This window comes from Musa acuminata, chromosome BXJ2-8 (assembly GCF_036884655.1).
Source record: "Musa acuminata AAA Group cultivar baxijiao chromosome BXJ2-8, Cavendish_Baxijiao_AAA, whole genome shotgun sequence".
In the NCBI taxonomy this organism is placed as follows: domain Eukaryota; kingdom Viridiplantae; phylum Streptophyta; class Magnoliopsida; order Zingiberales; family Musaceae; genus Musa; species Musa acuminata.
Window position 1 is genome coordinate 8331495 of NC_088345.1, and position 60948 is coordinate 8392442.

Below are 60948 nucleotides of genomic sequence, written 5' to 3' on the forward strand. Positions count from 1 at the left end.
CTTAGCTGCTACGGTAGGCAGTAGACTACTGTTGGACATGCAAAGTTGCGTTTCCGATCATGCAATCTCTCACGCTCCTGGGACATGGAAGATGAGGTCGATCGAGCAGGTCCGCGGGAGAGGTGCTGCCATCTTATCTCCAGTGCTGCTCACTGCCATGTCCTCAAGCTCCTCTGCCACATGACGAGGAGGAACAAGGAACGGTGGAGCTTGCATTCAGTTCCCTCCTGTGATAATTGAAGCATGCAGCGATGATCTTGTTATCATCTTGACTCCTTGAGATCACTTCCTGACAAAGCACAATCTTTCATCATGCTGAATATTTTATGTTGAGCAAGGTCTAAAAGGCAGACATCAGAAATCCTTTTGTTCGCTTCATGAGCATTCCTCGTCATGATGCAGATTAGTATAGTCTACACAAAAAGGAGATATTATCATATTCAAGATTATAGTGATAGCTCGATTCCCGATCATTCTAGTGGAAGATTTTGCTCATTGTAGCTTCTTTATATTGAGAAGGGAACAGGAAGTGGATGTTGCAAGGAAGACAAAGTTTACAAGACAAAGACCTTCAAAGTCCATGTTCAACTCAAACTGTTTCTCGTTCAACATCTTAGACTATATGCAAGAAAACTTGCATCTTCTTCTTCGTTCTCCTTACAACTTCAAGGATGAACATCTTAACTCTCCCTCTCCCTCTCTCTCGTGTTTAGAGAAGGAGATGACAAGAATCTGAAGCCCCGACATGCAAATTAACATGAAGAAGAAGTTTAGATATCACATTCAACGAGCAACCTTACACTAAAAACGTGCCGTAGGAGTAAAAGAAGGTCCTTCTCCACCATACCACCAACCCTTCAATGTGTAACCCAAAGAACAACTACCACAAATCCACGGATCATACGGATGGACCCAATGCGAGCCATTCGATCTGGCCGTTGGATCCCCATCGAAGGGTCGTCGTGAGCCAATAAAAAACACAGCAGATGGTACGGGATACACAAAGATCGGTTCAACACGGGATGGGGCCATGCAGGCCGTCCGATCGACATGGCGCCACGTGATCCGGCCCTCCAGATCTTTTTGTTCGCTTCCGGCCGCGACGTGGGACGCGAATAATATTTATTATTATTGTCATTATTTTTCTCCCCCTCTGATCCGTCCGTTGTTTCCAAATCGCCGCTTCTGTTCGTCTTCTTCCTTCTCCTCCCTTCTTTCTTCGTGGGATCTCCTTAATCATTCCCCCCTTTCTCTCGACCTCAAGAGGGAAAGAAGCCCCTTTCGTGCCTTTAAAAATGCCTACAGATCTCTTCGCCTTTTGCATCGTTTTAAGGCTTTTGTTTCCTGTTTTTCCGTGTTGATGGATCCGCAGAACCATCGAATTGGGTCAAATCAGGGTTTGTGAGAGAATTCGATGCGTTCTTTTTAGGGCTTTTTTGACTTCGGATATAGGTGGGTGTAGGGAATGGCGGATTTCCGGCAGAAGCAGGACACCGCTGACCAGGAATTCCGACGAGGTTTGGAGGAGCTGGTGCGCGGCCACATAGACGGATGCATGACCGCCGCCCTGGCTTCCTGTAGCTCCGCTGCTTCGGCTGTTGATAACGAGGACGACCCAGCACCCGGTGGCGGCGGCGACGGAGCCGACCAGCTCGCTCGACGAAGGAGGAGGTCGGACGTCGCGGGGGACGACCTCGCGGAGACGTCTGCTGCCGCGCGCCGCCACTCGCGGATCCTGAGCCGGTGGGTGGCACGCCAGGCTGAGGAGATGATTACCACCATCGAGAGGAGGAACCGGGAGTCGGAGCTTATGGCACTCGCGCGGCTCCACACCGTGTCTATGCTCGACAGTTCCTTCCTACGGGAGTCGCGGCGGTCGCAGACGACCGTCGAGCGCCCTGTGGCCGCCCGGGCTTCGTCCGTTCTCCAGAGGTGGCGGGAGCTGGAGGGCGCATCGTCCGCGGTCAGAGAGCGGCGAAGCCAACCCGCCCCGTCCCCCGCGGCCACGGCCAACAACAGTCGGAATGGTCCGGAAAGCCGTAGCCTTGCGGAGTCAATCGACGGCGCTAATCTCACCAGTAATGAGAGCGAAAACAATGAACACCACGAAGAGGGAAACGAGCCACCGGGATTAGCAAGCACGGCGCAAGACAGAGAGAGAGAGGTTACGGACGACAGGGAGTCGAGCAGAGAGCAGTCGCCCGATCTTGGGGACGGTTGGGATGGCGAGAGGGAGAGAGTAAGGCAGATAGTTCGTGGATGGATGATGGGCACCGCTGTGGCAGCGGACGCTGCCTTGCGAACCTTGCCACGAAGAGAGAGCCCTAGGAGTGACTGGCTTGGAGAAACGGAACGGGAGCGTGTGCGGCTGGCGAGGGAGAGAGTGCAGCTGGTGAGCCAGCAGAGGCATGCCCAGGGTAGCAGAACAGGAGAGATCGAGAGATCTCGTTCGGCAACAGACCATGGCAATGCTTCAGAGCAAGCCCGGAGACACCTGCCAAGGTTACGCGGTAGACAAGCTCTGCACGATCTGGTTATGAGAAATGTGCAAGAGAGGGAGAGGGAGCTTCAGGGCTTGTCAGAGCATCGAGCAGTTTCTTGCTTTGCTTATCGCAGTCGAATTCAGGTCAATTTTTAGATAATTCCTTTTTGTTATATAATAAATAAGACATTTGAATCATTTTGACAGCCAGAATGTATTAACAAATGTCAATTCAAACTCTAGGACCATAGTTGCCATATCCTATGGCAACCTGAGTTTAGATCTAGCTTAATACCTGGAGTATATCTTAGGCATCTGGGTGATATCCCAGAAAATGATCCTAGTAGTGACTTCACCTGCTTTAACTCAGTTATTTCATACATATTAAAATTTTTGAAAATATACTCAGGAAATATCTTAATGGAGCTTTACTTTAGTGTTAAGGGTGAACATGAACATTTGATATTTGGAGTATATAATTGAATTTTGTGGCTCCAGAAGAACTCGTATAGGCATCCAAATATCAGATAGTGCTGTATCATCTTAATTCATGCATATTTACTATTAATTCTGGCACATATAAACATATTTTACTTGCATATATGTTTCACAATAACAGATATTCATATTTCAGGTTGATAGTTGGGTTTATTTACCATCTAATCTTCAGCATTGACTTTGATGATGTACTAATCCATCCTCTGGTTCACTCCAAGAGTGACGTTTGAAAAAAAAGGTTGTTTTTCTTGTTTTTAAAATTGAAAATTAGAAGACCTTCTGTAGGAGGTAGATTTTCCATATCTGAGAAGACTTTGTCAGATATGACCCTAGAATCTCATATTTTATCCTTTACTCTATTGTTAGATAATATATGCAAAATATACTTTTTATTTTCTTTTTTCCTTCTTGGACCCAGTGAGTTCTAGGATTACAGACTCAACTGGAAGTCCACACTTAAATTAGTTTTATGAATATTAAATTATCGTTAATTGAATGTCCCATTCTTAATTAAATAGTGCTAATAATGTTATACAGTCTGTAAGTAACCTAGAGGCACTATAATATGATTTCCTTAAGTTCATTTCAGATGTATTATCTCTTCATCGTAGTCTCTTCTCCTACTTCTGTATTCTATTCACTGAGACCATGTGATCTTATTACCTTGAGCCTGCATGACTTGTCACCAGGATAAAACGATGAACAATTGTCTGAGGTAGACTCCTATGATTCACACACTTATCTAAATTTATAAAAATCTAGGTGTATGATTTTCTTTACTATTATGTAAGAGTATAATTATATAGTTAATGTAAGCATCCAACTTTCTATATAAGAGTATAATTACGTAGTTAATTTGAGCATCCAACTTTCGAAATAATGCTTGCGCTTATTGCTCAAATAAATCTTGCAGTAAAATCTGAAATTATTGTACTCCTTGCAAAATGCTAAATCTTTGTTAAAGAGTAGGCATCAGTGACTTCTTCAAACATTTTGTGATTCCAATAATCTTATGTTCTCTTTTAGGCCCAATTTGGAGTGTATCCTATTTACTGAAACATTTAGCTACATAATGCTGAGGATTCCTTTGTGAAAATTGAACAATTAAAAATAGCACTATGTATTTCCAATTTGACCACCATAAAATGAATCCTGTCTAATAGATCTAGCATGGGGAAAAACTTAGAAGTAGATTAGTCTGTGATGCATCTTGGGAAAAAGGTTTTCAGGTGCTGAATTTAAATTTTGTTAAAAGCTTCAAAGTGTGATTTGAAGATGCAAAGAAGAGTCCTACTTTGTCATGTCTTTTGCAATGGTTCAAGAACTAAGTGCCTACATGGTCGTGCCAAAATAAAAGCTACAACTGTTCAGTATTATTCTATGTCTAGAATAATGATAACTTATGCTGGAATATTCTTTTACTAGTTGCATTGTCGAAACAAAAATCTCTTACCTTTTTCTTCTGAATCTAAGTTCCTTCTGCTGGACAATTATAAGTTGACTATTTGAATTCCTAAAATAACAGGACATTGCTCCTACAGGACCAAACTTTATATGACTTTATTATTATTATTATTATTATTATTATTATTAATTTGGAAATGCCAGAGCTAACTTGTTAGAAAATTATTACATGAATACATGCTACTCAGACATTTGAACTGATCTTAATTAGGGACTTGTAACTATGGGTTAAATACCATCAGAAATTATCTGGCATTACATTCTTTTATTTTGACATCACTGGGAACTATATTTTGCAATCTTATGTTTCTATGATTAGCTATCTTGATACTTTGTGTTTTATCATCATAGTAATTGTACTTGCAATCATAATCCAGTCCTTGCTTCGAGGAAGGTTCTTGCGAAATTCTGGACCAACTGAGGATGAGCGACGCTCTTCTGTTGCAGCTAGAGAATTAGGTCAACTGAGGCAGCACCATCCTGTATCTGGATTAAGGTATTTTTTTCTTTTCATAATAGTTACTGTAAGCTGTTTTACACATACTGATTCGTCAAGTATGTTCTTATTACATCTGGATTCATAATTGAGACAAATCCTGTTTGTATGAATTGGTTAAATCTTGCCTAGTACATATTTTATCATAACTTATATTGTGAGAAATGCAACTGAAACTTCAATAACCAATTCATTATTAGCCACTGTGAAATGGATATCACTTGTTGATAATAATATACCAACAGCAAAAGCAGAATATAATAAATGTTACTATGCTCTATGGATTTGGATCAGTATAGTTCTTCCCTGAAGGTTTCATGATTTTTATAACTTTAAGAAGTTACCATATGTATTCTTTTCTAAAAGGAAATTTATTATCTCAATTACCTTGTAACATCATAAGATGGGTCTTGTTTATCTAGTCGAAGTAAAGTATCCTATATCTAATGCCACCTTTCTTTCCCAACCTTGTTGTCAGCTATGTAGAGGATAAAGCAAAATGCATGTGAACATAATTTTAATGAGGTCCTTGAGAGCAGTTAGTTTTAGCATGATACAAATAGGATGCAAGATATATAAATTAGGCAGTACTTAAATGGGTTTGAATAACCTTTTTTTTTTGTCATCGTCAGATAGATGAGATAACCATCTAATGTGGGTAGTGTTACTAATCTATGTATGATAATTGCCATTTTGGATAGCATAGTAGGATGTTATAGCAAGCTTGGTGGATTAGGGTGTCACGACCCGCTTGATGGGTAATTGATCCGTGAATCTCAGTGAGCCTGAACCATTAGTCCAAGATGCTAAGCCTAAGTTAATTGTATTAGACTTATCAAGCCCTTATAAATCAATCATGATCGACTAAATCAGGGCCTCAGAATCTTTCCCACTTAAAGGGTTTGACATCCACATCAAGGTCCGAGCATAGCCCTTATTAGATCTTAGCATTGTGTATATGAAGCATAGTTCAGTTGTGGCTCTATACAATGACGTGTCCTCTGACCTTGTATATGAGACATAATCCAGTTGTGGCTCTTTGTGGTGATGTGACCTCTGACCCTATCCATGAGTAGCCATTTCCTACCTAAGTCTCTTACCATATCCCTATTAGGTTGGCTCTGTTACTAATTGTCATAACCCAAGGTAATAGTAGTACACTCATCAATAATAGTGTTTGTCTACCTCTGATGTGAGACTAAATCGGGGCGTCACACATGACCACCCGCTAGCCCGAATGGACTAATTTATCATCAGAACAATGAGGCCATTTCCAGCCATGTGCACGAGCAGATGATTCTCTAGATCCTGGGAGGAGTTGAACACATCTTTCTAGACTCCTAAACAAGTCAGATAATTTCTCTCCTAAGCAGGAGTTGCACGAACTCCTTGTTGTTTCAACAGACATCAGAAGAAATTGAGTAGTCAATCATCAGAACATAGAGAAGAGTGACCCATTCAATGGTATTTATGCCCAATTCAATTTTCAACTTGTATTAATTAGAAATTAGAATAACAGTAGTCTCTATGTATGGCTTGTACCTCTTCTACAGACATCTTTGCCTATTTTGCTCTTGTTCTCCAGTAATAAAGTAGTTTATTTTTCTCTTTAATGAATCCTCGGTAGAATTTTTCCCTTGAATTGAGCAACTCTATGAGGGATTCAGCCATCAAATCATCAAGAGCAGCAGCCCTTTTATGGGTATCTGGTCTAGTTCAGTTTCAATGTATAATAATTAATTATGAATTAAAACATGTTAGCCTATATATATATATGGTTTGTAACTCTTCTGTAGATATCTTTGGCTATTTTGTTCCAGCAACAAAGCACTTTATTTTCTTTTGGATTAGATCCTTGGGGGACTATTCTTCTCGAATTGGAGAAAAACTTATGAGGGTCCATTCTAAAATTGTACACTTCCAGTTTCTTTTTTCTCATGCATATATTCATAAGTCAATTCATTTAGGTTTTCATGGTCATGTATCGACTGGGTTGGTATAACATGGCTTAACTCCACAGCGTCTAGCTGATTACATTTAACTAACCTGTGCACAATCTAAATGTAGTTTAAATGGAGTTAAAAGGGTTAAGAGTCCACAAAAAATAAGCTGTACTTCATATTTCAGAGTGTGAAAATATTAAAAGGTAGTGAAATATAATGAAAATGCACATTTAACAAGAGGGAAACAGTAAAATTTTCTAATCAGTTAAGTCAATTTATAACCTCTAGTATGGCTTTTTGCTTATTAAATCTAGTATATGGGAGTTCACTGTGCATTTCCTTATTCTTTTTATGGAGTGGTAATACAATTGCTAAAAGGATGACAAATTGTGTTTGTTAACACTAGGGAAGAACTTAACTCCAGACAAGAGAGTGTCATGTCCAGTCAAGCAAACAGTCGATCCGATGCATTTGACAGTCATGATACAAACAACCTTGATGAATCCCAAACAGATACTGGAATTTCTGAGATATATGAAGCAACAACGACACCTGTAACTGTTGAGACGGAAAACAGCACCGAAAGTGAAAATACAGAATGGACAGAATTCACAAGTCAAGTAGAAAATTGGCAGGAAAATGCAGTTGGGGAAGAGGATTGGCAACAGTCTACTGAAGATAGGTTTAGTGGATGGCATGATGGTAGTGAAGCTGAATATAGCGGGAATTGGCAAGAAAATATAGACCATGCACAGCCTCATGAAACACCTGAAGGGGATGCAGAAAATAGACATCATCAAGTGCATGGGTATTGGCAAGAAGATGATCCTCAAGAGACGCTCCCAATTTGGCACGACGAATCTTTACCTCCTCTGCAAGGCCAACAGTCCAATTCTATTAGAAGAGTTAATAGATTTATTCTTCCTGATGATGATAATGTATATAGCATGGAGCTCAGGGAACTCTTAAGCAGGTAACTAATGATCATTTATAGTCTACTCATATATAAACGAGATTACTTATTATATTCTTATCTACTAACTTAATGTCTTTATTCTGCAGGAGAAGCGTCTCTAATCTTCTTCGCAGTGGGTTTCGTGAGAGTCTAGACCAACTAATAGAGTCTTATGTTCGACGGCAAGAACATAATCCATTTGATTGGGATTTACAGAGAACGGAATCTGTATCTGATTCACAAGAGGTAGATCAGGGTCAACAGAGAGATGATATGATTGAGGACCAGCAAATTTCCATTGACGAGACCCTGCCAATGCTGCCATCTCCACCGATGCCACCGCCACAGCCACTTTGGCATTCAAATTTGCATCATACTAATTGGACTCGACGGAACATTCATAATTCAGTAAGCATCTCTCTCTCTCTCTCTCTCTCTCTCTCTCTCTCTCTCTCTCTCTCTCAATGTGGTGATTAAGAGAAGAAATTATATATCTTTCTCTTAATCTTGTGAATCTTTTGATAATTTCTTGCTTTTAGTCTTGTGATATCTTCGTTCTTAATTTTCAGCTGAAATATATCTAAATTAAATCATGCAGTCAAACATTATGTGATACAATTTTCTTATGCCACTGGAGAGTTGTCTTATTTCTTGTAGCTTCAATTGAGGATCATTTTATGTTCTAAATTTGGGGTTGACTACTTGTTTGGTTATTCTGATGACTGCATCGTAGTTTTTCTTCAATTGAACAAAATCAAAGAGGCACTGGTTTTGCCTTAGTCCCAAAATGTATTTCAATGCTTATAGAATCTTCTTCTTGATCAAGATGAATTATATACTTAACATTTAATCTGAAACCATTACTTTTTCAGGAATGGGATGCTATTAATGATTTAAGGGCTGATATGGCTAGGCTTCAGGAGGGAATGAGTCATATGCAACAAATACTGGAGGCATGCTTCGATATGCAGCTTGAGTTGCAGCGTGCAGTCAAACAGGAAGTTTCAGCAGCTTTAATTCGGTGTTCCAGTGGACAAGGTTTGTAGAAGCTTTTTGTGATAAGTTCATTTCTTTTCTGAAATGAGAAATTCTATTGAATATCTAATGGTACAATAATTTGATCTGATTCTATTAAGCACATGATGATCCTAGTTCTTTTTTACATTTCGATGATCAATAGCGTTACCTAATTAATCTGTCTACACAGTAGGCCTTCATGATGCACAGCTCAAAGGGGGAGATACATATGCTAAATGGAAAGAGCACTTCTTTTAGTTGACCGAGGATAAATCTTAGATTGATGCGGCACTTATGGCATATCCAACGAAGGATGAATTTGATTTTCCTCACTGAAAGTTGTTTGTGAAAAATCATCAGTCTGGTACCTGATGAAGAATTATATCAAGACCAGAACAAGTTGAAAAATACAGAGCATAACATGGATATATGCAAATTGAGTAAAGTGGCATGATAAAATTAAACAAACAAACCATAATACAGAAATCATGATGGTGAGCTGATGCACATGTCTGCAATTGGAGTTCTTGGGATGTCTATATTTGAAATAAAGTCATGGTAACTTGTGTGTATCGTAACGGAAAAAAAGTTACCTAGCATTTTATTGATCCACTCACATGTAAAGGCCTCTTGGTGTACAAACGACACCTTATCCAATCAATTGTAGTGCCCATGTTCCATCAAATTCCAAAATATCTCCTTTTCCTTGACCATGTATAAGATTTTTATTCTATGAATGCATTCCTTTTCCTATTTACATGGTGCCCATGACATCGGATTGTATCTGTCTGGACATGGTGGAACTTCATCGGTATCTTAATATTCATGCTAATGGACTTCTTTTTTATCAATACTCCCACTGCATTAGAGCAGATATTTTGTGGTTCACAGACTCTTGTGTTGTTGCTGAAAATTTTCATTTATTTTTCATTAGGGGAGGAAGAAGAGTACTCGCAGGATGTATCGAGATGGTGTCACGTGAGAAAAGGGACTTGTTGCATCTGCTGTGATAGTCACATCGATTCTCTTCTTTACAGGTATGTGTTTCCTCTTACCCAGGTCAAACAGATCATGTAATTCGAGTGTGACAAATGCTTAATCATTATGCTGTCTTGATCTCTTCCATCAGATGTGGGCACATGTGTACATGTTCAAAGTGTGCAAACGAGTTGGCTCAAGCTGAAGGCAAGTGCCCGTTGTGCCGAGCACCAATACTTGAGGTAATTCGAGCCTACTCTGTAGCGTAAAAACTGAAACCAAATCAGATAGATGCAACAGCAGCAGCTTTGTAGCGGGAGTTGGCATGTCGATGGAAGAACTGTACATAGGTCTAGTCATTTTTTTTGGCCTTCGGCACCCTGATTATTCATCACTGAGAAAACTTGTCAAAGGGGTCATTAATTTTGATATTGGAAGGTTAAGTAGACTTTTAACCTTTTATTCATCATTGACATGCCTGTAGAAAAATTTCATGTTCAATTATTAGTATGTCTTTGGATGTGTTTTCTGATCCATGATAGATCCATTTTAATGTTTTTTTCTTTTTTGTGTTGTTAGTCTAATGCTTGAATATTTAAGAACAATGCTGGAAGGCGTAAGAATGTTACTACATGGCATTAAATTTTGAATCGACTTGGAAGGCGTAACAATGTATGTGGTTACGTGTGTTATGGAAGCCTAGTCAAGGAAGATGTTTGAGTTCGTTAGATAACACTTGGTTAGAGGTGAGTTTTTTCTAAGTATGAATTCCTACAAAATCTATATTGAGTATATAACTACTCAGATTACGTGAGTTTTTTTATTAGTGTTGTCGATAGGAATATAGTATAAAATAGATGATCTTAAAATTAAAATATACTAACAAAATAAAATTGATAGAGTTTCCTTTTGTGTTATATAACACGAATGTGTAATTATAACAGTTCATATTTACGTTAATATGGGTTTACAAGTGTTATGTATATCATATTTTAAAATTATCGTCAATTAACAATAAACATCTAATTCCATGACTTTTTTAGTAAGCATAACTATTATGACATAGGCTCGATGGGCTAATTGGTCTATCAACTTTGTTTAGCCCGATCCACTGACCAAAATATTTAAAATAAAATTTATAATAATATAACTTTTATAAGTCAATCTTAATCTTACCTATTGGGACTAATCGGGGGTGATACAATCTCTCATACTTCATACTTAAAGGCTAACATAACCAAGATAAAACTCTAGCATGGTACATATGAGGCATAGCCTAATGGTGGCTCCACGATACGAGGAGTCCTCTGACTCGATTCATGGGTAGTCCTTTCCTACTTGAACTCCCTCACCATATCCAAATATTAGGTCGGGTCTAATACCAAAATGTCACGATCCAAGCATGATGGGAGAATTGGCCTATTAATTTCGTTTGGCCCGAACCATTAGCCAAAATGTTTAAGCTAAAGTTTATAATAGTACACTCATCAAACTCTTATAAGTCAATCTTAATCTTACCCACTTCCAATGTGAAACTAATCAAGGGTGTTATAATAATTTTATAACATAGCATATACAAAATAAAGATGTAAAATTCTATTTTGAAATAATTCAGAATGCTTATATATGGAAATATAACAAATTCATGAATTTTAATGTCTCATATAATTTTATAACGTGCACTTCTACATCGCACATTATCATAATATATACGTGCATTCACACATTGCACATCATAATATATACGTGCACTCTTACACCGCACGTCATAATACATATGTGCACTGTCACACCGTACATCATAATATATACGTGTACTTTCATACCGTATGTCATAATATATATGTGCACTTCCACACTGCATGTCATAGTCTATATATGCATTGTACTTCATAACATATCTATACACTCTCACATAGTACGTCATCATATATACATGTATACAAGATATTTTTATTGTAATTTTTACAAATACATATATAAGCTTATGGCATTTTATGCTTACAAATACATACATAAGCTTATGACTAACTCATAATGATCATATCATTTGAAACATATTTTTCAAAATACATTATGCATAAGATAATTTATACGATTACTATTTTATAGTGAATTAAACTTATACTTACCATATTGAACTAAAAAAATAATGATACCAATGAAAGACCAAGTTTCTTAATTTTCGAGTAAGCGATACATCTATCAAACTGATAGCATACATCTATTAATTAAGAGCCCTACCTCTTGAATTATCAATTTATAATAATTTATTACAATAATTCATAAATTTTTTTTGATAAAATCCCTCTTAAATAAACTATTATTAAGCTAAAAACTTATATAGATTCTACTAAATATTCTAACAATTCACTCTATGATCAGATGAACTAGCTAGCATCAATCAATCCATCGCACCATTTTGCAAAGAAATTTTATATCACTATTCTAGTTGACCAAACGATCTTGAATTGTCATAAAATATTATAAAAAAACTAAAAAACATAAAAATAAGTACATATCAAAATTCAACTTAAAACTAAATTATTTGGAGACTAAACTATTCTCCTAATTTAACTATTAGCACATATTCTATTACGCTGAAATTGGGTTGAGAATGTTTAAACTTATAAACCTCATATCTTTGTGTATAGATGTGATATTCACTCAATTTCAAATCTCATACGAAACATATTAAAATGATATAGTCTAATCATATCCTAAAGTAGGTCAATTTAATTCGAATAAAATCACTTCTTAAAAAATAAAGGATTATGAGTACCTCAAATCGAGACAAAGCACCGATCTTATATAATATGAAACTAGAAGTCTTAGAATCATAAGAGAATCATACAAAATATATTCAAAAAGTAAAGAAAAATTCAAAGTCCATGTTACTTGAAAGTAGCTAAAAAGATTAGCTTATAATTTGTAAAATTGAAACCCATAAGAAAAATTGGGTTTTTCTTATCTCACTCTTCCTTAGAGTTGAGGTTTCATAGCCTTCATAAAAAAAAAAGTTGAGAGAATAACTGAAAAAAAAAAAAAGAGAGAAAGGGCCATGGGTTATCATGTTGGTAAAAAGATAAGATCAAAATTAATGTAAAGGTGCTTAAGAGGTTACATTGAGGTCTAGGGTTCAATCTCATTAGGTCTCATTTCAAGTTTTTATTTTTTATTTTTAATAATATAATTTTAATGTTACAGTAACTTTAATTGAGTTTAATTTGGTTTGACAAAGATGATATTTTTATCTAAACTCATCCTTTAATCTCACTTACGTATCTCAACATTTAGTATAACACTTCTCTTTGATTCGTATTCTCATTTAATTTTTCATTACTCCATCCATGACTAACTAGCTTATGATCCTCCATAAATATAATGTTTAAAACTCAAACTTCCTTATGTTTAAAATTTAATCACTACTTCTAATCACTATATACATGTTTTTTACCATAACCTAATCTCATATTCAAGTCCTCTAACACTCTTTGGCTAGTTATGCTATGCTTATCATAAATATTAATGCTTATGCATGCTCAACTAATATTTCATAGAACACTGAATATGATATTTTTGAAAAGCATGCATTACAATCTTAAACGTTGAAAACATAAGTACATCATTTATCATATTTATCAAGTATAGACATCACAAATGAAGTGAGTGTAATATATACATATTTTTTGTGCTTCTATTGGCATGCTAGTTATAATTGAATGTGTGAGACTCACACTACAATCTTCCCCTCTTATCTCTTCTTCCCTTTTCCATCCTCTATTACCTGATTCCTTTGTAGCACATTGACTAAAGTGAAGTTTTTTCTCCTTTCTACCAAGAATATATACAACACATTCCTTGTATGTCAAATCTAAAATATATTTTCTCAATATTGATATATGAAATACATTATGCACCTTTGCTAATGCAGAGAGTAAAACTAGTCTATATATCACATCACCAATTTAGTTAAGAATTCCATATGGTACTATATATTGAGCACTTGTATTTCTTCCAAATCCTCATAACTCCTTTATGCTGCCTTCATTTTTTTTATGAATCTTTTCTATTGCTTTTGTTATTTCTCTCACCAAATCTAATCCCAAATATTTTTTTTCACTCATCTCATCCTAATGAACATATGATCTATACTTTCTATTATATAGTGCTTCACATGGTGTGATCCTAATGGTTGCCTAGTAATTGTTATTATAGGTAAAATCAAAAGTAAATATTTACTTCGTGAGCTCTTAGCATATCATCTAATATATGAATAATTCTTTTTAATTGACTATTTGTTTGAAAATGAAAAGCAATGTTAAAGCTAACTTTATCCCAGTGCCCTCTGTAGACTCTTAAATCCTGATGTAAATCTAGAATAACTATTTGACACAATTGATACTACCATACCATGTGATTATCTCCCGGGTATATAATTAAGCATATTGATCCATGAAATAATTAGCACAAATAAGTAAAAAGTGAACTATCTTAGTCAATCGATCCACAATAACCCAAATTTCATCATGTCTCTTGCTGGTCTTAGGCAAACCCAATTCCATGTTGATATCTTCACATTTCCATTAGGGTATTTGTAATTATTTTAAAGTACCTGCTAGCTTTTGATGTTTGATTTTGATTTGTTGACATGTAAGACACTTATCAACAAATTGAATCACATCTCTCTTCATTCTTGATCACCAATAGTGCTCTTTTAGATTCCTGTACATCTTGATTGTTCTATGGTGTATTAAGTATAGAGATAAGTATGCCTCCATTAAAATTTTTTACTTTAGATCATGGTCCTCTAGTATACATAATCTACTTCAAAATCTGATTATCCCTTCATCAATATAAATTTTTTTTTCTGCCTTAATATTAGACTTAAATCTATTCAAATAAGGATCGTTAACCTATAACTTTTTATTTTTTTTCCAAAAGAGTTGACTATAGTGATAGTGTTGCTAATTTTCCCATTTAACTTTTAAGGATCATCTCATATTCAATTTTTTATATTTTAATATGGAGAGGTCTTTGAACTATTGATAAAGTAGCTAAATTGGTTGACTTTCTACTCAATTCATTAGTAAATACATTCGTTTTCTCTGAAGATAGTAATTGATCACACAATTATAATCTTTTGCTAACTCATCTCCTCTACCTTGTATTTAAATTCTTTTGAGTAAAAAATATTTCAAACTTTTATAATAAATATATATTTTATATTTCTCCCCATAAAAATAATATGGCCATATTTTTAGGGCAAACACTACAATTACTGATTCTAAATCATGGGTTGGATAGTTCTCCTCATAATGTTTTAGTTGTCTTTAGACATAAGCTATAACTTTGTCATTATGCATCAAAATACATCGTAAATCATTTTTGGATGTATCACTATACATCATAAATCCTTCTGAGCCAAATGGTACTGCAAGAATTAGAATTAAATTCAATCTTCTTTCTAGTTCTTGAAAACTATTTTCAAGAGCCTTAATCTATTCAAATTTAATATTCTTTCTTATTAATTGGGTGAGAGGTAATGTTGTCTTGAAGAATCCGTCTACAAAATGTCTATAATAACTACTTTCAAGAAAACTCATTACCTCCATTATACTGTCAACCTAGGTTAGTTATTAATTGCTTCTACCTTAGTTAGATCCATTGAGATCCTTTCCTTAGATATATTATGCTCAAAGAATATTATCTTTTTTAGTCAAAATTTACACTTCTTAAAGTTTGCATATAATTATTTTTTCTTCAAAATACTCAAAGTTATTCTTAAATATTTTGTATGTTCCTCCTCCTTAGAGTGTGAATATATCAAAATATCATCAATAAAAGCTATCATAAATCTATCTAGATATTCCCTGAATACCTTGTTCATTAAGTTCATAAAAATGGTTGGTACATTTATTAAACCGAATGACATCACTAAAAATTCAAAGTACCCATATTTGGTCTTCAAGGTGGCCTTAGTACTCATCTCTGGTCTTCAAGGCGACCTTAGGAATGCTCTCCTTGATTTTCAATTGATAATATTCTAATCTCAAATAAATTTTGAAAAATATAAATACACCTTACAATTGATCAAACAAGTCATCAATTCTAAGAGTAGATATTTATTTTTAATAATTACCTTATTCAACTCTTTATGTCTATGCACAAGCACATTGTCCAATGTTTTTTCTTTATAAATAGGACTAGTGACGAAAAGCTAGGGCAAATGAATCATTTATCAAGGAGCTCCTACAATTCTCTTTAACTCTTTCGTTTCTACTAAAATCATTATATAATATGCTTTGGAAGTATATTCAGTATCCGACATTAAGTTTATGATGAATTCAACCGTCCTATCTGGTGGCAATTCATGGAGATTATCTGAAAACACTTCAAAGAATTTGTTCACAATCAACATATCTTTTGGCTTAAACTTTGGTTCTACCTTAGTATCAATCACATTTGCTAGATATATTGTGCATCCATCATTTAAAAGTCTTATTACTTTTATTATCGAGCATTGATGTCTTTTCTTCACAACCAGCATATACAAACTCTATAACATCAAAATCTTATATGTTCACTATTATCATATATGTAATTAATTCTTTATCGATAGTCTGAATTACATAAAATCTCAAACCCTGACCCGAATATATTATATCCCCTATTAGAACAACTATATAATACATTACATCCATTAAGTAATTTAAATAGTTTGTCTAGTTTCTCCATACAAGCTAGTGAAGCAAAAGAATGCATGATACCAGAATTAATTAATGCATATAAAAAATATCATAAATAAATATCTCACTTGAGATTACTGATAGGCTAACCTTTACTTTTGTCTTAATCATCATAAAGATTTTGCTTAGTATTCTTCTCTATTTTGATAAGATTATTATGTAATTTTTTGTTAAATATTTAGACTTTTCACACTAAAAATATAATTATTTAGTTTTAAGATATTTTTTCATATAATTCTTTCCACATTAGGATAAGTAGATCTTTGCACTTGGGATAGTATCGTAACTAATGAGAGTAACATATACATATTATTTATATTTCTATTGATATACTAATTATAATCTAATATATGTGAGACTCTAGAATTACATGAATAGGGGTTCTTCCATCATTCAAAATATATGATCGAAGCGAAAAAAACAATCGGAGAGAATTTAAGAGTTTAAAATATAGAAAATATATTTAGTTGATGTATTGCTATTATTGAACTTCATGTATCGAGTCCCCTTAGAACGTCATGCTGACACGTGGAAGGACGCTGATACGACGGAAGTGAGAGAAAAAAGGCGATGGATTCCATTTCCGTCGTCGGTTGGATTCCATTTCCGTGGAAGGCCGCTTTTACCATAGAATTCCTTTCGGCGGACGCGTATGCTGAGACGTGGCACCATCATGGTGGAAAAACATGTGCTACGACTTTGGAAGTCACACACATGGTTAGAGAAAAGCGTTCCCGTACTTCCTCTCAGATCCAATTATCCCTGCTTTTTCCATTGGTGCTTACGTCACATAAAAGAATTCCCGTAACTACCCATGAGTTGTCATGTTCCCTTTCGCTGACAGGGGAGTCAGCCACATCTCCCGGTCGCCATCCTCTCTCTCTCTCTCCCCTTCGGATTCCTCCAGCCGTAGCAGTACTTCCCATACTTTAGATTCCACAGCGTCTTCCATCTATCTCTTACGGACACACGCCCAATTCCCATGGAGTCCAAATGCCTCCGTCTCCGTTCCAACCTTCCTCTCCATCCCTCCACCCGCTCTTCCGCCGAGGCCACTACCAGAGACCGCGGCTCCTATTCACTCCCCATCAAACTCGACCGCCGATGCTTTCCCGCCACCGCCACGCCTCCCCTTAGCTTTAAGCACGCGCCCATTCGCCCTCCTTCCTCCCTTCTTGTAGTCCCCAAGTGCTCTTCCGATCCCGATGCCGCTACCGGCGGCTCCGACCTCGCCCCCGTCCCCGTCTCCGCCCGCACCTTCACCGCCTGGGACATGGCCAGCCTCTGGGTGGGCCTCGTCGTGGGTGTTCCCGCCTACTACCTCGCCGGCAGCCTCGTCAACCTCGGCATGGCCTGGTGGCAGGGCGTCGCCACCGTCTTCGTCGCCAACCTCGTCGTGCTCTTCCCCCTCGTCCTTACCGGCGTCCCCGGCACCCGGTACGGCGTGCCCTTCCCGGTCCTCGCCCGCGCCGCGTTTGGCGTCCGCGGCGCCCACGTCCCGACCCTCCTCCGCGCCCTCGTCGGCTGCGGATGGTACGGCATCGAGACCTGGATCGGCGGTCAGGCCGTGTTCCTCCTCCTCCCGGCCGCGCTCAAGAGTTCCGCCTCCGCACTGTCCGTCATTCCCTGGCTGGGCACCTCACCGTTGGAGTTCTCCTGCTTCTTGGTCTTCTGGCTGGCCCAAATGGGCACCATCTTGCGGGGGATGGACGGGATTCGGGAGCTCGAGAAGTACTCGGCGCCGATCCTCATCTTCCTCTCGTCGGCCCTCCTCTGCTGGGCCTACGTCAAGGCCGGCGGCTTCGGGCGCATGCTTTCCACGCCTTCCCGCCTCTCCACCGCCGAGTTCTGGAATCTCTTCTTCCCTTCGCTCACCGCCAACATCAGCTACTGGGCGACGCTGGCGCTCAACATCCCGGACTTCACCCGCTACGCTCGCAGCCAGAAGGACCAAATCCTCGGCCAGGCCGGCCTCCCCGTCTTCATGGGCGCCTTCACCTTCCTGGGCCTGGCGGTGACCTCCGCCACCGAGGTCATCTTCGGCCGCGTCATCTCCGACCCCATCCACCTCCTTGGCCAGATAGGGGGCCTCTCCACGACCATCGTCGCCATCTTCGGCATCAGCCTCGCCACCATTACCACCAACATCGCCGCCAACGTGGTCGCACCCGCGAACGCCCTCGTGAATCTTAGCCCGTCGGCGTTCACGTTCCGTAAGGGCGCCCTCTTGACTGCTTTGCTGGGCATCGCTTTCCAGCCCTGGAGGCTGCTGAGCTCCAGCGAGAGCTTCGTCTACACTTGGCTGCTCGGGTACTCCGCGCTCATGGGACCAATCGGAGGCATAATTATAGCCGATTACTACCTGGTGAAGCGGATGGAACTGGACATGAGTGCGTTGTACTCGAACGACCCGCGAGGCCCTTACTACTATCAGAAAGGATTCAATGTCGCGGCAATGGCCGCTCTGGTTGCGGGCATCCTGCCGATACTGCCGGGCCTCCTTCACAAAGTCGGCATTTTGGCAAGCACTTCGGGGGCATTCGTTGTGGCCTACAACAACGCCTGGTTCGTGAGTTTCTTCATCGCTGGTGTTGCCTACTGGATTCTTTCTAGCTCAGGAAGAAGGTGGAAGGGCGCTCATAATGGTTGATATAGTATCGTCGATTCCTGCATCATCAACAAGAAAACAATTCTTAGCTGAAAGCTGAAGCCATCTAAAGAAGTAAACTGAGAATGAATCAGAGATCAATCAAAGCAATAGTTCCCTTGCTTGTTTAATTGAAGATGATTGGTCTGTAATGTGTTCATGGTGAACTGTTGAGATAAGTAATTAAGGGCATCAACTCAAGATGAGGTGAAGAGGTTTCAGCAGTTCATATGTCTTATTTTACACTTGAATTTATTTTGTGATTTCTTTAAAATTCTTTCTCATTGATGTATTTAGATTGTATCAATGCAAAATAATACTTTGGAATAAATGTTTTGATGTTTCTCTGTTTCCAAAAGTGTACAAGTCTAATTATGTAACCATGTAAAGTTCTCTATAGCAATCTCATTAACCTGTAGACATTTCCAATTTTTAACATCATGTCTTTACCTTTGGGACTCTGTTGTTAAATTTGAAATTTAACTATGAAAATTCTCATGCTAAGTATCAAATTACTGATAAAAAAGAAAATCTTAATAGTTAATACCATATTTCTTGTTTTTTCTTGAAAATTCTACTTGCCAATATACCATTTATAGGGTTTATATTATGACTCGAGCCTGATGGGCTAACTGGCCTATCAACTTCGTTTGGTCTAATCCACTGACCAAAATGCTTAAGCTGAAGTTGATAATAATACACTCATCAAATCCTTATAAGTCAATCTTAATCATGCCCACTTTCGATGTGGGACTAATCAGGGGTGTTATAATCACCCCACTCAAAGGCTTGACGTCCTCGTCAAGCCCCAACATAACTCGGATCAAACCATAGCATAGTGCATGTGAGGAATAGCCCATGGTGGCTCCACGTCGTGACGAGTCCTCTGACTCCGTCTACAAGTAGCCCTTTCCTACTCGAGCCCCCTAACCATGCCCAAATGTTAGGTCGGCTCTGATACCAAATATTATGACTCGAGTCTGATGGGCTAACTAACCTATCAACTTCGTTTGGTCTAATCCACTGATCAAAATGCTTAAGCTAAAGTTGATAGTAGTACACTCATCAGACCCTTATAAGTCAATCTTAATCGTGCCCACTTTCGACGTGGGACTAATCAGGGGTGTTACAGTTTACATATCCATCACAATCCTCTACCATACACAATTCATGAAAAGATGTTAGCAATACTTCAATCAAATGTCTAATAAATTTAATCGGAGTTAAAGTTCGACTTCAGATAAGTCCAGCAATCATGATTTAGAGTCTTCAATGATAGATAGCATAGCAACTTACAGAACCTTTATTTTACTCAACTAAACAGCAAGAAATTAAAGTTAGCTAGTGCTCAACCCCAATTCCACAAAATGTTTGCCAAGAGCCAGCTCAAACTAGCTAATATGCTTGTGTTTATCAAGGACTAGCAGATGTGAAAAAGCCTGTTTGCAAAATCTAGACAGTGAAGACTCACAAGTTGTATGACAAAAAGAAATAGCATATGGGGACATACCTTTGTCCATTACTATTTGCTCCAGCAAATTTCCTGTTATAAAATTGCCAATTTGAACAGCCTGGGAGTGATTCTTGCTCAATTATCAAAAGCTCATCAATGCCAACCCATCCCATAGCTCGACGAAATATATAAAAGAGCAATTATTTGTGGAGCATGATCACATTGTGTTCATCAACATGAAAATAAATGATTTGATTGCCAGTGCACTTCACATAAATATGCTACAACCTACTAGTTGGATTTGATCAGATGAGGATGACACAATGGTCATAATATCTAGAAATACTAGCAGATCATAACATTGTCAATGGTGTGGCCTAACTCTGTCCCTTTCCAATTGCAGGAAGTTTTCTTTTGTATAATACATTCCAATAATATGTCTAAACTAATTAAATGCAAGATTAATGGTTTTCCTTTTAGTAGACCAAACACCAAATGCAGGTATCTGCAACTAAGACAACTTAGCTGCAGGTTTTCAGTAATTTAATCAGAGTGTCCTAGAAGAAGTTCTGTATGCAAGTCAAGGCAAAGTATTTGTTTTTTTTTTAAACCACAAGAAATAATGCAGGTCCATGACCTTTTTGAATATTGAAATGACAAGTGCTGCATTCATCATGACAGATGCAAATTTAGCATTGAAGTTTATGAAGATCAACACATGAACTTATGCTGCACATTACAATGTAGGAAATTACAATTTCCCAAAAAACGAACAGCAGATATATGAAAATAGAATTAGAGTTTTTAGCATGAAAATAAGCAGTAGGCATTAAGAATGAAACGCTTGAGGGATCGAAAAATCAGAGTATAGTTTCAAGCCCCAAACTTTTTGGTCTTTGTACGTAAAGTCATTTCTGAGTTGGCCCATTTAGTTGGGACTTACGATTTTATTATCGTTGTTGTTTTTGACATGAAGTCTTTTCTGTCCTCTACTTCTAGCCTTGCTTTTCCATTGGTTGATCTATAAAATATATTGATTGAAACAAAAATTTATAGTATTAAATTATCATTTAAAATTATAAGATTGACTCAACTTTTAGATGCACTAACCTCACTGCTGCTCTTTAAAAAAAAGCACTTCATCTGAAAAAATAAAGATCCAAGTGTAAAACTCTGTTTAATATCTCAAGAGTGTTTAAAGACAAAACTGACTCTAAACAAAAAAGGTCTAAGTGTAACACTCCATTTAATAAGAGTATTTAAAGATAAAATTGACTAAGAAGGATTTAATGAGTATATTATTATTATCCTAGCCGTAAACATTTTGGACTTGTATAATTGGCTCAAAGAAGTTAATATAACAAATTAACAATTATACTATTAGACCGGGTCATGATAACAGAGCCCCCACTTGGCTAGAACTCACATATACCATATAAGTCAATCTAGTCTTTAGACTCTCTCTATGTGAATTGGATCATATAAGTCGATCTAATCTTTAGACTCTTTCGATGTGAATCGGGCCTTACATTAAGGACCATATGGGCTTTTCAAATGTCTCTGCCATTCCTATTATTACAAAAAAAATGAAAAAAAATGAAAAAATGAATATGCAATCATGCAAAACTTTTACCAAAGAAGCAATCCTACGAAAACAAAGAAGGTTTCCAAGAAATGCAATTTGGAAATCCTGTTCACTTAGGAAGATAACTCTGGGTTAAAATCATGTAAAAAATTTGAACTTTTTTTTCTTGATATTATTGTCTTTTTAATCTTTTATAAAGAATGTAAGTAATCTTGAACTTGAAGTAGATACATATTAAATAGGTTGTAGGTGCACCAAAAGTATCATAACAAATTTTCAAATGCAAAATACTGCCATGATTTAAATAAGATTTGATACTTAAATTTACCACAACTGTGCAAAGCTTGTTATGTATATCACATCATGTAAACAACTACATCCTGTTTGTTTTTCAATTGATTGAGATTTGGATATACAAATGGAACAAAAAATTATGGAAGTATATGGTTAAAAATCAAGTAACACTTCCATTACTATTAGCATTGGGCAAATTATGGATTACCCTTTATAATTAAACCTTCTTAACATCCTAGTCCCTAGATTTTAAAAAATTTATATTGAAATTTTTATAGTTATGAATATAAAACATTTAAGTCCATTTACCTTAATGCCATCAGTTTTATCAATGAAAACACAAAAACAATATGCAAAAATATAATTTCAACGTTCTAGTTGGTGGTGACGAGCGACAATGGTGATGATGGACAACGATGCCGCTGAGGGCTGTGGGTGGTTGGTGTGAATGAGGAGAGCAGTGACAAGAGATGAGAGTCGTTCTACATCTGTGTCGATGCTGATGCAGTTGTCGAGTGACTCTTTCGTCGCTCTACATATGCATTAGCATCAACGTAGTTATCAAGCGACGAAAGGTCGCTCACTTCATCAGCGTCGACACAGTTGCCGAGTAGCGAAAGGGTCGCTTGGCATCTACATCAATGACCCTTTCGTTGCTTGGCAACTACGTTGGTGTCGATGTAGTTGCTGAGCGGCACTGCAATGCAACTGCGTCTTTCGCTGCTCTTCATCGACATCGATGTCGATGTAGTTCTCGAGCAATCCTCATCTCTTGTCATCGCTCTCCCCATCCATAGCAGCCACTCGTGGCCCCTAGCGGTGCCGCCATCTGCCACCACTGATGTCGTTCACCACCATCAACTAGAATATTGAAATTATCTTTTTGCTCAGTGTTTTCGTTGGTAAAACCGATGACGCCAAGATAAATAGACCTAGACGTTCGTAACTATAGAAATTTCAATATAAATTTTTTAAGTCTAGGGACCAAAATGCTAAGGAGGTCAAACTAAAGGGGATAATCTATAATTAGCTCATCAACGTTTTTCTACGACTTAAAAGCTCAACAACAATTTGATGTAACAAGTTCTTCACATGATAAGCAAGTCATAAGGTTTGGGTATTAAGTTTGTCATCTTATGGCACTTCTCATACAAACAAGAGCGCACAAAATTGACCACTATAAAGCTTTAGATACAATTCTCTAACAAATATACCTCATGAGGACATGCATCACGACCACATGTAGACTTCATCCATAATACCATGTAACTTGGTTGTCACTAGACTTCATCCAGAGTTTCGAGCGCGGCTCTAGTATAGGTTTAGGGTTTTAGTCAAGATTCGAAGAACATAAACATGACTAAAAGATCAGAGGCAGGGACAAAAACAACCATATTGTATGAGTTGTAGAAACCCCACATCCCCAATTGAAACTATATAATCGATGAAAAGAGAACAAAAGAAGAAGATAAACAGAGAAACATTCAAGACATGCACCAATCACCGTTGCAAGGGGAGAGCACGATTCACCATTGCAAGATGATGAAGATGAGGGGTGGAGATGGCCTTCTTGGTCTCCCCTCTTCTCTCTTCGCTTTCTTGCTCGCCATCGCAAACCTTCTACTTTCTCCGCCCCTCACTCCCTCGGCTTTTAGACCAAGCGAAGCAGAAACGAACGTAGACAGTTGGCAATGTGAAGTGTCTTGATTTGTTTAAATTTCATGTCCATAAAATAAATAAAAAATCCTTTTTATTTTGCTTATTAAGTTACATTTCATTATTTAATAAAATCAAACATATAATTAATATTGGATTAATCATCATCCATCGTGAAATTAAGCAATGTTATGAACTCCATCAACTTCTTTTTTTATAAAATAAATAATATTTTTTTAATTTATTCCTTTAGAGAAAAAAAAAGTGAATTTTAGTAAAAAAATATTAAGCTTAAAAATTTTTGGTAGAACATGTAAACTTTGAAAAATTTTAATAGAACATCCCTGATCACATGAAAAAAATCATTTTATCTCTATCTTCGTTCGATCATCATCACATCCACTCGTCAATCGTTCATAATTTTTAGTAGATCCCTTCATCAAACCTTGTTAAACCTAATGATCAAGATATAATGATCCTTGTCGAATCTCGCTTAAGCTAATAACGGAGACACAATTCTCCCTCGTTATCGTCGAGAAAAAATAAAAAAAATTTAAAAAAAACTCTAAGTTTGAGAATTTTTCATAAAATATCTTAATTTTAAAAAAAAATCTCACATCGCTAGTTAGATGAAAAAGATTATTTTATCCCTATTTTCACTAGATCTATTTTTTTTTTAAGTTTCACATCGCTTGTAACCCATCATATTGTTAGTCACGTGAAAATCTTTGTCTCCATCGCTGGATGGGTCCAGTGGAGAGGGACGATCGATGTGATCAGGAGTTCGAGAGAGAACGATGGATGAGAAAGATCGAATGCATCTTAAAAAAAAAAAATTCTGCAAATTTTTTTTGGAAGTTTGGATGCTATTTGAGAAATTATTAAATTTACAGGGTGTTTTCTGCAAATTCGCCGAGAATGAACTACTACCGATGGAGCTCTGCCCTTGCAGAAACCAAGACGCAGTTGCTGCAGAGGAATACCCCAACGCGAGATCTTGATTTGAGAGGAGAGGAGGCGCGAGAGGGACCCGATCCGAATCCCGAGATGTCGTCCGCCTTCGAAGCCTTCAGCAACGATGGCGACGCGGAGGTGGTAATGGGAGGATCCGCCGCGTCCCGCCCCTTCGACGACGGCTACCTCGGCTACGACCCCCGCCTCCCCTCCCAGCGCTTCGACGCCTTCTCCTCCTTCTCCCCCGCCGACGACGCCGACCCTGCCATGGACCACTCCCCCGGGTTTCCTGTCGACGTCGCCTCCGACGGCGGCGGCGCCGTCTTCGGGTTCCACACCGACGACGTCCCCGTCCACCACCACCACCCAGCCGTCGGCGGCGGCGACAGCATTCCGGCCTCTCCCGAGGCGTACGGCTTCTCGTCGGGGGCGTCTTCCTTCACTGTGCCCTTGGCCAACGGCACGCCAGCGTATGGGGTGGAGGAGAACGGCGAGATCTTCACCTCGGATGGCCCGATCCTTCCCGATCCGGACCAGATGCAGCGGGACGAGGTGTTCGTCCTGCGGGAGTGGCGCCGGTGAGGGCCTTTCCCTTCAGATCCGGTCGTCCCGGTGATCCAATGCTCTTTACTTCTCTTTTGCCTCCAATTCCTGAGATCTTCTATACTTGTTATGGATATTGATAGATCGGGTCTTTTTGATGCATAGATCTAGTCTAATGTAACTTGTAGTTGGATTTCTTTTTCAATTCTCCGGATTTCCAATCTCTTCTAGGTAGGTAGCTCTGTTTCATTGATCCATGTCATAAATCTTCCAATCATATTATCCTTTGAAGGTCACATGATTCGAAATATCATCAATTACTAGCTTTAATTGTATGACTGTCTCATTTTAAGAAACTCTTTCTGATATCACCTTCTTGCTAGCCAAGCACCCTGGAATTTCCCAGGTACTGAGTGAAACAATGGTGACAGTTATCAGAAATCCTAGGCCACAGTAGGTGGAGAATCTATCTGAAGAATCCTGGTACTCGTGATTACCTGTTCATCTAAAACATGGTTATGAGACTAGTTCATACACACATATGCCATTCCGTACATAAGTGTATCTCGTTGCTAAGTTCATACACATATATGCCACAGTGTGTGGAATTTGTATGTCAACCTTTGATGATTTTGACAAGTATTATGTACGCTTTTTGAGGATTTGGTTTCCTTTCTAGGTACAATCATGACATGTACAATTTAGATGTCTTAGATATATTTTTCGACATGATAGAGAGACCGAAAGTGCCCAGCATTTTAGCTATCTTAGATATATTAATTGACTAACGAAGATATTGTTCATAGAATAAAAGTTAAGTAGAGAGGGGCGCTGAGAGTTCCGTATAATTAGTGGATGCCCCTTAGGTTAAAAATATCTATAAAACAATTATTAGGTCAGCGGTGCTTTATGAATCCTAATGTTGGATGTTTGAGGAGCATGTATGAAAATTTGTGTGGCAGAGAAAAGAATACTAAAATCATTGTATGGACTTCATAAAAAAATAAAACCAATTGTTAATAAACAATGAAGTGCAGGTTTGATAGCGAATAAAATAAGAGAAATTATCTAAGTGGTATGAATATTATCAAGATCTATAAATGGTACTTAGATTAGGTAAGTTGACTGGTACCACTTTAATTAAGACGGTAGTATTTTCGAAGGAGATCTATAAATGCTATACTTAAATAAGGTAAGTTGACTATTACTAGTGGTATCAGGAGTGATACTACAAGACTTAAGAAGACTTTACTGGAAATGAGAAAATAGATATGTAAATGTTTTTAGTTTAACTAGAGGTATTGTCTTTTTCGGAGCTTCAATGTTTTTAGTTTAAATGGTTGGGACATTATGACTTTTTGTTGTTGACATTCTTGTATTAATGTTTTATTTCTTTTAAGTTTTGATGTTATATTTTGATATAACTATTTACTATTTCTATATTTTTAAATGCCCTATTAAACACCTGCATCTAATTAAGGACCGTGCAGCCGTCAGCGTGCCAGTATGCTGCAAGCTGTAACCACTTCTTGAAAATATAAAGATAGGTCATTCAACATGTTTTTCTGCTTAGGATATGACATGCTAATTAAGTTAGTTTCGTGGTTATGACCCATGTTTAGGATGACATGCAATATTAAACTGACCTTATTTGTTGATCGCTTTTGTAGACCATGTTTTGGACATATGTAGTTTGGTCCGTTCATCTCACCTTTCAATGGCTTGGGCTTTGCACATGGATCAAATAATAAAATGGAGGTCTTTTATTTAAGAAGTTTTTGTTTGTTTAATCTTATAGCAGATTTTGTTTTTTCCAATCAGTAAAGCTTTGAGTAATTTCAATTGATGCATTGGACATGCCCAGCCAAAATGCTATTTTTCTTGAGGAGAAGGAGAGGAAGGAAAAGGAGAGTCGAAATGAAATCATTGCTGAAGCTGAAGAATACAAGCAGGCTTTCTATGAGAAAAGGAAACTGAACTGTGAAACAAATAAGTCGCAACACAGGGAAAGAGAGAAGGTAAGAAATCATAGTACCCCTAAATTGATCCATCTACTAGCATCAAAAGAATTATCATCTGAATCCTATCTAAATTTCCTTGTTATTGGCAGCTGTATCTTGCCAACCAGGAGAAGTTCCATGCGAGTGCTGATAAAGAATACTGGAAAGCGATTTCTGAGCTTATCCCCCATGAGATAGCCAAGATTGAGAAGAGAGGGAAGAAAGAACAGGAGAAAAAGCCTTCTTTGGTCGTAATCCAGGGACCAAAGCCTGGAAAGCCCACTGATCTTTCGAGGATGCGCCAGATTTTGATAAAGCTGAAGCATACTCCCCCACCACACATGAAACCTCCAACACCACCTGCCTCCGCACCAGCCAAAGATGCCGAAGATAGTTCTGCAGCTGCAGGGAAAAAGCTAGCATCATCTGCAGACGATGCCAAAGCTAAGGGTGCTACAGCCTCGCCAAAGATAGATATCTCTGCAACAGGACAGGTGATCAAGGCACCAGAGCTAGTTGCCACTGCTTGATCCTTCCTTTCAACTATTCAACGTATTGCGGGGTATTCATCTTTAGGATTAAAAGCTTAGTATGTGTTTTTACCCAGTTGCAGTGGGAGTGCTTATTTTGGTTGATTCTGCCTTTTGTTTATCGGCTTTTTGGGATTGGTTATTAGCGTAGTGATACTGTCTGTTGATACTCTGCTCCCTTATCAGGTAATCTAATATTCTGCTTGTCGAATATGTTCTCCTGAGAACCACGTAAATTTGTCATTGGCTTCACTGTGTCTTTGGAATGCAATTTTTAGTCATTCTCCTTGGGTCAGAAATATGGGAGTAAGGATTCGAGTCATAATGCAATACCTTCAATTTAATCTCATGTAAAAAATGAAAAACAACTTGAAATAGTTTATATTAATTTGAATTTAAACATTTTGTATCAATAATTTCTACTCTCCAGTTGATGAATTGTTACTTTATCAAATCAAATTAGTTCATTTGATGATTTATTTTTTTAACTAAGAATTCAGAGCAAAATATATTATTAGCAAAAAATGATACAAACTTCACCTTGGTAACATAGCAAACTGGCAAAAGATTAGCAATCCTATTACCTTTCCTATCCACAACAATAGAATTTTGATTCGACCCATGATTTTATGATAATCTGTCAATAATTTTACCAACTAAATTATCCTAACACCTTTCAACACCTCCGGATAATATTCTTTATCATAATTTGCACACCACACCTAGTGACACACTGCTCATCTTCAAATATCAACATCTAGTCAACAATCCTATTATTGATTTGTATGAATTCCTTTGTTAATTTATATGCATCATTGATTGATTGTAAAGTCTTTATCTCTCTAGGGTAATTTTTTAAATAAAATAATAGAGAACTGCTAGTGCACATAAGGAGAGGCACAAGGAAATTGTTGACAATAGATTGATTATAGATTATAATGAAGTAATCTGCTACAATTGTACTCTTTTTAACTTTCTTATAGGTAGAAGTTGCATCTTATTATTGTCTAATTGTTAATTTTCTTCTTCTTTTTTATATTTAATAATTTTTAAAAATATTTAATATGATATTTGTGATACAATTTCTTTTTGAGAATGTCGGTCCAATTGGATTAAAATTCTGGTTCGGTTCAATTAAATCGAACAGATTCGTGGAATCGAATCGGTTCATTTGAAATATATATATATATATATATATATATAATTATTTAAAATTATATATATATATTTAAATTAGTTCTATCTGAAAAAAAAAGAAATAGTGGATGATACCATCTTAAAAAGAAAAAAAGAAAAGAGGGAGACTTTTTCCGAAAAATCGGCCGCATCCGATTCGAAGTGAGAAAACTAATTATTTTCTAGAAAGAACGACGGAGCCTCCACTTATAATAAGAGAAGAGAAAAGAAAGGAATACATTAATAGAGAAAGAACAAGTTCGTGCCACTTCAGTCATCATCTCTCGAAGTCAAAAGGCAGCATTTCTTCCCCCTCCTCGATTTTGTTTTGTTCTTTTGTCCACCAGAAGCACTCCCAATGCCTCCAATCTCCAAACCCTAACCACACAATTTCTAAAGCTCGAGGCACCGCCGCCCTCCACCTCGGTGATTCCTGTCTCCCTCACGCCCAAAGACTTTCTCCACTTCCTCCACTCCTCTCTCTCTCTCTCTCACCAATCCGTTGTAATAAATGACCAAAGTGATCCCCTTATGACTACCTCCGTACCAACCCCTTCCCCTACGCCTCCTCCTTCGATCCCCAGAGAACCCCCAGGGGAGACGGATCAGCCCGCGGCGGAGGCAAAGGATGGCGCCGGCGCTGGCGTCGGAGGCGCCAGAGAGGGTAGGGTTTCGGAGGGCGATATGGATGTCGAGGTGGAAGGCGGAGTAGAGAAGAAGGCCAACGAAGGAGATCACGCGATGGACGGCGGAGACGCGCCACCGCCGGCGCCTGCGACTGTGTTCCGGATTCGTCTTAAGCAGCCTCCGTCCAGCCTTCGGCATAAGATGAGCGTTCCGGAGCTCTGCCGCAACTTCAGGTTCCTTACCCCTTAAAAACTTTCTATATGTTCTTAATCTGGGAGATACAAGATTCGTGTGAAGTGCTTGGAAGCTTTTTTTGTCAAGAAGAACTGTGTTCTTGGGGGGTTTACGGTGGAAGTTTCTACATATATAAATATGTTGACATAAGTGTGTATATGTAGATATATATTTCTTTTGTCAGTTTTGTTGGGATTTAAACATGCAAGTGTTGCTGCACGCCTGAAGCTCTAATCTTTACTTTGGTTTTGTTGGCAGCGCAGTTGCCTGGTGCGGGAAGCTGAATGCTATTGCTTGTGCATCCGAGACATGCGCTAGAATACCAAGGTCGTTCTTTCCCAATGGAAGCAAATATCTTCCTTTTTCTGTTAACAATTATATTTTTAAATTTATTGCGTTATGCAGAACTACTTTGAATCGACTGTTTCCCTTCTGAATGGCCTAACATGACAGAATCCAGAATCAAGTAATCATCTAAAATTTGTTGTCTAGGATATACGAGAATTGGAAATTTTAGTTATCAGTGACTAAAAGGTTGTTTCCTTGTGTGTCACTTCTCCCTTAGAAATTCCAATCAATTGGTTTATAGTTTACCAATTAATAGTTGATTATTTATTGTCCAGTTTCTATCTACAATCTTTGATATTGTTCGCAACAGAATTTGTTTGTCTTATTACTCTGTAGCATACTTGGGACTATGGACTGCATAGGCAGGTTTATTGTTTTATTTGTCCCTGTATTTTCTCAGACATTTTGCAGTTAGTTGAAATTTATGTTGTCCCGTGAATTTCATCTAACATCACAATGTTTGTCTGTAGTATGATGAATTTGACATTTGTTCCTGTCATACACTTCTATGCATGTGCAAAACTTTGCTTAGAGTTGGATGGGGCCTAGACAAGGACCTTTTGACACCAATAGGAGCTGTTTATCTGACTACAATATTTGGTTAGGCTGGCTGCTAATAGCAATGGCTGGACCATCCCTTGTTGGCCTTGTACCAGTGACACAAAGCTGCAGACAGCAGGCCCTGACTCCAATTTTTATCAAAGATAATAAGAGGATTGATTTGGGCAGCTTACTCTCTGATTTCCAAGCTCATATACTGTTCCTATGTGAATTAGAAGGGGAGAACAATCTAACTTCAGTAAGGCTCCTCATTGGGAGTTTGTCTTCTTTGAGAGAAGTGCCCCAAAGATAGAGGAGAGAGAGAGAGAGGGTAATTAAATTTTTTAATGCTATAATGAAAATAGCAAGTCTTATGGCATGGCATAGTAGCCTAAGATGCATTTTTTTTTATACTTAGCATAGCAAAAGGCCTAGATACCCTTGGAATAGTTGCTTCCGGTCTCCTTTTTTGCCTTAGCCAAACCTCAAGTGAGCATCCTTGGGCTATGCAAACACCTGAAGGATGGTTTGTAAATCCCAACAAGGCTGTCTGCCTCCTATTCGTGGTCATATAAGGGTTGGATAGCCCATGCATTTGTCGGAGGAGTCTTTTGGGCATTGTTATCATATTCGGTTTTGACCTTCATCTTTCTTAAGGTCTTTTTTGTTTTTTATGTAGGGGGGTTGTTCTCCAGTCTAGATTGGACTTGTTTCTAAGTTAGTAAGATGCTGGAATTTTGCAGAAGCTTTGACGTGAGAGTTATTTCAACTAAAGAGTTTAGCTCAAATCTTTAGCAAACTTTGGCCCATCTTTAGGACTCCAAGTAGGACTTCTTTAAAATACGACATTGGCTGCAGATGAGGCTCTTGGATCCACCAAAGTATCCAGCCAAGCTGTAAATTGTCTACCCCATGAAAGGGCCTATGTCCTTCTCTGAAGTAGCCTGCCATGATGATGTCTTAGCTAGCCACCTTAGGCTGAACTCCTTTAGATCTTTGTGGCTTATCTTGAGTTTGAGTCCTTGTACAGCGTCGTGTGTGGTCTGGTTCTATGTTGATGTCAAACATCATAAAAAAAATGCTGGAAGCCTACATAAGTTGTCTCAAGTGGCGTTAAGGTGAACCAAATTGTTTTTGAGCCTTTCTGATACCTAGGTTTGGATGTGTCCTGGCTAAACCTTCAGTGATTTATATTGTTTTGCTTCTTTAAATTACCTTGATTTATATTCAGATGATTAGTTTTAATTTGTCAAATTATATACATATAGACATTAACCTGTTTCTTAACACAATTTGTACTGTTTAGTATTTAACCTAGAGATATACTTTGACATTTCGAGTTATTTTACATCAGCTTACCATCTATTCTGTCATTTTCAGTTCTAATACAAATCCTCCATTTTGGATTCCAATACACATAATCAACCCTGAGCGACCAACAGAATGTGCTGTTTTTAATGTCAAAGCAGGTAAATGATGCTAGCACTCAGTAGTTTAAGTGTCGGTAATGTTTAATCATGGTTCAAAACAATGACATGGAAGGATCAATCTTATTACCATTCTTTTCAAACTTTTAGCTTCACTTTTGTTTTAACTTATGGAAAGGCTTGCTTGTCTGGCCTTGTGATTTAGTCTGCTTTATATGAATTCTATCTAGCCCGATGAAATATGTATCCTTTTAGATTTATGGTATCTATTCACATTTGTTAATCATGTTTAAGTTGAACTCGAGTCCTTAAACATATTGCTTGCTTCTTTCGTTATCCTGAAGGCATTCTAAAGGATGTACTAGCTTTTTAGATACATATATTTTAGAAATTACAATTAAATAGTGAAGATTTATATGTAACAATTTATAAGAACTTTTAAAGAGCTTGTTTCTTATTTCTTCCCATTCTTTTTGAAAATTTGAATTCAGTTGTCCATCCTCCTTTTCCTCTTAAAAGAATACTTTCTGGTTAAATTTCAAATGTAATTGTATCTTTCCTTTTTTGTCAACATACCGACCAACTGTCCAGGGAATTCAAGGTGCTAAGATGGTTGGCGTTTGGTTGGAAAGCATACTGATAAACTGTCTCCGTGTTTCTTTTCTTTTTTCACCATTCTATAATCTTGAGAAAATTTGGTTGGTTGATAGTTCTTATGCTTTCATTTCTTCAGTAGGACAAGCAGGCTATTGCACCTACAATCAGAGATTGAAATAAATCCCTAAAAAAGTACCTTTTGGAGGATCTAAGAAAAGATCAAACAATGCTAGGAAATCACATGTTATCGCATTTAGACATAATGAAGAATGAAACATGTCTTTCAGAGTAATTTCAAATAGAAGATCAATTTCAGAGTAACTCAACCACTTGTAGGGCCTTGTTTGAGGTTTTGCCTTCCTTTGCTCCATTATTGTCATGGGACAAAAGAGGGACTTTTACATATCATTGTCCTGATCTTGCTTGATGGGATTCCTAACCCATTGCTTGATGAGTTTGATGACTTTGAACCACTGACACAAGATGCTGAGGTCCAAGTTAGTATATTTGTTCCATTTAGCCCTATAATCCAACTGAAATCTTCTTCTAGATCAAATTTGGGATTAAACTGGGGTGTCATGTTCTCACTCACTCAAGGGTTGACATCCTCGTAAAAAAACCCTAGTGTGGTGTACATGCAACCTAGATCGGTGGTGTTCCCATGCAGTTCTGTCTCTAGTTCCATCTGTAGATAGTCTTTTCCTACCTAAGCCCCTCATCATACTTAAGACCAGGGTTTGCCGTACCGAGCCGTACCGCCCGGTACGGGCGGTACGTACCGGTCCGACAAGTTGTCGGTACGCGGACCGCCCTGTACCGGTCTGCACTGTAGCAGTGCTACAGTAACACTGTAGCGCACTGTAGTAGTGCTACAGTGCTCGGTACACCTCGGTGTACCGGTCGGTACACCCGTACCGTACCGTACCAAGCACGAGTCGAAACGCCGGTACGGTACGGTACGGCGAACCTTGCTTAAGACTATGTCTAATCTAACACATTTGTGTGACCCAACACGATGAGATTATTGACTTATGAATTTGATGAGTTTGAACAACGTACACAAATTGTTTTAAGCCTTGGTTGATGGTAGTAGACCCATTTATCCTTTCACGCTAACTCAAACACGTCCCGCTTCCAATGTGGGAGTCTAAGATTAAGCCTTACAATGGTGCACACAAGCCCCACAAAATTTCGGTAGTGTAGAATTTGAAAAAATAACTCTAGAAATTTCATAGGATCTGCATAATGAGAATCTGGTCTTGGCATATTAATAGAATTTGTACCTAGACAAAAAGTATTTGTAAGCAAAGGAATGGATATATTTGGAAGTTCGTGGAGAAAATGAAAGCATATGTATATGGTTTATGCTTCTGGAATGCTTGACTTAAAATGAGTGAGGCTCATTGCCATGTGGATGATATGCTGATACAGACTTGTACTACACGTGAGGTGATAATCAAACCTTGATAACTTCAGTTTTCAAGGATGCTGACTTTCATGTGGGTGCCACAAGATGGAACTAACCTTAACAAGCCAAGACCTTTATGCCTTTACACCAAATAGAGAAAATATCTAAAATAAACTGCAAATGAAGAAATTATGCTTCATTATCTATTGTATCAGTCGTTACAAGTACTGATGTCGATCCTTTTAATTGATGGATATTGAGAAACTTAAATGTATGTCTGCACGTATTGAAATTTTATTGGTCATTACTCTTCCCTCGTGATTGTTATACTATTTTGTCTTATTCGGAAGCTCTTTTCTCTCACTTTTATGATAATGCAAAAATTTTGTAAAATGGGGTCTCTCTCTGGTCCTGCATCATGTTGATTTTCTTTATTAATGCAAAACTGGTTGATCTAGACAATGCTAGTGATTGATCATTGGTGTGACCCATTGTTTGTGTTTAAAGGGTAGTTGATTAAAGTTCCCATAGAACCTTTGTGATTAAAGTTGTTTGTGTGACCCGTTGGAACACAAGGCTTCTTGCTTTGATGCAGCTGCATATGTTTATATCTTTTCCTTTTTGATTGTTTTCTAGATTTATTCAGATGTATATAGAAGTTATGGGTTATGTTTTATTTGCTTCCTTGGGCATCAATTTTATTGAAATTGCATATTGGAAGCTAAAATGACACTATAATGTTTGGGCTCTGTTACAACTAAATATCAAATTATTTGATTGAATAGATAATTTCTCTATTTTGGCATTTAATCATAATAGTTATATTGCCTGCCGACAGATTCTCCACGCGATACGATTCAGTTTATTGAATGGTCTCCTAGGTCCTGTCCTCGTGCTTTACTGGTGGCAAATTTTCATGGGAGGATAACAATTTGGACTCAGCCTTCTCATGTGAGGATCTAGACCAGCAGTAATATTGTGCTATATCTTTGATTACTTATTGAATATAGAATCAAAGAGTCATTTCACAAAGACATCCAGTTTCTGCTATATTCCTTTTATAATTAATTCAATGTGTTCAATAGAAATCGTCTATATTGCAACAAATGAAATCAGATTTTGCTGTATCTGCAGAAATCTTACATACTTTTTATTATTGTAAGAAGAAATTTGGGAATGAAGGTCTTGGTCCTTGGTGTATTATTCATTTATTACCTTAGGCTTCTCGGTTTTTTGTTGCTGAACTTTTATTTTCTTTTATTAATGTTCCTTTACATAAAGTTCTTTCTACACTTGATATAGGGCCCTGCCAATCTTGTACGAGATGCCAGTTGTTGGAATTGTGAATATGAGTGGAGACAAGATCTTGCTGTTGTAACCAAATGGTTGTCGGGCATGAATTCGGTGCGTCTCAAATGTTCTCCTCTGGCTGTTATGAATTTTAATTGTGACCCTGGTTCATTTTCCATTGATGTGATTAGCTGCTATGATCTTGCAATATGGATCACAATTTGTCATCTTTGTTATAGTTTCTTGTGGGTCAATGATCATAGCAAATATTTTCCTGGGAACATTTAATCTGTATCTCTAGGCTTTTAAGTGGTACATGCTTTTCTGGAAATTCTTGGAAAAAGTGGGCCATTTCTATTGCATCCTGTCAACCATTTTTGTTCTTCATATATAATTTCCCTTCTCAAGATCCATATGACAGTGTCAGCAGAAGATAGACATCTTACATAATTCCCCAGCTTAGAAGCATCTCGGAGAAAGATCTAAGAAGAATTTATGATAGGTCATTCCTTGCAGTTCCTGGTTCCTTTGGGAAGAATGAAACAAGCAAGCAAATAGTTGGGATATCATTTTTTTTTTTTTTTGTTGAAACTTGATCCATCTTTTTTGTTGTTGAAACCACCTGCATAACCCGTATGGTTATTGAGATAGATCAGTTTGACATAGAATAGGATGATATATAAGCCTTCTCTTGACAAATTTGATTTGCCTACATGTTCAGAACACAATAAGTTGAATATTATTGTGTTAATAATATCATAATGACCAGACATATCATGTCATGGCACATGCTGGCTGCATGACATGTGCATCAGTGCATGTACCATTTCAAGTAGACATGACTTATTGATCTTCTTGATCTTTTTTTCTTGTTCTGATTGAACATAACAATAGGATAGCATCTTGCAATAATAAACGTTTTGGTGCTATAGTTACATGAATTCATACTCTTACCATTGTTTTCAATTTTGATATTGGATATATGGTTTATGATGCATCCTGATTCTTTGCTGTTGAGATTTTTTGCATTAGCTATACCTGCATTTTACATTTAGGAGATATGATGACAACATTAAGGATTTTTTTTTCTGGATTAAATTTTCTTTTTATTTTGTGTGATTAGTTAAATGAATCCCATTGTAAATAATTTCTGAAAACTGATTTATCTGCTTAGTTTGTCTAAGTGATGCTTCTTAGTTTCAGTATGGATCAATTCCTTCAAACTCAAGTACCTTGGCTAGCACGAAGACGACCTTCGAGGAAAAGTTCCTTTTGCAGCAATCTCAAACTTCAGGTTACAATTATAAGCATGATTTTTTTTAAAAAAAATTTTGGGAGTCCATCTTACATGCTCTCTTTATTGCAGTGAGGTGGCCACCTTTTCTCTGTGTTTGCTCAGTTTTTTCGTCTGGATCTGTTGAACTTCACTGGGGGCAGTGGCCTCCTGCACAAAATGATGCAGCACCAAGATGGTTTCAAACAAGTAAGGGGCTGCTAGGAGCTGGACCTAGTGGTATAATGGCTGCTGATGTTATTATCACAGATTCTGGAATTATGCATGTGGCTGGTGTCCCACTTGTAAATCCATCTACGGTTGTTGTTTGGGAGGTTATGCCGGGCCCTGGAAATGGTTTTCAAGCAACGACAAAGATTACCGTGGGGTGTGCTATTCCGCCATCTCTAAACCCTCCTTCTTGGGCAGGGTTTGCACCTTTTGCTGCATACTTATTTAGTTTGCAGGAACACTTCATTTCTGAAGAAAAGCAAGGAAGAAAGCTGACAGAGCATGAGATCAATGACGTTGCATCATTTCACTGTTCACCTGTTTCAAACTTTTCTGCTTATGTGAGTCCTGAGGCTGCTGCTCAGTCTGCCGCAACTACAACGTGGGGTTCTGGAGTTACTGCAGTTGCTTTTGATCCCACCCGGGGAGGATCTGTCATTACTGTCGTCATTGTTGAAGGTAATCCCCTATTACTCATTATAGTTAAATGCAGAAACAAAAGATGGTTCCATAGAATGATCGAAATCTTTTAATGTAATATATCACAAAAAAGTTTTTGCAATAAATGACTATGATTCCACTGTGAACCAACAATGACTACAAGTCATGCTCATCTGTGTGCATGATAACAATGACCAAGGTATGTTATCTCATTCTGATTTGATTGTCTGCTTTAAGAGAGAATTTGGTTTTTCTTGGATCTTTGTATTCTTTTTCTGTTCGTGTGGTTTAAGTGGGCAATTTTGTAGTCTAAAGACTCTAAACATCCTTGTCTCTTATTAATTTGTCTACATTTTCTGTCCGTTCAATAAATGATTTCATTGTAGGGCAGTACATGTCTCCTTATGATCCGGATGAAGGGCCTTCAATTACAGGATGGAGGGTTCAGTGTTGGGAATCTTCGCTTCAGCCTGTTGTACTTCATCCAATATTTGGAAACCCTGCTTCCAGTTTTGGCGGGCAACCTCCTGTGCAGACAGTGTGGTTAACTAAAGTTAATAAAAGCATTGCACCAACAGATGATTTTAGAAATCCTCAAGCTTATTTATCCAAGCCGGTGATATCTGATGAACTTAACTCATCAGACTGTAGTGTTGAGAGGACAAACCGACTCAGTTTTGATCCCTATGATTTGCCAAATGATGTTAGGCAGCTAGCTCGAATAGTGTATTCTGCTCATGGTGGCGAAGTTTCTGTTGCCTTTCTTAGGGGAGGAGTGCACGTCTTTTCTGGTGCAAACTTCAATCCTGTTAGTAGTTTTCATATAAATGTTGGTTCAACCATTGCTGCCCCTGCCTTCTCATCTACGAGTTGCTGCTTAGCCTCTGTTTGGCATGACTCATTCAAGGGCCGGACGATACTGAAAATAATTCGTGTTCTTCCCCCTGCTATTCCTAACTCACAATCAAAAGTCAACTCAGCTATTTGGGAACGAGCTATTGCTGACAGGTAAACAATGCAGTTTCTTTCCTCTTTCTCTTAGTTGTTCTTTGGTTTATATTTTTTTGTTTTATTTGTAACTTTATCGTTTGCAGGTTTTGGTGGAGCCTTATGGTCGGAGTTGATTGGTGGGATGCCGTTGGCTGTACACAAAGTGCTGCTGAGGACGGTATTGGTAAGAAGGTTCTATTTCCTCTATGTAGTGTAATAATGCAATAAATGTTCACAATTTTTTTAGTGATTAATCTTCAGTAACAGCCCTATGATGTATCTTCCACATTTTAGCATCGCTTAATAGTGTGATTGCTGTCTTGGATGCGGACTTCCATTCTCTTCCATCTACTCAACACAGGCAACAACATGGTCCTGTATGTATGACTTTCTTTGCCATAATTAGATTTTACTTTCTAATGACATTCTACAGGTGATATGATTAGTTAATATCTTGTTCTCAAATTATTTTCTCTTGCTGTGGGGATACTTATTATAGGTTGTGTGCAAATCTGTAGATGTATAAAACCCTTCAAACAATTTAATGCCAGGCTGAGCCAGTTGGATCTTTAGAGGTCTTGACTTAATCCAAATTAAACTAAGTAAACCAAAAGAATTTTAGCTTCCACCAAGTTTTGTATCCAGCAATATCATCATCTTTTTCCTCTCCCCTTTACTTGCTCCTGAATTTACCTCTCACTCACTGCAGTCATCATCTCCTACCTTGGACACTGTTTCTCTTTCGATTATGATGTTTAACAGCTATGCTCGTCCTGGTTTTTTCATAGCATTGCCTTGAAACCTAGTATTTGGTTTGTTGTTCTCATCTAGATCCAATTGTTACATGGACTTCCATTCTGCCAGTATGAATAGCATCATATCCATATTCATGTGATATTTCTTTTGCTTTTGAGAGAATTGATTTATGAAACACTAGGACTTAGAATTTGATAATATAAATGTCAACCATGACAAACTTTTAATGATGGCTCAGTCTCATATCTTTAAGCAAGGTGGTCTGGTGAGAATCAATGTATTCAATATTACTCTTGCAAGCAAAGATACTATTCTGTGACTTAAATCCTGATCACAAAGAAGCTATCTCACGCGTGGCACCAAAACACCCTCATAGGAAGGGTCCAAGCCTCATACACAAGGCCGTATATTTTTAGTATTAATTTTATTTTTATTTTGGGCTTCTTATGAGTGTCATCTTTAAAATTTTTCATGATTACATTATTAAAGTAATAATCATACATATGTTATTATAATTATTTCTCTTATATGTTATAGTATCTCCAATTTTCTCTTAATTGTACAAACACTTCGTAGGTGTTATCATCTCTCTTGCCTGGATCCATGCAATAGTCTCCTTGCCTACCTGTTTTGAACTTTCTCTCTTTTAACACATTCTACTTAGATATTAAAGCCATTAGAGTAGCTGAAATGCCTATTTGTCATCTATTTCAGGAGTCGTATATCATATATCTGATACACTTTTTTCTTTGTAAATGTTCATATTTTTGTGTGTGCTTGATTTGGAAACAGTTAAAATTTAGTCTTTGCCACTTCTTTCTCTTTTAGTAACTATACAGCCTATGTAATATGTATGTCCATACAAGGGATAGCATCATTCCTAGAAGCAGGTCTTCTGGTATGTGGGAGGACCTAACAAATCTACTTGTTAATTTTGTTTAAAGTTTTTGTTGTAAGGCCTGTGGATTACCATTCTGAGATATTTCAAGGATAAAGAAAGAACCTATAAACTCTAAAACCAAGGCAACCCTAAATTATAGTTTAGTTGTCGTTGTGTACGTCAATCATGCTATCAACTGTCTTCTTCTTAATGGTTTAATTTCTTTGTAGGCTCATTTTTATTATTTCAAGATGTGAAATGTTCTTTGATATTCCAATCCAAGACCTAATATGCCATCTCTTTTCTTTACAGAATCTTGATAGGATAAAATGTCGGCTTTTGGAAGGTACAAATGCTCAAGATGTTAGAGCACTTGTTTTGGACATGCAAGCAAGATTGTTATTGGACATGTTGGGTAAGGGAATAGAATCTGCCCTTATAAATCCTGCGACTTTGTTAGCTGAGCCTTGGCAAGCTTCCAGTGAGACGTTATCTGGCATTGATGCTGACAAAATGGTTGTTGAGCAAGCTTTGGTTCCATGCATACAGGTTTTTCTGTTGTCTTTTTTTATCTCTGTATGCTTTCATTAAGATTATGGTTTTGCTAGTTAGGCATTGCCAAAAAAATGCGATTGAAAACTACTATTACAAGTTTTAGTGTCCTGATTATTTGTGAACAGTGATTTTGTGATTTAGCCTGGTATCTTTTTCTTCCTAGATTCAACAATAAACAACAGAATTTACTTCAACTCTTTTGGTCGTTTTTGCCAAGCACCCATTCTGTAACCCAGCATCTACTCTGTAAAGATCTTTGTCCCATTTGTTGTAAATATTATTCTCTCGTCCAACTTGCCCAACCTCTTTCATGCAAGTTAGAGGCCTACTTGAAAGGATATTATGTTATGCATGCATATGCAGAGTTGTAAGGTTAGTTTTTATTGTTTCATAATTGTGCAGATTATAGTTGTTCGTTTACTCTAAACCTTAAAAGATAGATGTAGCACTTGTAATAGCGGCTGAGCACATAAGGGATATTGACATTTAAGGATGACATGGAGTGTCAGTATGCAAGTACATGCCAAGTTTTGGAAAAATTCTGAAAACTGCTCAGTACAAGATGGTACATGCCTTGTACCAGATGTACTGTCCGGTCTACCCTGGTCCATGTACCAGTAGGTTGTCGAACCAGTAAACACAACACATACGAAGGTGGTATTGCGAATCTTGCTTCAGGGTACAATCAATCTGCCACCAACATTTTGATGTTCTCTTCACTGCAAAATGCTCATTAAATAGAATATTTAAGTCACAGCAGCAATAACCATGACTAGGTTGGGATTCTGTAAATGCTGGCAAATGTATATTTTACATAAACTGACACTTTTTTAACTTTAAGATTTTATGAGTAGGTTAAAAACATCCAATATTGGAGTAAGACTTGCCAAGGAAGTATTTATTGTAATGAGAATTTTTCTGCTGTTGTGGTGAAAACATCTTTCTCTTTTTTTAATTATTTTATCTAATTATAATGTGCAGTTAATGACTATGCATAATGTGTGTCCCAAAACCATTAATATCATTTTATTACTCAGACTAGTCATGCTTAATTTTATTTACATTGTTTTTGTGTTTACATGTAAAAGACTTGTTAAAATTTCTGCACATGCTGTTCTTATGCCATTATATTCTCCAGGCGTACGTTGATGCCGTCCTTGATCTAGCCTCCCATTTCATCACCCGGTTGCGTCGTTATGCTAGTTTTTGCCGTACTTTGGCTAGTCATGCTGTTGGAGCATCTTCTGGTGCAAGCAGTGCACGCAATCTGGTGGCAAGTCCTACCCACAGTTCTGTATCACCATCTACAAGTCAGGGTTGGTATTCTACATTTATTAATATAGTTGATTTACTGGAGGATATTAGTAAACATTGAAGTGTTATGAAACTAGCTGCAGACCTTTTAGTCATTTGCATCTAGCAGTAATTCAACCATGAAGTTGAAAATTTGAAGTCCAAATGCAACAGAAAATTTGAAGTCCAAATACAACAGGAATGCAATTGATTACATCCAGATGTCAACTTGCCTGTAAGGGCATGGATGCACATTGTTGCTCTTCGAATGCAATTGATTTTGTTGTGAATGGTATTTCCTTTTGTGGTGAGATTGCCTTGTCCTATTGAGGCCCCCTAGTGATATTTCCTTACTCTGATACATGTCTCATTGTGCTGAGCTTTTGAATCAACACATATTGGTGTGCGACTGTTTTCACTAGCACTGGCATACTTCATACAGGTTGAGTTATGTACCTTGCTGGTGATGCAAATGGTGCATATTATCAATTTAGTCAGTGATATGAATAACCGAGTTTCATGATTTGGTTATTGTATCTAGTTGGCATTATTTATAATGTGTGATTATCACGCATGCAATGGTTGATTATTTCACTTGCATTATCCATAAATAGAGCATGTGTTTTAGGATGGCCAGCAATACTTCCATGAACTTTCTATATGTCAGTGTCTAGAGCAACTAGGATATTTTTTTCTTTTCTTTGGACATGTACAATACTGTTTTAGATGATCTGAGGCTTCTACTGGATGGTGAATTACATTTATTTTGTTTTATAACTATTTGCATCTAGCTGCAATTCATGAGGGGAAAATTCCACTGTTTCTGCAGGATTCTGCTAGTTGGAAAGCAATTCTTTTGATGGATGTATTTATATCTTTATAAACCATATGTTGCTTTTGCAGATTGTGTGAAGATATGTTCATTTGTTTTTTTGGTCTTTGATGAGATATCAAGAAACAGATATTATCTTCTTGTTAAAGAACTTCTGCATCTTGTTTTGATGTGTATTTTAGGTTCCCAGAGTGGTGTTTCTAGTGCAAATGGAAATTCTCAAATGCAAGCATGGGTTCAGGGTGCCATTGCTAAAATTAGTAATAATGCTGATGGAGGTTCCTCAACTTCACAAAATCCAATTAGTGGGCCAGCTTCCTTCACGCCCATTAGCATCAACACAGGGACTTTTCCTGGAACACCTGCTGTGAGGCTTATTGGAGATTGTCATTTTCTTCACAAGTTATGTCAGTTGTTGCTTTTTTGTCTAATATTCCGCCGTAGACAATCACCACGCTTTATTGGAAGCATTCAGAAGAATCCAGATTCTATCTTGCAGAAAGTGCAACCTGCTTCTAATGGAAAAGTAGAGGAGACCAGTGCAGTCTCCCGACCAACTCTAGGAGTTGCAAAAACAGAAGAAGGCCAGCCAGTTAGGACTGGACAATTGACTGTTGGAGCAAAAGGGCTTGAAGAAGGTCCCATCAGCAAGTCTGTAAGATTTGGTTCTGGCAATGCAGGGCAAGGGTATACATCGGAGGAGGTACATATAAGTTTGTATACATATTGCATGTTGGGTCTTTGAAACAGTTCGAATCATTTACCATCTAGATTGATAACATGTCTACATGTGCTTGCTACTAGTACTATATTTAAATAATGTTAACATGTTGCTGCTGGAGTTAAATTGTCCCTCATGTTGCAAGAATCAAAATGACCTGTTGAATTTCTCCATGCACCCACCACATGGGGCAGAACTAGGAAGCAGCTACTTAAACTGCAATTGTACTTAATCCCTGTTGAAGCAAGTGTTTGAGACATAAACTGTCCTCTGATGATTTCCATTCCACCTTCATTTTCCAACCATAATTTTTTACTTAAAACATGAATTGGGATATGTGCAATATGCACATTTTGAGACATGGGTTGGTAATATGGCTGAGTATAGTCTAAAGAAAGGGATTACATTGAGTGCATTGTAAACTTGGAACGAGATATTGAAGTAATAGCTGATGCACAGTCCTCTTGTTGGTATAACTAGAGAATGGTAATTTTTGTATCAATGGATGCCCATATAACCATGTGATAGAAACATTGCAACTATCAACATCATTGCCAAAATGATTTGCTTCTTCAGTTTATGCTTTTTCTCTGCAATAATTGCAACAATTTCTTCAGCCAATGAACTAGTCAGTGTATAACTTGGACCATCTTGTTTGAGTTGTATAATGATTGCGGATTTCTTTGTTTCCATGACTGTGTATGTAGAATTCCAGCAATATCATATCTTCGAGGTTCTCGTTGTTAGTTTAGGCTGAATATAGTTTCTTAAGCAATTTCTATCTCTTTTTTTGGATCCTGCACCACCTATGTTGTTGATTTAAATAGAATGAATTATCTTTTCATTATTTAATACTGTCAGAAAACATTTTTGGATCATCATTGATACTTTCGAGCTATTTTCTTATAAATCATAAGGATTGCTTTGCCAGAATCCATGTCTCAGCATGAAGAAGAAAGTATTATTCTGTAAGTACCAACACGCACCATATCACATTGCCTTCGTATGGTGGGACAAAATGTTATATTATCTTGGCCAGTGTAGGGTCGTGCTGACTTGCTTGACAAGGAACTGTATCTTGCGTGAAAGTTATTGGCATGCTCCTGTGCAATGAAACAACAATGCTTCATCAGATGTTTACTTTATTCCAGTTATATCTTCATGTAGAGAGAAGTCCACCATGTGTGTTTTCTTATTGTTGTACCTTCCTGCAGGTAAAGGTGCTCTTCCTGATTTTGGTAGATCTCTGTCGAAGAACAGCTGGTCTTCAGCACCCATTGCCTGCCTCTCAGGTTGGCGCCAACAATATAATCATACGTCTACACTACATTGATGGAAATTACACTGTGCTACCTGAAGTTGTGGAAGCATCACTTGGCCCACACATGCAGGTGTGTCATATATATGGGTACAAGGTTCAATTTTAGTGTTGCATCAGAAAAAAAGGTCCATATCTATGTTTCTGTTGTTTACTGGTGGTAGGTAGCACATACTTTTGTTGTAATATGTGATACAAATGTACTATATCTGTTAACCCTTAATTTCTTTCTCTGTTAATTTAAGGTCATGATTTTCTGCAAATACCAGAGTTGTCTTGTTCATTTGTAGAGTTCTCTGATAATATCTGTTACTTTTTTATTTTATGGTTTTTATACTAAACTGCTTTCTTAAGACTACTGAAGTATATACAATTTCAACATGCAGAATATGCCTCGTCCCAGAGGGGCTGATGCTGCTGGGCTTTTACTCCGAGAGTTAGAATTACACCCTCCAGCTGAGGACTGGCATAGACGAAATATGTTCGGTGGTCCCTGGTCAGATCCAGAAGATCTTCGTCCTTTGGATAACAAAATGAAGTCTAAGCTAGGAGGCTCTTTAAGCTCCCCTATATCAAAATTAGTAGAAGATCAGGATGACCTTTCTGGAGTCCAAGGCCTCTGGCCAAGGAAGCGCAGGTTCTCCGAGAGGGATGCAGCTTTTGGCTTGAAAACTTCTGTGGGCCTAGGATCTTATCTTGGCATTATGGGATCTCGAAGGGATGTTATCACAGCTGTATGGAAAACCGGTCTGGATGGAGTATGGTACAAGGTTTGTTTTACAGATACCTCGCCATGTCTTTTGCTTTTAGATTTCTTCGCCTATTTTATACTTAATGCTCAATTGGGTGACTATTAGACATGCTTTAACTTTATTTCTCCACCAGCTTAAATTGTCAATATTAGTTTTGATTACTGGAATAAGTTATGGTATCTTAGTTTTGCATAATTTGTTGCTTACCCATCATCCTGCAGCAAAATCCACCTATGGTCCCTTGTTTTCCAGAACTCTTGACTTCTGCAATCTTTCCATTTTGCATGTCACATTGCAAGCATAAATTGGTGCAATATATCAGTTCATTTTTTGTCGATGTTGTCACTATTTTTTGTGGGTATTTCATTCTTGCACTCAAGTTTAAAGTCTTACGGTTTAGATCTTTATTTCAGTGCATAAGATGTTTGCGACAAACTTGTGCATTTGCACAGCCTGGTGACCCTAATCCTTCTAACGAACGTGAAGCATGGTGGATCAGCCGCTGGTCTCATGGCTGTCCGATGTGTGGTGGTACGTGGGTTCGAGTCGTTTAGTCCCAGAAACTGTTCCTGCTTTTTGCTTCTTCTTTTTCTGGCTTTACGTATGCAGTAAAACTTTGTACATATGTGTAGCTCATATGTGATTATAACTTACATAACATATTCCCACAATAGATGGTGAAAATATCTGTGTAAATTAGATTTGTGTATCACGGAAAGGCAATGATGGAATCACAGGTTTGGACATGCCATTGACCCGACTGATCTAAATCAGATTTGTTTATCATGGAAAGTACCACGTTTTGTGGTTCACTCCAGTAAGTCACGTACATATATTATGCCGATGCTACCTCAATTTGGTTATTTTTCCATGATTCCATTTCTCATCAACATGGAATGTATGATACGGACCACTAATCTTTAGGGAAACTTTTTCTTGCACTTATTTCACATGGTGTCAATTAATATGATGTTGAATTTGTGCTTAGTTGATTGTCTTCTTGTTTCTTCTAAAGAAATTGTGATTATGCTTGAGCATTTTACCGGAAAAAAATTTTTCTATTGATTTTTTTATTGGATGGCATATTTGTTTTAATATCCTTTTAAACGATTTGATCATTATGTTATTTAAGAAATCTATAATTTTGATAATTAATTATTGTAATTAACAAAAAGATTAATCATCTTAGAATCATATCTTAAGAACTATTATTTTTTATTTTTGAGAAATCTATGATAATTAATTATTAATATTTTTGAATAGCATATATGTTCAAATTATTTTAGTAAAAGATTGGATATGTTTTGTGAAAATAGAAGAAAAGCACCCCAAATAAAACTAAATATGGAGCGCCATCCGATAAAAAAAAAAGGGGGTCGAATGTCCATTGTGTTTCGCAGAGATAATATATATTGAGTTTCTTGTATAGTTATTTGTTTTCTTTATCCGTTTTCTATGAATACTGATGTCCTCTAAGTGATTCTTAATTTACCATCTATGCCGTGACAGCCTCACAATCAGCCCCGTGATTGAAATTTCCATAGATGAAAATCATGACAATAAGAACTTTTTACTAAAAATATAAAAATAAAAGATAAAAAAATAATTTTTATATTTCAATTGGTGATAATGGATGATGACATCGTTAGGGGTTGTGGGGCGGGTTTTATGGATGAGAAAAATGACGATGATAGATGAGAGTTGTTCTGCATTTGGGTACGCAGATGCGGAGTGGCAAAAGGGTCGGTCGACATATGTATCAATGGCTCTTTCGTTGTCGGACAACTACATCAACACGATGCAGTTGCCGAGCGATGAAAGGACCGCTTGGCATCGACATTTGTATCAGCGTTGACGTAGAGCAACATCGCTCGATAACTGCATCCCATATATATATAAAGCAACGTCGTTCGACATTAACATTTTGATCGCTTGATAATTATGTTGACATCGATGTAGATGCAGAGCGATGTTGCTCGATAATTGCGTCAATGTCAATGCAGTTGCCGAACGCTAAAAGGGTCGCTAATACAGATGCTGAGTGACCCTTTTGTCGCTTTGCATTTGCATCGGTGTCCATGTAGTTGTGAGTGATGAAATGATCATTTAGCATTTGCATCAACAGTCCTTTTATTGCTCGACGTCAACGAGCATCGATGGTCCTTTCATTGCTCAACAATTGTATCTACGTATACAAATTGTTGAGAAAGGACCACCAATTGCTATAAAACAACTCTTATCTTTCGTCGCCTCTCTTCATCCATAATAACCACTAGTATCCCCCAACTACGTCATCATCTGTTATCATCAATTAAATATTTTTTTATTTTTTATTTTTATATTTTATTAGTAAAATTAATAACGTTATAATAAATAGATACGGATATTTCACTTTCATATTTCATAATTATAATGATGTATATAATTCTTTAAAGTGTATTGACTGAAATACCAATGGTAACTAGAATTAACCAGAGAAATCCTAAGTTCTTCATTAATTGCTCTAAATCAGGTATTGGACCAATGGAACAACAGTTTCTAGAAAGAACCCAATCACAGCCGACTCAAACTGTATCTCAAAAACTATTCATCAAACTCCAAATACATTCTGTAAGCATTTCTCCCTGGAGAATAGTAATGTCGAATCAATTCGTCGATCTGAAAGCCAAGCTTTCTGTAAAGGGAAAGAGCAGCAATTCTGGTAGGATCGACATGAAGGCAAATCCTCTGAATTTTTCTCGTTCTACACCTTTGGATTGCTGCTTTCAGTAAAGCTTCTCCATGACCCTGCCTTCTGTGACTCTCCTTCACTGCAATAAGAACATTGCTTGACGCAAGGAAAAGAACAAGATTTTGTCGATTTTATTCAATTTACTGGGAGAAAAGAAGGCATCAAACAAGTCAATGAGTTCATGCGATTCCCACAATTCACAAGCTAATGCGAACGAAGAACACTAGAGGCTCGGATCTTTCCTCATTTACAACAGCTTGTGATTTTGATCTCTAACAACAACAAGTCACTGAAAAACCAGAGAAGCAAACGGTTCTCTGAACAACAACAACAACTTGTGATGCGGAAGAAGAAATCGCCAAGCTGACCGAAACAGATAAGCAAACTTAATAGATCGTCGCCGAAGAATCAAAAGGCAATATTTTCAATAGGAAAGACAGGATCAACAGACCTTCATATCCTTTCCGAGAATCAAAACCCTAATTGGCGAAGACAAATCGAAGCAAACACTAGGCTTTCCACCAGACGACATCGAGTTGGGGGGTAGGAGTGATACTAACCGGCAAGTTTGGTGATTGAAGCGCACAGGGAGGAGATCCAGGAGTACATGACATACCCAACGATCTCTTCTTCTCCTTCTTTTCCTTTGTTGGTCTTCAGGTACATGACTCCGCTGTTCTTCTTCCTCAACTCATCGTGGAAGGATTTGGCAAGTGATTCGTGCTTGGGGAAAATCTTCCTCTCCAATCTCACGATCTCCTCCACCACCGCCGCCGCCGCCGCGTCTTTACTTGGATCCAATTCTGAGATCGCCGCCGCCGCCATCCTCTCCAGACACTGGGCTCGACTCGATCGCGACTGTTTCCACGCACTTTCGTATCCATGCGGGTCGCAGTTTTATGCGGCTGCATAATGCTACCCTCTTAGAATAATATTGTGCGTATAAGCAATCGTTAATTCAAGAAATTAAAAGTGTTACACATTTATTTGATATATATATATATATTGATTTATATTTATTACTATTAAATTAGGTGAAGTTATATATATATTTGTTTATTAAATAATATTTAGTTATTTATTTATTTATTTTTATTTAAAATTTTTGAGTTAATTTAGTTATTTAAGGTTTTTGAGTTATATTATTTATGTTGCTTATATTTATTTCTTTTTGCTGTAATTTCGAGTTGTTGCAGTGTTCGGTATCTTGTAACGGATTTTTCGCGTTCCGTTATGTTTTTGTAACGGATCTATCGATGAGCTTTTCTACACTTTTCGGGAGAGCGAGCATTGAAAACAGCGTCAGCCCCTCTCTCTCTCTCTCTCTCTCTCTCTCTCTCTCTCTCTCGGAATATTTCGACGTCAACCCTCGAAGAAAGCGCGCTTTTATCTCCTCCTCTTCTCTCCAATCCCCTTTCCCGATTCCCAGCAAAAGAACCAAAGAGAGAGCGACGAAACAGAGATGGGTAGTGGCGGCGGGAGCGGTGTCAAGGACATCGGATCGAAGGCGGATCTCGACGACGCGCTCCGGGGTGAGGCGCCGGTGATAGTCCACTTCTGGGCGGCCTGGTGCGCCGCCTCCAAGCAGATGGACCAAGTCTTCGCCCACCTCGCCGCAGACTTCCCTCACGCGCTCTTCTTCAGGGTTCCTGCTTCCTCTACCCTCTCTTTTGTTTGTGTCTTTCGTTCTTTTTGCTACGAGGTTCTTCTTTGTCGTGGTGATGTCGAAAGGGCAGGGCCTATTAGGGTTCTAATAATCTTTTGTTGAGGTTCCGTGATGTGTAGTTCACTGAGTGGCGATCCGTTGGCTAATTCGTGTGAAGGGAGACTTAATTCTTGGCGTCGACAGGGCATCTTTGTAGTAATGTGAAGCTCGGCTTTTCGTAATCATTGCTTAGGGTTGAAATTGGTTTTACTCCCTGTTAGATTACTGTAGGTTACTCGAACTTTCTGAGTTACTTAACTACTTAGAGTTCAGAAGATCTGCAGGTTTGCTACTTACATGGTAATTCGATTAGCCTTCCAATCTAGATGTTTAGGTGGCTATTTATTTTGTCTCACAATTTACAACAGAAAATATGCAAAGGTACATGTTACATGGCATGTCTTTTACCATAATACTACCTGATGAAAATACTTTTGGCTAGATAGACCAGATGAACACTCTCCCAGACTGCTAAAAGAAAAAAGTGAACCACCTGAGGAGATTTTTTTTTTTATTTCTTATAGTTCATTGTAAAAAAAGTCTTCCATGTTATTTTAGTATTTTGATTACAAAGTAATGTTATCAATTGCCATTTCTGACAATATTCTCGTGGGATCTGTCCTATGTGCTACCACCTAGGAATCTTGTTAATCTGGAATACCTTAAGGCACTCTAGTTCAGTATATGTATCCATTTTCTCTAGTTGTTTCACTTCTTCTGGTGTGCAGCCACCTATAATAGTCACCATATATATGGCCGATCCAGGTCACTGAGGCATTTTTATTTTGATTAAACATTAGTAGTGGATATTAGAATTCAAAACAAAATGAATTCTTTTGTGCCTAAGCCAATAGCATTGCTTTCTAAGCGGAAACTCTTTTTTCACTGAAAAGTTGATTTATTGCCGAGGCACCCGCAGGGCAGAAGTGATCATGTCGGCACTATGTTAGCTTTGACAATCAAGCCAGATGATCCATCCTAGCATTGTATATGCTGACAGTTGAAACATCCAGATATCTACTACCTAATTATAGAAAGTGAAAAAGTTGATTTTTCTTCTTGTTGTTTCATATTTAACCAGTGTCTAGCATTACTTATCCCTATTTTGACTGTGAATTATCAAGGAAAGAAAATTACTTTTCTACAACATGCATAACAGATAGGATGCTATTTGTCCTAATCAAGAAGAACCATTAGATTTTTTGTGATTCTGAATAAGAAGAATGTAGTTCATTGTCATTCTTCTCTTTGAGGATCTCCTTGTTATTTCTGCAGTCTATGTTGATGTAGAAATCTAGATCTTAATCGATGCCTCAATTTGGGTTGTCAGTTTGATAAATACAAGTCAGTGATCTTTAATCAGGTTGAAGCTGAAGAACAGCCAGAAATTTCGGAGGCTTATGCAGTCTCAGCGGTGCCATATTTTGTCTTCTGCAAGGTTAGTGTTTCACAGGCTGTTTCGTAACATTGCTTTATTTTTGTTGTTCAGTGTGTACATGAATGAACCAAAAAACGTGACTTTTAAGAAATTAAGGATGTTCTAACTTGAAATACATGTGATGCTTCCTTGCTGGTCATATTTTACTCCACAAACTTCTACAATATTTTGCCTGTAGTTCTTGGAAAAGTTGCATATGAATGGTGAAATAACAAGGAAAATGCTTCTTCAACAGAGTGGTTTACTAAATTACTGATTTTGATAATTGATAAAAAACTTGGTGTCTTTTGGGTTGTAAAATCTTTCAAGCTGTTTGCCAATGCATTTTCTAGATACAACAACTGTTGCATCCCAACTATTTGGGGTCGGCTAAGTGCATGTTCTAAATAAAAGAAGGAACTTTCTCAGTTAGTTTACTGCATTCTAGCCAACATAATTAGTCAAAATTTATAGGAGGAAAGAAACATTGGTTGGTTGATAATTTTCTGTAAATTACTTGAGTTGCCATTAAACTTAAGCCTGGATGCATAACATGGACCAGGACACTTTGTAATCAAAGTTATTTCTTCCCTTTTCAGGATGGTAGAACTATCGATACACTTGAGGGTGCAGACCCATCCAGTTTGGCTAATAAGGTTGCAAAAGTTGTATCTGATAGTTTTGCAGGATCTGCTTCACCTGCCACCAGTCTTGAAATGGCTGATGCTCCTACTGAAACAATCAAAAAGCTTCCAGAAGAAAATGGTTCTTCTCACAATGAAAGTCCAAGCTCTGACCTCAGTGATGCACTGAGGATGCGTCTGCAACAGCTTGTGAATTCTCATCCAGTATTTTTGTTTATGAAAGGCAATCCTGAACAGCCAAAGTGTGGATTCAGCAGGACAGTTGTTAACATTTTGAAAGATGAGGGGGTTGAATTTGGAAGTTTTAATATACTTATGGATGACGAGGTACGTGAGGGAATGAAGAAGTTTTCTAATTGGCCAACATTCCCTCAACTTTTCTGCAAGGGTGAACTTGTTGGTGGTTGTGACATTGCTGTTGCAATGCATGAAGATGGTGAGTTAAAGGATTTATTCAGAGAACATGGAGTTCCTGTCATTTCAAAAGAAACTGAAGTTGTAGACTCAACAAAAAGTCTATCTTCTGATGCTACTGTACAAGAAATGAGCGAAGAGCTTTCCGACTCCACAGGACTAGATGCTGCATTGTCTTCTCGTCTTCATGTCCTCGTAAATTCGAGCCCTGTGATGGTATTTATGAAGGGTAAACCTGATGAACCCAAGTGTGGCTTCAGCCGCAAGGTTATTGAAATTCTTCAGCAAGAGAAGCTAGCTTTTGACAGCTTTGATATCCTTTCTGATGATGAAGTTAGGCAGGGGCTTAAAATTTTCTCAAATTTTCCTAGCTATCCACAACTGTACATAGGAGGTGAACTTATTGGAGGATCTGATATTGTACTAGAGATGCATAAAAGTGGGGAGCTGAAAATGACCCTTGCTGAGAAAGGTATTATTTCGGAAGTTACTCCCGAGGACCGTCTGAAAAATCTGACCACTTCATCACCAGTAATGCTCTTCATAAAGGGTACACCAGATGCTCCTCGCTGTGGTTTCAGCTCTAAAGTTGTGGATGCTCTAAAGAAAGAAGGTATCGACTTTGGTTCCTTTGACATTCTGTCTAATGAAGAAGTAAGGCAAGGATTGAAGACATATTCCAACTGGCCAACATATCCTCAGCTCTACTACAAAGGCGAGCTAATTGGGGGTTGCGATATCGTGCTGGAACTGCAGAATAGTGGGGAACTGAAGTCCACACTTTCTGAGTAAAAGTTATATACATCAAATATCCAGTGTAGTCCTACTGTTGTCTATTTAGTTTAAGAGTTTGCTGTTCTATAACAGAGGGAAGGCCATGAGACAATGCCGAGGCTGATTTGGTGCACATTGGTTGATATGGGTTCAAATCATGGAAATAACCTCACCTGGTGAAGGTTTAGGTCTATACATTTACTCCATGGACCTTTTGATCCCTATCTGCCTTGCAGCAGTAGAAGCCTCAAAGTGGTACTTCCTTTTTATCAGTTTGCTGTTCTAAATTGTTACTTTCTGTTAGAAATCTATATCTCCTACTAAGTTACACCAATAATGCTGCTTTTTTCTGGCTGGGTGAATCCAACTTTGAGCATTAAAATTGTAGTACATGGCTTAGAGCAGATATGTTTTTAAAGTTTCTTGTTTTAGCTTCTTCGTTCATCAGATGTCAAGAAACCAACTTTGTTTACTTTTGCATAATCTGCTTGAAACTGAAAAGCATAAGAATAAAAGTAAATTTTGCTGGATTAATTTCCACTTCTGAATCTTAACCATGGCTACAAGTCCAACATTTAGCATTGGATTACCAAGATTTTAGTTATTCAGTAGGAGTTTGATTTTTGTGAAGATAGTCTAAAATATTTGACCTTGGTGATTCTGGAAAAGGTAGGTTTGGAGACTGGTAATTTTTTTGGGAAAATTCATGAGAAGTATCCCAAGTATGTTAGTTGTAGACAAACTACAAATGTTTGTAATGAAGAACTATCGTCCAAAAGGTTTGTTTTTCCAGGTAATGTCTAGATCATACAAGGAGGTGAAAATTGAAAATGGAATTATTGCATGAATTTTGTTATTGTAATTCATTTTTTAGCCAACCTTCTTCTGCACAAATGCATGTGTAACAAACAAGTGAGTTAAACCATACGAATCATTCTTCTCATCCAAACACTTTTGTATTGCTTGCTCCTGTATTTTATCATCTCCTTGGACTTTTAATTTTTAGTCAATTATTATATCCACATGAATAATATCACGAGGTCTTGGATACTTCATAAGTCCGGGGACAGGGAAATCTATTAATCTTAACACGTATAGGGCATTCATGTGCGCAGGCAAACCAATTCATTCATGACTGCATGTAAACACTCCTGCGCGACAAAGTCGAGATATGCAGCCATGCAAATGTGACCTGTGTTCTTCCACTCCATTGTGGTCGCACTCCTCCGACTCTTCTTCATCTTCTTCTTCTTCTTCTTCCCTTGCCCTTCTCGCTATCTTTTGAGCTATGGCAAGGGGACGATGGAGGGGCCCTCATCTTCTTCCTTCTTCCCCCTTCTCCTTAACTTCTGAAGAAGAGTGAAAGAAGAAGGGAAAAAAAATAAATAATGAAAGTTTGTTTTGGTTTAGCACAAATTCAATTAGTGGGGCTTTTGTGAACAAACTGTCCAATTATCGTCCTCATTTTGCCAAAGTATATACATCAACATTGTACAAAGAACTTAGTTAGCTCCAAACAAACAAAAACAAAAGAATCAAAGCCTAGTTTGTTGTCCGGAAGAAGCATTTAGTCTCGAAGCCTCGACTTACTCCAATTTCTGCAACGACACTGATTTCTTATGCCATGCTCAAAGATTCAGATGTATAGCTTTTGTGCTGCTGCTGCTTTGTGGTCTTTATGAGGATTTTCCTCGTATATTCCCCTCACAGTCTTCGAGAATTTTCCTCTCCTATCCGGTTGGAAGTCCCCTCTGGTGCCTGCCTTCTTCTTATGCGCAGAGCTCAAGAACCGTGCACTCTCAGAACAAGAACAGGCACAGAAGAGCACAGCAGCAAAGGAAGACCCATAAATGATGGAGTGACGTCTCCAACACCATCTCCCGCCTTGTCAGCCTGGTGCTGCCTTGGTCTCGTGGTATCCACGGCAGCACCGCCATCGCTATTCCCCCGAGCCCTCCACCCGCCGGCGACGTGTAATCCCAACTAGGACTATGGCGACGGTGACGACGCGGTTGAGTCTCCGGGTGCCGCGCTTCACTGGCGCCGATCGCGTCCCGGAGGGGCGGCGGCGGCGGGCGGCGTGGTGTCTCGGGGCGCCACTGGGGCCTCTTGCCGTCGCGATGGCCCCGGCCGTAGAGTGGCACCAGGCCGTCCGGGGAGAGCCCGAACTTGCAGACGGGGCACTGAGCGCCGCCCCGCTGCCGCTGCTGCAGCCACTTGTACATGCACGGCCAGCAGTAGAGGTGGCCGCAGAGCGTGACGACCGGCTCCGCGGCAAAGTCCAGGCATATGTTGCAGTCTAAGCACCCGTCAGCCGATGCCTCCACGCCGTCGCGGTGGCGCTCTTCCTCCATGCCGTCTTCGGCTGCCCGGTGGGCGTACACGTTCCAATTACTTGGCAGCAGACGATGGTCACTGCCACAAGCAAACAACTCGATCGCAGTCGCTTACGTGCGAGGCTTTTCCGTAAGGCCCACCACCGGAAGAGTAGAGGGAAAAAGGCACCACAGAGACAAAACACCTCTGCCGATGTCTACTTTAACTTGGACTGCTTCAATGACGGATAACTCCCGCTTGACTGCATCCGTAAGTGGATTAGAAAACATCAAATCTAGTTTACATTATAGTCCCTTGAAATATCTTGATTTAATTTTACATCGGGAAGTGGATTAGAATTTAAATTAACTATCTTATAAAAAAAAGATAAATACATTAATATAAATTTAAACTTAAATATATATATTGAAGCTGACATGGTAAGGACCATAAGGACCGTAAAAACCACCAAACTACAGATAGAACAGAGTGCTGCTACATCTACCTACGTAATCTGACAGACAGATCAAGAATTGAATGCATGTCGTTGCCAATTCAAGTGGACCACCAATAATGTGACTTCCACGCCTCTCTGTAATGAGAGGCACAGGACTCGGTGATGTAACCTGATCTTTTGAACTAATGCACATAATTCAATCGAGCACGGAAGAAAACAGTTGCTATGATTTGAACCCATCATCTTAAATGCCTTTACCATCTAACCTAAAAATTAACAACATAAAGTAATATAAAATGCACAAATTTTGAAATTACCAAATCCCTTTATTTATGTATGACTCTCTATCTCTCTTCCGTCAGCTGCTTTTAGGGTTTAATCCTTTGGAGACATATGCCTAATTTTTGATCGAGGAGAATGATTTATCATCATTTTATCCGGTAACAGCAAAGAGATCTCTTATTCCGAGGTATGTAAAGCTAATCTTTCCCAAGGATCGATCAGGAGAAAACTAATAAGAAAGAAAGAGATCTCCCGCCCCCGTAAAGAATGATCGGGTATGAATAACGAAATGGAGACGAGATCTCGAAACAAAGATAAAAGGATTCCATCGGATCTGATGCAGACAACCCCCGACGAGTTCTTCTTCATCGAGAACCCGGCCTTCGTTCGATCCAACCGAAAAATAGAGGAGGAAAGACACGCAACGATCGCGAATCAAGAACCGGAGGGGGAAGATGGAAGAAGAAGAAGAAAAGAGAGACGACGAGGGGTTTAAGATGCCGCAACGATTTGGGTCGCGCCCTTCTCATGCGGAGTCGGAGACGGCGATAAGAAGAGGTGAAGGAAAGGAAAGCTTCTCCTTCGGCTGTGGTTGCTGATGCTGAAGTTGAACTCCTCGTCCTCCTCGTCGTCGTCGATCTCCGAAAAAGAAACGAAGGAAAGAGAATAAAGCGCGAGATGGTGTGTCTGTCTTAATTAGAATTTAAAAGATCCTAATGATTGACGATAATATCTTATGATCATATATAATCTTTGTTATTTATTGTTTTTAAGGAATCCAAAATATATTTAGAAATCCCCTCAAACCATAAAAATGGATATAAATATCATCTCAATCAATCATAAACCGAACCACGCATAAAAAAACAAAATTAAATATATGATTCATGTTTTTGTAAGTTTTTTTCTTTTTAATATTTATTTACCCACCAAATCAAAATGGGAGAAGAATTGAATTGTTTTATAAGAGTTTAGTTATCAAACTTAGGTTTAAATATTTTGAACTAATAGTGAGTGATTGGTGTATACAATTAGTATTAAGGTATTTATAATATCGAGTCACCTCTAGATTAAGTCTCATGTGCATCATAACATCATAATATGATTAAATTATTAGTGTCATAATATAATTTATAATTATCGTTGGATTGAGTTATATATATATATATATATATATATATATATATTATATTTTGAACCAATGGTTCGGGTCATTCGGATAGATAATTAAAATTATAAATCTTTCTGTCAATACCCTTAGTTCAAAATATTGAAGTGACATTGTTGGGCAGATGACCTAACAAGACCACATGCAACCATGGCGTTTTAATCGATCAAAAAATTAATTTAAGTATTGAATGAATCTTATAGATGTAGTTGGATTCTTTCTTTGCTTAATATCATATTATTTTGAGATATCAGTTGGATATAAGTTAATATTTTCATATAATAAGTTTTTTTTTGTTGTAATCCTTTGATCAGTTTTTTATTATTAATCTCTTCACATGGGATTATTCACAGTGAGAATGAAGCATAGAATCCCGGATATTAGGGACATAATGCAACGTTGTTGTGTTGCTTCAAGAAAGCTACTGCATTACGGGAGGAAATGATACGTGTGGGATGCCACTTCCCAAGCAACGCCGAAGTTGGCAACTGGGGAAGGCGAAGGCCGCCGTAGAGGACGATGAAATGGGCCATACGTAGTTTCCTCCATCTGGGGAAGGCTGCTTGCCGCCGCCACCTACACCACACAAGCCTCGTTTTCTTTTGACGAGAACCGTTGGATCCCAATCGACCGGCTCTCGTCTCCCCGTTCTTGGAAGGTGGTACAAGTAATCCTTCGGCCTCATCTGGCTCGTTCTTCACTTTATATTTTTATTATTAAATATTTTTTTTTAAAATATAATATTTATATTATTTATAATCTAATATTACTAATATTACTAAAATAAAAAAATATAAAAACATTTAAAAATTTAAAATAAAATTATAAATTATAAAAAATATAAATGATAATCTCGAAAGAAGAAGAAGAAAAAAAAAAAAGAGTGAATGAAGCTTTTAATATTCTTTCCATGTAAATATTAGTTACTCAAATATTAAATTACACTAATATTTAGATCGCATTTTTTATGGTTGAACCCTTTGAGCCGGACACAGCAGAGCAGACGAGAGCATATTTGATATTAGCCTTCCTTTCAAGTGATACTCGTGATATGACAGACACATGAATCGATACGCTTCCTGTCACGCTGTCGATTCGCCTCGCCTACCCTTTCATCACCCATATATATCCCGCCCTCCCACTTCTCCTCCCTTCTCCACCGTCCGATTCAACCCCGTTCCGTTCGGTTCGTAGCTCAGCTCCCGATCCCCCATCTCTGGCGCGCGCGCTCTCTCTCTCTCTCTCTCTCTATTGCAAATGGCGGCTGTCCGTGGAACCCTTGCTCGCCGCTTATTCCAGATCGCTAAGGTCGGTTCGTCCGCTGGCGCCGCCAAACCCCTACCCGGCGCCCGCAATGAACCGCGTCCGATTCGGTACTTCCTCTCCTCCTGTCCTCAGAAACAACCGTTCTTCCAGCTGCCGCTGCCGCCGGACCGCCTCGCGCTCCCCGTCGGCGACCCGCTCGTCCGGTGGATCCGCGGCCTCAACTCGGACCGGATCCGCCTCGACCTGCACCTTACGCCTTCGGGATCGATCCCCGCGGGAGCGGACGAGGTAGCCAGAGGAGAGAAGGGGATGTTGGTGGGGGACGTGAGGAAGGCCGTGAGGGCGTCGCAGATGGATGCGGCGAGGGCGAGACTGACGGCGACGGGTGAGAGCTGCGTCGCCTACTCGGAGTTCGTCCGGATCTGCAGCGAGGCGTCGGGCGGCGAGCGGGGCGTGGAGGTGGCGCGATCGCTCGACGAGTTGGGAGCGGTGATCGTTTGGGGCAACGTCGTCTTTCTACGGCCGGAAGAGGTAGCCAAGGCAATCGAGACGGCGATGATCCCGTCGGTTGAGGACGCTGAGAGAGGAGAAGAGCTGAGGAGGATGGAGGAGACGAAGGCGGAGATCGACCGGAGCGCGGCGGCGCTGGTGAGGAAGGAGCTGTGGTGCGGGCTGGGGCTTATGGCGGCGCAGACGGCGGCGTTCATGCGGCTGACCTTCTGGGAGCTGTCGTGGGACGTGATGGAGCCGATCTGCTTCTACGTCACCTCCATCTACTTCATGGCCGGTTACGCCTTCTTCCTCGCGACATCCAGAGAACCCTCCTTCGAGGGCTTCTTCGAGAGCCGCTTCGCCGCCCGGCAGAAGCGGCTGATGAGGGCCAGAGAATTCAATGTCGAGCGCTTCAACGAGCTAATCGGGGATTGCCGCCGCCCGCATCCCTCGTTCGCACCCGTTAGTATGCGGAAGACATGACCCGAGCAAAGAGGCCGCCTTATCAACGGGAATAATCTTAGACTTGATGGGAACGAAAGAAAAAATATATATAAATATAAATATAAATATAAATATAAATTATCATGTTAAGTCAAATTTTAATTATCCAGACCTAAGACCTAATCTGGTTTTTTTTTAATCAATCTGAAGTTAAACTTTATCAATCTGATCCAATCAATGTTGGACAGTCCCGATAATGTACTTTCGATCCTCAAGTTAGTGAGCTAGACGGGATACGACGTATTGGGACGTATTTGAGAATGGTAAACGCTTCGACACATGATGTAAATCGAATGACGGAGTGTGAATGGTTAATAGGAAGTGGTGAGATCGTTGAGTATTAGCGTGCCTATCTTATAATATCGTGGTGTTAGTTATCTAATGTCAAAAGTATAAATTATGTGGTACTAAAGTATTGGGCTCCTGACATTGGAGTGTCGGTCATGTAGTGCTGAGATATCGAGTGCTTAACGTTGAGGTATCGATTATGTGATATTGAGGTATCGACCACTTGATGTCGAGATATTATACATGTGATGTTGAGGTGTTGATCATATGGTCTTGATATTGATATGTTGGATGTACAAGTCTTTGAGGTGTTGATCACATGGTCTTGATATTGATATGTTGGATGTATAAGTCTAACGTGTCGACCACGTGATATCGACGTGAGTCATATTATTTTACCAATAACACCACTAAAAATATAAAGAGATAAAATCATTACATAAGAAATAAAATTTTAAAGTTAAAAAATAAAAAAAACTAAATATTTTAGAAAAAAATATAAAAAATAAAAATGAAGTAGGGTGAAGAGTGAAAATAACTTTTGCCGATAAAATGTT

The 60948-nt window shown here is 38.3% G+C and overlaps 8 protein-coding genes across 10 annotated transcripts; 6 read left to right on the top strand and 2 right to left on the bottom strand.

The window, feature by feature from the left end:
• Positions 1-1166: 1166 nt before the first annotated feature.
• On the top strand, positions 1167-10367 carry LOC103993274 (uncharacterized). Of its 2 annotated transcripts, XM_009413278.3 has the most exons (7): positions 1167-2626; positions 4822-4940; positions 7290-7856; positions 7946-8246; positions 8711-8876; positions 9790-9892; positions 9985-10367. In XM_009413278.3, the coding sequence occupies exons 1-7, from the start codon at positions 1466-1468 to the stop codon at positions 10100-10102; spliced, it is 2535 nt and encodes an 844-aa protein (XP_009411553.2). In that variant the 5' UTR covers positions 1167-1465; the 3' UTR covers positions 10103-10367. The 2 variants fall into 2 exon arrangements, with proteins under 2 accessions (XP_009411553.2, XP_064976695.1); XM_065120623.1 differs by lacking the exons at positions 9790-9892; positions 9985-10367 and adding an exon at positions 9049-9712.
• A 6938-nt stretch (positions 10368-17305) lies between these two features.
• LOC135619046 (purine-uracil permease NCS1-like) lies at positions 17306-19601 on the top strand. The gene has a single exon (XM_065120624.1). The coding sequence runs from the start codon at positions 17565-17567 to the stop codon at positions 19230-19232; it is 1668 nt and encodes a 555-aa protein (XP_064976696.1). The 5' UTR covers positions 17306-17564; the 3' UTR covers positions 19233-19601.
• A 5550-nt stretch (positions 19602-25151) lies between these two features.
• LOC135619048 (clathrin light chain 2-like) lies at positions 25152-28457 on the top strand. Its single transcript, XM_065120628.1, has 3 exons — positions 25152-25749; positions 27579-27732; positions 27825-28457. The coding sequence occupies exons 1-3, from the start codon at positions 25265-25267 to the stop codon at positions 28242-28244; spliced, it is 1059 nt and encodes a 352-aa protein (XP_064976700.1). The 5' UTR covers positions 25152-25264; the 3' UTR covers positions 28245-28457.
• Positions 28458-29662: 1205 nt separating this feature from the next.
• On the top strand, positions 29663-46679 carry LOC135619047 (mediator of RNA polymerase II transcription subunit 16-like). 2 transcript variants are annotated; one of them, XM_065120625.1, is made up of 16 exons: positions 29663-30280; positions 30540-30608; positions 32550-32638; positions 35440-35552; positions 35904-36005; positions 37089-37185; positions 37258-37854; positions 38223-38844; positions 38931-39010; positions 39121-39203; positions 40775-41011; positions 42156-42333; positions 43325-43845; positions 45078-45254; positions 45568-45951; positions 46347-46679. In XM_065120625.1, the coding sequence occupies exons 1-16, from the start codon at positions 29952-29954 to the stop codon at positions 46485-46487; spliced, it is 3819 nt and encodes a 1272-aa protein (XP_064976697.1). In that variant the 5' UTR covers positions 29663-29951; the 3' UTR covers positions 46488-46679. The 2 variants fall into 2 exon arrangements, with proteins under 2 accessions (XP_064976697.1, XP_064976698.1); XM_065120626.1 differs by having other exon boundaries at positions 37095-37185.
• Positions 46680-48400: 1721 nt separating this feature from the next.
• Positions 48401-49545, bottom strand: LOC103993270 (uncharacterized). Its single transcript, XM_009413269.3, has 2 exons — positions 49225-49545; positions 48401-48743 (listed from the first exon to the last, which is right to left on the bottom strand). Exons 1-2 carry the CDS (start codon positions 49487-49489, stop codon positions 48517-48519), a joined length of 492 nt encoding a protein of 163 aa, XP_009411544.2. The 5' UTR covers positions 49490-49545; the 3' UTR covers positions 48401-48516.
• A 423-nt stretch (positions 49546-49968) lies between these two features.
• Positions 49969-53968, top strand: LOC135619049 (monothiol glutaredoxin-S11-like). Its single transcript, XM_065120629.1, has 3 exons — positions 49969-50309; positions 51733-51807; positions 52386-53968. The coding sequence occupies exons 1-3, from the start codon at positions 50127-50129 to the stop codon at positions 53634-53636; spliced, it is 1509 nt and encodes a 502-aa protein (XP_064976701.1). The 5' UTR covers positions 49969-50126; the 3' UTR covers positions 53637-53968.
• A 1449-nt stretch (positions 53969-55417) lies between these two features.
• LOC135619809 (E3 ubiquitin-protein ligase RMA3-like) lies at positions 55418-55972 on the bottom strand. The gene has a single exon (XM_065122162.1). The coding sequence runs from the start codon at positions 55970-55972 to the stop codon at positions 55418-55420; it is 555 nt and encodes a 184-aa protein (XP_064978234.1).
• Positions 55973-58876: 2904 nt separating this feature from the next.
• LOC135619050 (calcium uniporter protein 3, mitochondrial-like) lies at positions 58877-60640 on the top strand. The gene has a single exon (XM_065120631.1). It carries the CDS (start codon positions 59099-59101, stop codon positions 60080-60082), a length of 984 nt encoding a protein of 327 aa, XP_064976703.1. The 5' UTR covers positions 58877-59098; the 3' UTR covers positions 60083-60640.
• Positions 60641-60948: the final 308 nt, after the last annotated feature.

What these genes read in the sequence shown, in the direction of transcription:
- LOC103993274 (XM_009413278.3), top strand. Translation starts at nt 1,466, where the DNA reads ATGGCGGATTTCCGGCAGAAGCAGGACACCGCTGACCAGGAATTCCGA. An exon ending in CATCCTGTATCTGGATTAAG is followed by an intron (nt 4,941 to 7,289) that starts GTATTTTTTTCT and finishes TGTTAACACTAG; the next exon opens with GGAAGAACTTAACTCCAGAC. An exon ending in CTCAGGGAACTCTTAAGCAG is followed by an intron (nt 7,857 to 7,945) that starts GTAACTAATGAT and finishes TTTATTCTGCAG; the next exon opens with GAGAAGCGTCTCTAATCTTC.
- LOC135619046 (XM_065120624.1), top strand. Translation starts at nt 17,565, where the DNA reads ATGGAGTCCAAATGCCTCCGTCTCCGTTCCAACCTTCCTCTCCATCCC.
- LOC135619048 (XM_065120628.1), top strand. Translation starts at nt 25,265, where the DNA reads ATGTCGTCCGCCTTCGAAGCCTTCAGCAACGATGGCGACGCGGAGGTG. An exon ending in GTCCTGCGGGAGTGGCGCCG is followed by an intron (nt 25,750 to 27,578) that starts GTGAGGGCCTTT and finishes GGACATGCCCAG; the next exon opens with CCAAAATGCTATTTTTCTTG. An exon ending in AACACAGGGAAAGAGAGAAG is followed by an intron (nt 27,733 to 27,824) that starts GTAAGAAATCAT and finishes TGTTATTGGCAG; the next exon opens with CTGTATCTTGCCAACCAGGA.
- LOC135619047 (XM_065120625.1), top strand. Translation starts at nt 29,952, where the DNA reads ATGACTACCTCCGTACCAACCCCTTCCCCTACGCCTCCTCCTTCGATC. An exon ending in CTTTGGTTCCATGCATACAG is followed by an intron (nt 41,012 to 42,155) that starts GTTTTTCTGTTG and finishes TATATTCTCCAG; the next exon opens with GCGTACGTTGATGCCGTCCT. An exon ending in CACTTGGCCCACACATGCAG is followed by an intron (nt 45,255 to 45,567) that starts GTGTGTCATATA and finishes TTCAACATGCAG; the next exon opens with AATATGCCTCGTCCCAGAGG.
- LOC103993270 (XM_009413269.3), bottom strand. Translation starts at nt 49,489, where the DNA reads ATGGCGGCGGCGGCGATCTCAGAATTGGATCCAAGTAAAGACGCGGCG. An exon ending in TTCAATCACCAAACTTGCCG is followed by an intron (nt 48,744 to 49,224) that starts GTTAGTATCACT and finishes TTCTTATTGCAG; the next exon opens with TGAAGGAGAGTCACAGAAGG.
- LOC135619049 (XM_065120629.1), top strand. Translation starts at nt 50,127, where the DNA reads ATGGGTAGTGGCGGCGGGAGCGGTGTCAAGGACATCGGATCGAAGGCG. An exon ending in CTCACGCGCTCTTCTTCAGG is followed by an intron (nt 50,310 to 51,732) that starts GTTCCTGCTTCC and finishes ATCTTTAATCAG; the next exon opens with GTTGAAGCTGAAGAACAGCC. An exon ending in CATATTTTGTCTTCTGCAAG is followed by an intron (nt 51,808 to 52,385) that starts GTTAGTGTTTCA and finishes TTCCCTTTTCAG; the next exon opens with GATGGTAGAACTATCGATAC.
- LOC135619809 (XM_065122162.1), bottom strand. Translation starts at nt 55,972, where the DNA reads ATGGAGGAAGAGCGCCACCGCGACGGCGTGGAGGCATCGGCTGACGGG.
- LOC135619050 (XM_065120631.1), top strand. Translation starts at nt 59,099, where the DNA reads ATGGCGGCTGTCCGTGGAACCCTTGCTCGCCGCTTATTCCAGATCGCT.